We start from the raw sequence: 72,089 nt of genomic DNA on the forward strand, positions 1-72,089 counted from the left end.
GCCGTAGGGTCTCTGTAGCTCTCAGCAGGGCCGTCTCCGTGGAGAAACCCGGTCGAAAGCCAGATTGAGAGGGGTGCAGGAGGTTGTTATTCTCTAGGTGAGCCATTAGTTGTATCTTGGCCACTTTCTCTGCCACTTTGGCCAGATACGGTAGTAGCGAGATGGGTCTTAGGTTTTCGAGTACTTCAAGGCTAACATTTGGTTTCTTTTTAATGGGAAGGACTATCGCTTTCTTCCAGTTATCAGGGAGAGTTCCGGAGACATAAGAGACCTGAAGTACATGCCTGATATAAGGTTCCAGCACCGCGATGCTTTCCCCCAGCACCCGAGGAGGTGCTGGGTCTCGAGGGGAACCAGATTTAATACCCTGACAGATGTTGGTTAATATCTCTGGAGGGGGAACCAAAAAGACTTTGAGACAGTTCTCTACCCTGCTTGCCCCCACTTTTTCCTCAAAGTCTCGTCCACAAATTATGCCACCCGAGAAGGAGGCGTAGATGTCTTGGACTTTTCCGGAAAAATAGCTAGCTATTCTATTACATTCCTCAACTGAATCGTTGTCTGGAGTACTGGTATTTACTACAACTGAGATAAAAATTTTGAACAATTCTCTCGGAGAATTCTCTGCCTCCTCAATACGATTTTTGTAATGTACAGCCTTAGTTCTTCGAAGTTTGATTTTATATTTTCTCTGTGCCTCCTTGTACTTGGTTTTAGTTTGAGGGCAGAAGTCTATTCGCCATTTGCGCTCCAGTTTTTTACACTCTGATTTGAGGTTTGAAGCTGAGGTTTGGTACACTACCTTTAATTGCCTTCACTGCGGGGTGGAAACCCTTGGGCGAGAGGGAAGGAGGGTGCCCTGGTTGTGCTTCCCCCACAGAATCCATCTCCCATTTCCTCTTCGCCTGTCCAGCGTATGGCCAGGCGAGACGGAGATGGCTGAAACCTGTGTGCTCTAATCTGGGAACTATGCACCATAGGGAGGCACTGCGCAATCTTACAACAGACACCTCTGTCCCCAGTGTAGTCTGTGGGATAGCAAAATATCTGGGATGCGCTTGGTTAATCAGATCCAAGCTCCTACGGGTGTATCAGTTGTAGACTACGGAGTTCTGGTAATGCCCTCTGTTTTGCTATGGTCTCCATTGAAGTGATAATGTTTTAAAATTCATGGGCCTTATTTATGAAAGCCTTGCGCCACTAGTGCGTCACTTTTTCCCATTTTAAAAGTGACGCACCGGCGGCGCAAGACCTTCATAAGTAAGGCCCCATGTTTTTACCAGTTTTTTTTTTACTGTTTTTTAAACATTGCTTTTAAATTCTATTTTGTATTGTATAATGACAATGCGATACTTTTCTCCCTTTTAATGGAAAAAAGGATGTATTTTTGTCTTTTAAATCGATGTATGAATTGTGTACACTTTTATGATACATTGTATCGAATAAAGTCATACAACAACAGCAACAACAACATATATATCTGGCAATGTGAAGCTCGACATCTAGCTGGGTTCCCAAAAACATTTTATAGTTGCATTTGTAGCTGTACATGTGCTTTTAAATTGTGCATCGTGAACCAGAAAAAATCTACTTCCAAGGCAGAAGGGGGAAGTGACAAGGACAGGAGAATGATGAGGAGCAGATGGCAGGACAATTCAAGGGGAAAGAAAGATTAGAAGAAGAAAAAAATTACAAACTAGTTTAGGAATTATTTCTGCATCATGAGCAGGTCTTTTTATGAGGTTTGTTTTTCAGCAGGGATTTGAAAATCTTATTGCTGGCCATTTTTGCATGAAGGCAGAAGATCATCTTATAATTCAGTACCCTCTGTAGTGATTGTACTATTGAATTATCGAAGGTAGAATAGCCGCGGTTTCATAATATTTTTTACAAGAATATCGAGGGATAAAATATTGAAGAGGTAATTGCACAGAGGGAGGGACAATTTACTACTCTTAACTCTAGATCTACGTACCTTGAAGATATATATATATATCACGAAGGTACATATATGCAGAGTTTCATATAGAAAATCTATACAAACTTACCTTTTGGTATTCTGTCCCGAATATATTCTGCCCCCTGTAGCAGGGTGTTTCCAACATAGCCCTCTTCATTGCCAAATAGTGGTAGGGGCTGATTTAGAGTTTGGCGGAGAGGGTTAACTCCTTCACAACGGTGACAGAATACACTTTTAGCCAACCTGAAGGTTGCCTACCTGATATACAGTCAGGCGGACCTTAAGTATGTCGGTGATGTAGACTACTCCATCTCCGTCGCTGACATACTCCTCCTACGGCTCGACACAATGAGAATCATCAGAAAATAGCCCATGCCTGCAATAAAGAGGTTAGAAAAGGGGCATACATACTAAATCCCTTTCACTTACATTTGTCAGAGAGTTGAGAATGTAAAACCCTTTCTTATTGTAGTTGTCAAATAGTTTAAAATGTGAGCCGCTTCTTATGGACTTTGTCATGGAGTTCACAGTGTAAGACCCCTTCCTATTGCATTTTCCAGAAGTAACTATATACATTCCATGCTTATGCTGTTTCGCAAAGGAGTTCACAATGTAAATCCTTTCCTATTTCCCTATTTTTCTAGAATTCACAATCTGAAACCCCCTTTCTATTGCATTAGTCAGGGTTCACAATATAAACCCCCTTCCTGCTGCATTTCCAATATGTAATCCCATACATGTGATGTTTGTCAACAGAGTTCACATTATAACACCATTTCCAGTTGTATCAGTCAGAGAGTTCACAATGTAAAACCACTTCGTACGGTTTTTGGAGAGGGTTGCATAAAGGCCTATTGGTTCAAACATATGCTTTTCACAAAAAAAGTTCATGCCTCCTACTAGTGTCATAACTTTTCATACTAAACAGGTCAGACCTATGGCATCTGGCATAACTTTTCCCAATGAATCAATCAGGCCTGCAGCATAGACAAGGTGCTTGCCATCATTGCCAACCAAATCCTACCATATTGAGCACAAGCTGTGCAATGTAACCACTCTATTTGAACCGGACAAATCCAGTCAAATCCAGGAGGGTTGAAGATCAACTTTGGGTGGAGCCAAGTCCCTCTTGCAGTAGTGCCTCTTAAAGCTCTTTTCTGTTGATCATGGAAGGTTTAGTGATAGCTATGCATTCTGCCAGACCTAATAAAAAGAGACGCACCAGCACAGGAACAAAGGGTGCAGAAGAATACAGGATTTTGGCTAACATTCCTTACAGTAAGGATACAAAACACAAATTGTCTCAGAGGGGTTAAAGAACAACGTATATTACAAAAGATTTAGAGAGTAGATTTTGAATTGAGCAGCACATGATTATTGCTAAGTTTGCCATTATGTTAATTATTTTAGGGCAGAGTAAATTTTGCAAGTGCTTTTTAAAATGCTCTGCCAGAGAAAGAAAATGTGTCGGTGTTCTTTTCCTTTAGCTGCAGTTTTTGTAACACTAATGAATGGTGATGGATCCTAACTGATGACCTTTTGGAAAACAAACAAGGAGTTACTTGCTACGTTTAGAGCAAGGAAGTGTTAAAAAAATATAAATGTCAACCTTGTACTCACCCCCGCAATATTATATGGGATTTGACATAAGCACTCTCCTTTACTCTAATGGGGGGTGGTCAGGCCCAAGCACTAGTAAACCCTGGGTCCTCCAAACCTGGGCGCAATTCACATAGTGACTGACACTTGAAAGTGCAATTTACACAAGCATAACAAGCAAACAGCTTGATTTATGTGTGCAAGGAATTCACAAAATATGGTTTGGCACTCTAAAGCAGTTTAGCCATGCATAAACCCCAGTGCATAAGATTACGGATCGATAAATCTTCTATTAGGGGTGGGGAGTGTGATTGAAGATAGAAAATACCATGAAAAGTTTGACTACACACTCTAACTCATCTTTGTGGCTGTTCACAAACTATTTGATTGCATATTCCAAGTCATCCATGCAAACCCATGATGGGAATAGGAAAGGAACACCCATAGATGGGGTGTGAGAGAATGGTTTCTCCAGGAAGAGCCCTCCCAGCTCTGGGCTACGCCCACAAGGAACGCCACACCATTCGACTTCCACTGCATTGCCGGCATCAAACGCCCTTGAAGACATCTTCAGACAGGAAGCACTCTGAGCCTAAAACTACTTTGATACCGCCAGGCTAGCAGACACCTTCAGCGATGGAATGATTTAGGTCGAGTATGCAATCTTCCTCCACCTCTGAGGTTCAAGATCAACCCTTCCTACAATGCCTGCAGGCTGAAACCAAGGCCCACCAACAGCAGATTCTAATGCACCCACAGACTGGTAGGCTCCTGGCTCAGCCTCCCCCAAAGGCCAAAGAGTCTGCTCCACACAAGGCGAAGTTCACCGCTCCCTACTCTTCAACCCCTTCACTGCGGGGCTGTTTCCCCCCCCACTGTGTGGGGGTGGGGGCGCGCACAACGCCCCGGTGCTCATCACGAGGTCAGCTCGTCATGAGCCACGGCCCTCCGGTGCTCATGACGAGCTGAGCTCATCATGACCACACCCGTTCCAATGGAACGCTCAGCACAGCAGGGGAATCAGCCCAGCATGCGAGCATTCCATTTAACGGGTGGGTGATTTCTGGGGCGCCACACCAGCATTTATCTGCCAGCACCAGGGCCTGTGACAGTCTGCCACAAGGTGGCGCTGTGTGGCTAATTTAAAGAAGACCACAACAACAGTTAATTATTGACTCACTATGCATTAAAAATTATTACTACCTGCCACCAAAGCAATTCTTATTATAGTTTTGGGGGACTGAAATAGTCCAAATTGTCACACCTGTAGGAGTGTGAATGTTAGTACTTGTGTTGTTATTATAATTGGCGGAGCTGGCAGGGGCAGTGTGTGGTACAAGGTGCAGTGGCGTCGTGATGAGAGCCCTGGCACCTATTCTTTTGCAAATTAAGCACTGATCCAGTGTAAATGGTTCCGGAGGGCTGAGTGGCTTGGGATTCTAGCTTCGGGTTCTTCCTAATGTCTCAATGGGATTCATAGGAATTGCATTTCTACTGAGCAACCCCTAGGAGAAGAACAGATATGAGGTTATGAGATGCACACCCAAATCCAGCAATAAGATCAAGTCCCTCCGAGCACTCTAATAGTTCGTTCAATTGTAGATTTATACAAAATTGTCATTGGCATGTATCACAGTTCAAATCTTCAAACAAAAATCCAACTTTTCCAAATCAAGGTTCATCCGTCTTTATTTTCATAATCTTCAATCAAAATGGCTTCTCAATACATCAGCAAATACATCAGCCAACACGTGTTTCGTCGTGTAATTATTTAACACTCTGACTTCATCAGGGCTGTAACCAAAATAAACAATTCTCATGAGTTTCCACAATCTCCACATGGCTCTATGCTAGTAGTATGATACAGTAAAAGCTCACCAAAGTGAGAAGTGTAATAAGCCTGCATATGTGCTGGCTTAGAAAGAGAAGAATATGAAAAGATAGTAAAGCCACACCCGACTCTTATCTCACCTCTTATGTGTGGAAATTCATTATACAAAAAGTGTCAGGTACTAGGGGAGAGAACATGGCAGCATGCTTAATTCAAATACAGCAGTTCTCCAAATTACCTACATTTAATAATCGGCTCCCATATATCTTCATCCAAGCACAGATCCATCTTTTATTCCTAGAATTATAATTATCAAATTAATTACAAACCCCTACCCTGACATAATAAATATCTTCTCTCAACAATAGTCATATTCTGATTTATCCTTGAGATAGATGTCCCAAACGATATTCACTACCATCCAACAGCAGCCTTTAATCCAAAGTTAGACCGATAGTACAAATCAAATCCTAAACTCCCCAGTTACTCAAATTGTTGAGATGGTAGTGAATATCATAACATAAGAGGTGAGATAAGAGTTGGTGTGGCTTTACTATCTTTTCATATTCTTCTCTTTCTAAGCCAGCACATATGCAGGCTTATTACACTTCTCACTTTGGTGAGCTTTTACTGTATCATACTACTAGCATAGAGCCATGTGGAGATTGTGGAAACTCATGAGAATTGTTTATTTTGGTTACAGCCCTGATGAAGTCAGAGTGTTAAATAATTACACGACGAAACACGTGTTGGCTGATGTATTGGCTGATGTATTGAGGAGCCATTTTGTTTGAAGATTATGAAAATAAAGACGGATGAACCTTGATTTGGAAAAGTTGGATTTTTGTTTGAAGATTTGAACTGTGACACATGCCAATGAACAATTTTGTATAAATCTACAATTGAATGAACTATTAGAGTGCTCGGAGGGACTTGATCTTGTTTTGTTTCTACCCAGGTAGAACGAAGTAGGTGTTGGATCCGCACCCCTCTCCTTGGAGCACCAAAGAAGATTGTTATTGAATACTTACCCTGAGACTGTAACTGGAGAGCGCCCTTTTGTCTGTTGGTATCCAATTAATCTGTATGCAAATCCAGTAATACTCCTTTCTTTACTCTAGGTTGTGGTGCCTTATCATTACCTCTCAATTCTAGGGAACTGTGTTCCTCCTTCAACTTCTCCTGGGGGACACCCCGCAAAACTAGACACTTCTCAATAATCATTTAGCTTGGAAAATACCAACATTCATTAGACACACGTATTAATCAACATAGGAAGTATTTGACTAGAGTCCCTCCTGTTTCCTTACGACAAGTCCATGAATCAGGATTATACACAGCTTCTGCTGGTCAATGTTCCTTGAGCTTGTCTTAGTGTCCTGAATTCTTGTCACCTCTTTTATCTCACCAATTCTCAGACTTTACGCTATCAAAAGGGTTTCCATAAAGTAACCCTTTGAGTAGTCAGAGTCTCACTTTGCATTCTTCTTGATTACTGAAAGTCTTACATCAAATAACTTTTTGATTAGTGCACTTATTTATTCTTTTTGAATGTGACATCTCAAAGTTTGTGCAGAATGCACGGTAATAGGTCTTATTGAGACTTATCAAGTCTAGGTAATGAACTCCAGCCGTTTTATTTTCCAGATTTATGAGGCGATGCTTGAAGGAGGGGAATGATCAAGGAGTCCTGGCTCTCTGGATGCAGATCAGCAGGTAAAGAGTAGTATGCGGGAGGTCGAGATCGCTGGGCTCCGATAATTGTGCTCTCTCTCTGAGAGTCACAAAGTCAAGCAGCTTGCAGCAAGAGGGGTGCGGTATTTATGTGACTGCACACAAGATGGCCATAGTTCTCTAATTTCAGGAAGGGGAAGGTCATTTGGAAAGGTCCATCCCCAAGAGCGGAGGCCTTTAAACTGGATGCATGCTGGTAAAAGGCCCTAAAGGGTGCCTACAGTGTACCAGTAGAGGTGGGAAGGTGATGAGAGAGCGCAAATCAAGAAAAAAATTTGAAGTGCACCATATTTACAAGCACGTTGCATTAGTTTAGTAAAGATTACATAAGAGTGTCGAATTTATAGAGTGAAAATACATGAGTGTTTAATAAAATAGAATGCATATATCAGTGTGAAAAGCTAATGTAGAAGTGTGTAGAGATGTTAGAATGATGTTGAAATACCATGTTATGTGGCTGTTGTAGAGGAGAATGTAACGCTGCTAAACGTAGAAATGTGTAGGCCACATGGCAGTTCACAGAGAATGGAAGGTGTTGTTACACTTTCACCTGATATGGATTTTAATGTTGTTATAATTCAAAGTATTATTGATCATAGAACTGAAATATATGTTTTATAGAAGTGTTTCATATAACCATTGTGTGTAGTGAGTTAGAATACTGTTTAGACTAAGAAATTAAAGGTATACAGAGTGCACAGGCCCGTTTCATGTAATTCTAATAGGCCTGAATAGATAAGTTCATTTCCTTTGATCTGCATGTGTTAGTTACAAGAATGTCATGTTAAGCATAAATTGCGGAGCCTGCTCGATGGCTTACGACTTAGAAGATATGGTGGAGGCCGGAATTTGGGGCCCACTATACAAGTGTCTGTTTGCAGGTGCGAGGAGGTTCCAATCAAGAGAGTGATGAATAGAGTTTTGTTCAGGGCGCCAGGCACAGGCCTGCAGGAGGCTTCAGGAATTTCCTGGGGGGTACCGTCCTGCCGGAGAAGAGTCTGAGAAGCAAGGTCAACGCTAACGATGGGCCCAGAGGAGTATCAGCATGGAAAATGCCAGAACCAACACCACGTGAGGGGCGTCTCTAAAGGGCGTTTCTATTGTAAATGTGATTTTGTATTAGGGACAGCACCCCTGGGTGGAGTTAGGGCAGATGGTCTGAGGAACCTAAGAGAGCGGATGGGTAGGCAGATAGGTTAACTGCGAGACACCGATTTACAACGAAGACTAAGGGAAGTGAGTGATCTTCTTTGGAAGTCACCACGGCTGACACCTTTTTAGGTTAAGATTCTACTAAGTAGGGATGTCACTTAGTCTAGTGTAGGGACAGTCTAATCTGAATTTTCTTCCTTTCTATAAATGACTCATAAGCTACAGCTTGTGTCTATTCTTGCAACTCTGATGATTTTCGAATTGGTTTTGGTGATATTCTTCTGCCGACTAAGAGCATTTAGAAAATTTATGTTTGTATTGATACCAGTATATCTTTTGAACCTTATTTTGAGATGTTTGTATCTCCAGTTAACTTTGGCTTTATAATAAACTTTTAAACTTATTTGTAGTAAGTGGTTCTTTAAGGTGTGGTAAGTCCTTATTGATTGACCTAGTAGTGGAGTGTCTTTTACTCTATGACAGGTATCAACGGTTCAGTCGACCTGAGTTGGGATCTAGACCTATCGCCATAGATCAAAAATCCCGCCGTAACAGTTGGTAGCAGAAACGGATGGTTACCTTCTAGAGGAAGGTGATCTAGACTAGGTTAAGATTACCCCAAGGTCCCTAGAGATCGAGAGATGAGCAGCGGAAGAATCGCCTGCCGAAGAAGGTGCTAAGGGTGCGAGAGAAAAGCAGCAGGGTCGGACGAGAGTGAGTATAACAAGGGTCATGCGTTGACAGATTGCAGTGTTTTGTGTTGTATCTGTATTGTAATGTCATGCGGAGTTGAATGCCTGTAGAGTGAGTGAGAGAGGGTTGTGAGCGCGCGCAACCTGGCTGGGGGAAAATCTTAAGTTCGGGGAAGAGCTTAAGTGGTTCGGGTGTATCGAACATCCAGAGTAGTTGTCGACCAGAGTAAAGGGGGTCATGAGGTACCATTGATCGCCCGCAGGACCGAGATAGGGGGAACGCAAGAGTGAGTGTGTGGGTAACGGACGCAGGTCAAAAGTTACCGTGTGTAAGTAACCTATCAGTTAAGGCGATTGTCTGGACGTACACGGGAAGACATTTCGTCAGTTAAGGTGACAATTACAGTTAGACTGTGGGCGTACAGTCGAGGAAAGTGATCGCTTGGTCGGAAGTAATCATTTTCAGAGTATGAATGGGACGCATGCATGACCGGGAGACGAGCGGAGAAAGGAGGGGAACTGCTGCGAAGGGGGACGAGTGACGTCAGCGAGAGCCGCGCTGTGATAGGCCGGTTGGTGTGAAGCCGCGCTGTGATAGGCCGGTTGGTGTGACGTCAGCGAAAAGCCGCGCTGTGATAGGCCAGTTAGCGAGAACCGCGCTGGGATTGGTGGATTGTCATCAGGAAGTAAACGAACGCGGAGAAAATAGAAATTTTGTAGATTTTGAACATGAAGTGTTTTAAATGTCTGAGAGCGCTCTTTAAGAGAAAAAGAAGAGAATCTTATTACGGGGAAGAGGCACCGCCAGAGGGTACACCAGCTCACTATATGGCAACGAATGTCGGGTTGCATACTATACTGTGGCTTGGTACTTGGAGTATGATTACAGAAGGGAATGAGGAACTGACTTTTCCGAAATACGGAACGTTTAGACTAGAAGTGTTGCATCAGCTGAAAGCAGTTATGTCCTCATTAAGACCTTTGCCTAGACCAACACAGTTTGAGGCGCTTAATGCGTGGATTAGGGAGGCGCACGACAGGAATCAGAACAGGTGCCAAGAAAGGGTAAGGCGATCAGTAAGGGCAGTGCAAGATGCCAAATGGGATGCGGAAGCCAAGAAATGGAGGGTACAGACGATTGAAGTGGATAAGTTGTACCCAGTGAGAGAGGTTACAGGAGAAAAGAGACCCATAGAAGAGGATGACGAGAGCGAGTCGGAGGATGGCCTAATAAATAGGTTGTTGATAGATAGACCGGCTCCGGACAATAGGGAGATAGAAGGTACTGAGCTCCCAAGGGAAGATAGGGTTGACATAGAAGAGAACAGGCCACTCCCTGTAACGAATTGGGCACCTACCAAAGGTGAGGAGACACCTCAACATAGTCCTGTACAGAGAGTAGTCGGAAGGGTTGTGGTGCAGAAGATGCCAGCAACAGAGAGGGTTGAGTCTTATGGATTGCCAGATGCTCTTCAAGTACCCGTTACCATAGGTCCTATAGTGTCGGTTTATCACCCAGAGAAAGGGAGAGAGGAAGAACAGGTACGGCTAGACAGAGAAAGAGTTGAGATGGAAAGAAGGAATAACACGACAAATGCCTGGAGGAAATTGCCAGGACCGATAACGTGGAGCACCCCATTGGATTCAGCAGTGGATCCCGTAGTAGAACCGGGGGGTCAGAGAGGACCGATGGACCTGAGGGGACCACGGCCGAAATCCTATAAAGAGTTGAGGGCTGATTTGAAGGAATGGGATAGGTCCACAGAAGCACCAAGCAACAGGTCAAGAGCAGAAGCTGGATGGGGAAGTCGAGGCAATGGGACATTATCTCACTGCGGGGCTAGCGAAAGCAGTCAGGAGTGGGACGGTAAAAGTCAGGAGAGTAGAGGAGTTACACGTCATATTGATGGTGGAAATGTGCAGGAGCAAAAAGGTAGAAGTGCGGAGTGTGGAGAGACGTCTCGTCTCATTCAAAGTGAGGGAGACCAAAGGACACAAGAGTACAGGGATAGGTTTAAGTGCACTCTCCACGCACCTGATGATAACGTACAGTACTGGAACTGTGGGAACATGGGAAACCGCAAAGGATCTTGCCATGCGTCGTGTGATCAGAGATCACAGACAAATTGCGAAAGCATGGGGAATAATGGAGTGTCTTACCATGCACCTAGAGAAACCAGGCAGAGTGGGAAATGTGGGACTATGGGAAATAGAGAAGTGTTTCACTATACACCCAGAGAGGACGGAATTGCATGGGACCTGGAGCGATGGGAGCATGGGAGGACTCCCCATAACACGCCTGAGCCCAGACGTAGGACTCAGAGCTGTGATGGGAGAGAGGTAAATGGACTCTCTAGAGACAGCATACTGAAAGCTGTGATAAAAGCCAAAAGACTCGATGTGACTAGCTTAAAATCTGACCTGGACGAGATAATAGATGGTGTGTTGCCTTTAGAAAGGATTGACATGTACGAACAAGATGAGCTGCTGTTTATAGCAAAGGATGTTACTCGAAAGGCAAGAGCAACTCATGAGAAACTGTCTGAACTGGCAGACAAGTATATGGTAGATTTGTCCAGAACAAAGGCATTGCAGGGTAACCATAGGTTGCATTATTCAGATCAGGACTTAGCTGAGAGGAGGACAACTGGATTAAAAACACACATAAGGGAACTGATCACAGGAATAAGAGCATGGAGAGATCTGGACAAATGGGAAGAGAGGTGGTCCAAAAAGGGAACTGTTAGGCGGAGCGCGAATGTGATGTCTCCGGAGGGAAGGCTACTGCAGATGGAGGCATTCCCTTTGTGAGAAATAGCGAATGGGAGTTATGTACACGTGCCCTGGAGTAGGGGAGATTTGGCTGCATTCACCAACTCATTTCCGAAGTTAAGGGAAAATCCCGTAGAGTGGTACAAGCAGGTAGAGAGGTTTGTCAGGATTTCAAAAGTATTGTGGATTGATTTGAACACCTTATTTGACATTGTGGTCCCAGGAGACTTGTGGATAGCATGCAAGGTTAGTGTCGAATGGCCAACTGCAGAACCAGAAAGGGATGCTCGTACTAATGGACCGTCAGAAACAGTAATGTTAAAATATGATAGGGTGATGACATGGCTGAAGGAGAAGGTGCCACCACAAGACATAGATTGGGTAAAAATAGACCGAACAAGACAGGAACCAAAAGAGACAGTTCATGAGTTTTATGAGCGATTGCTGAAAACGTTCAAACAATACAGTGGATTAGATGTAATGGATCCCAAGGATATAGGACAGTTTGTATCGAAGTTCATTTTGGGGTTGAGACCTGATATTTGTTTGATGATTCAGCAACATTTAATTTGTTGGCAAAACAAACCATTGGATGAAATTTTGAGATACGCAAGGTATTGCAGTGATGAAATAGATTCCAAAGCAAAGAAACTAAAGGAGAAACTGATGATGGTGCAGATGCAGTCGGCTGGAAAGGGTGGACAGCAGCAACAGGGAACAGGGACGATGAGACGGAAGCCAAATAGTCAGAATAAGGACAACGAGGAAAACTCGAGACCTAGAATAGACATTGCTACATTGAAAAAAACGACAAAGTGTCACCAGTGTCACCAGGTGGGACATTGGAAACGCGAGTGTCCCTATAACACTGAAAACGGAGAGCTAGAAGTAGAGGAGGAGAAAGTTCGAGAAGTTCCAGTTCAAGGGGTGACAGTGCCAAAGAGTAAGGTGGCCAAAGGGGGGATTTCAGCTCCACGAGCCCAGTTCCCGCAGCCACCAAAGATTACGACAGGGGGAAAAATCTATAGACAAATGCCTCTTTTTATAGACGAAGAAGAGTGTTACTACGTTGATCCATTGACGGGACGACGTGTAAGTAGAGAGGAGGACTGTACCCTCAGGGCAGTTCTAGAGGTGGATCAAAGAGGACCGTTTGTTGAGGCTGAAGTGGCAGGGTGTCCTACAACATTCTTAGTAGATACCGGAGCTACTCGATCAACTTTGAGATCGGCAGTGGTTCCAGATCTACCAATGTCGGGGGAAACCATTCAAGTGGTAGGAGTCGCAAATAGGAGAATGACCAACCCTTTGACGGAACCAGTGCTAGTGAGAATAGGAAACCACAACTATGAACATCAGTTTGTAGTATGTGATTCTAGTCCTGTGTGTCTGTTAGGAAGAGACCTATTGTGCAAACTGAACTGCACAATATACTGCACACCTCAGGGAGTGGAGGTACAGACTACAGACGATGATGCTACCTTTAAAGTTGCAAATTCGAGAGTATGCGTAGAATTGTATCCTACCCTGACTGTGGGGGACCTTCCTCGGGATTTGCGAGATACAGTGTCATCAGAAGTATGGGATTTTACTGGAGAAGAGATAGGATTGATCAAAGGAGTAGAACCAGTGAAGATCATGGTAAAGCCAAATGTTGAATATCCAAGAACGCCTCAATACAAATTGACCCCGGAGACGATTGCAGGAATAAAACCCGTAATCGACTCTATGATTCAACAGGGAATACTGAAGGAAATCGTGGGTAGTCCATGCAACTCCCCGATCATGGGTTTGCAGAAACCTAGTGGGAAATTTAGAATAGTGCAAGATCTTCGAAAGATTAATAACATAGTTGTTTCATGTTGTCCAGTGGTACCGAATCCATCAGTGATATTGTTTCAAATACCATTCCAAGCTGAGTAGTTCACAGTGATAGATCTTTGTCAGGCTTTCTTTTCAATTCCATTAGATGAGGGAAGCCAGTATCTTTTCGCTTTTAAGCTGGAAAATCGTGTCCTAACATGGTGTCGTATCCCACAAGGGTATAGAGAAAGCCCATCAATTTTTAACCAGCTATTGAAGAAAAATCTTGAAAGTCTAGTACTGCCACAGAATTCGGTTCTGGTCCAGTACATAGACGACCTACTTGTTGCGTCAGGAACGGAAGAAGCTTGTAAGATAGATACCATCGCCTTGCTGAACCATTTAGCTGAAAATGGACATAAGGTATCTCCGAGCAAATTGCAGTACTGTCTGACAGAAGTACAGTACTTGGGTCACCGGATAGAAAAAGGAAAGCGCAAGGTGTCACCAGATAGGATAGAGGCGATAATGAAGATGAATGCGCCTACGACACAGAGAGAATCAGGATGTTCCTAGGAATGGTTGGTTATTGCCGACAGTGGATAGCTAACTTTTCCCTGAAAGCAAAACCCTTACAAAAACTGACGCACAAGGAGGTGAGTGATCCGGTACCATGGGACAAGGATTGTTTGATGTCGTTCCTACAGCTGAGAGAGGACTTGTGCCGTGCTCCAGCTTTGGGGATGCCTGATTACGAAAAACCACTTTCACTTTACTGCTGCGAAAGAGAGGGTTGTGCTTTGTCAGTTTTAGTACAAACTCATGGAAATGCCCGTAGACCAGTTGCATACTTTTCGGCTACTTTAGATCCGGTAGCCGCAGCGTTGCCCGGATGTCTCAAATCCGTTGCTGCAACAGGTGTCAGCATTGAACGGTGTGAAAATATCGTTATGGGACACCAAGTAGTGGTGTATGTACCTCATTCTGTAGAACTGTTAATGACCAGGACCAAGACACAGCACTTAACCAATAATAGGCTCACGCGCTACGAGCAAGTTATTCTTGCTGCGGAGAACGTGACCATTAAGAGGTGCTCTGTTTTGAATCCTGCTACATTGATGCCACTTCCTAATGATATAGAAGGCGAAGAATGTGAAGATCACGATTGCCTTGATGTGACTGAACTATGCACCAAGCCAAGACCAGATATTGTGGATGAGCCGTTGACTGACCCTGATGAAATTTTCTTTGTTGATGGCTCATGTTTAAGAGACGATACTGGTCGGTTGAGAGCAGCTTATGCTGTTTGCACCATTACTGGAGTTGTGGAAGCCGCTTGCCTGGAAGGAGTACACTCTGCTCAGGTAGCCGAAATCATTGCATTGACACGTGCCTGTTTAGCAGGTACAAAAGGGGGTGGTGATGGACGGAGCATCTGAATCAATCAAACACTCACACCCAGTCAAAAGATCTGGGTTTAATCCATCATCGTTCTTTAGCCCACTCTGCCACCCCAGTTCAGACATGGCTATATGCAAATCAGTCTGACCCTGTGCCTCATGGGAACAGTCCAGCCCGAACTGCCAAGCCATGTCTTCCCTGGACCGGAAACAAGCTTCCGAGGACCGGTTTCTGGCATTCCAGCCGTCTTCAGCCCGGCTTGCTTGAATCCAGTGGCAAAGTGAGCAAGGGACTCACGTCTGAGCATACCCTGCCACACTTATGGCGGCCAAAAGCGGTACAAAAGGGGGTGGTGATGGACGGAGCATCTGAATCAATCAAACACTCACACCCAGTCAAAAGATCTGGGTTTAATCCATCACCGTTCTTTAGCCCACTCTGCCACCCCAGTTCAGACATGGCTATATGCAAATCAGTCTGACCCTGTGCCTCATGGGAACAGTCCAGCCCGAACTGCCAAGCCATGTCTTCCCTGGACCGGAAACAAGCTTCCGAAGGACCGGTTTCTGGCATTCCAGCCGTCTTCAGCCCGGCTTGCTTGAATCCAGTGGCAAAGTGAGCAAGGGACTCACGTCTGAGCATACCCTGCCACACTTATGGCGGCCAAAAGCGGTACAAAAGGGGGTGGTGATGGACGGAGCATCTGAATCAATCAAACACTCACACCCAGTCAAAAGATCTGGGTTTAATCCATCACCGTTCTTTAGCCCACTCTGCCACCCCAGTTCAGACATGGCTATATGCAAATCAGTCTGACCCTGTGCCTCATGGGAACAGTCCAGCCCGAACTGCCAAGCCATGTCTACCCTGGACCGGAAACAAGCTTCCGAGGACCGGTTTCTGGCATTCCAGCCGTCTGCAGCCCGGCTTGCTTGAATCCAGTGGCAAAGTGGGCAAGGGACTCACATCTGAGCATACCCTGCCAACTTAGGGCGAACAAAGAAAAACCAAAGGGGATGATGGACGGAGCGTTGACAATACAAACACTCACCCTCAGTCAACTGATCTGAGTTTAATCCATCACCGTTCTTTAGCTCACTCCGCCACCCCAGTTCAGACATGGCCACATGCAAATCAGTCTGACCCTGTGCCTCATGGGAACAGACCAGCCCGAACTGCCAAGCCATGTCTTTCCTGGACCAGAATCAAGCTTCCCATTACCTTTACTGTATTGTTTAGCAGGTAGCAAAATTAGAGTCACCATTTATACCGATAGCCAATATGGTTTCGGTGTGGTTCATGATTATGGGCAATTGTGGTCTCAGAGAGGTTACATGACCTCCTCTAGTTCGCCTATTCGAAATGGGGAATTTGTGCGACTGTTGTTAGAAGCATTACAAGGTCCAGCAGCAATTGCGATTGTTAAATGTGTAGCCCACACCAAAAATACAGATTTTGTGTCGCAAGGAAATCGATATGCAGACGAAGTTGCCCGCTACTGTGCGGAGCAAGGATATTCTTTCACGGAAGTGGAAGTAGGTGGGACTCAGGAAAAGACAGAGTTAAACATGATGCTAGAAACAGTTGATACTTGGGATGATTTAAAAGACCTGCAAGAGAAAGCACCAGATTCTGAGAAAAAGGCATGGGAAACAGCAGGTTATGTGAAAAGTGAAATGGATTTGTGGGTTTCAGCAGATGGAAGGGCAGTATTACCTGATGAACTAGTGAGTCCAATGGCACGACAGATACATGGTCCAGTACACTTAGGAAGAGATGCCATGCTGAGGTTATTTAGGCAGACTTGGTATAATCCTAGGTTTAGGATTGCAGCAGAAGCAGTGTGTCGGAGATGTGTCACCTGCCAGCAATTGAACGTAGGGAAAAGAACACCAGTTACAATGAGTCACATTGGGAGGTCTGGGGGGCCTTTCAACAGAATGCAATTAGATTTCATTGAGATGCCAAAAAGCAACCGCCTCAGGTATGTTCTGGTGGTTGTATGTATATTTTCCAGATGGGTCGAAGCATACCCTACACGCAGGTGCGATACACTCACAGTAGCAAAGTTGTTGCTTAGAGAATTGATCCCGCGCTTTGGGGTGCCGACCTCTTTGGAATCAGACAGAGGAACTCATTTCAACAGTGAAGTTGTGAAGATGCTTTGCTCTGCATTGAACATTGATCAGAAGTTGCACTGTAGCTATCGACCAGAGGCTTCAGGTATCGTGGAGCAGATAAACGGAAATCTAAAGTCCCGAATAGCCAAAGTATGTTCATCGACGTCCTTAAGCTGGCCTGATGCTCTGCCCTTGGTACTCATGAGTATGCGTAGCACACCAGACAGGAGGACAGGTCTCTCTCCACAGGAGGTTTTAATGGGGAGGACAATGAGACTTCCGTCTGTTCCAACTACAGCTTTGTTGAATATTACAGATGACCTGATCTTGGATTATTGCAAGGGACTTTCTGATGTCATTCATTCTGTGTCTCTTCAGGTGCAGGCTGCTGAAGTTCCATCTTCAAGAGACCTGTGTCACGACTTGTGCCCTGGAGACTGGGTGCTTATTTAAAAGCACGTCCGGAAGAACTGCCTAGATGTGCGTTGGAAGGGGCCCTACCAAATAATCTTGACAACGAATACTGCTGTAAAGTGTGTAGGGCTGCCAAACTGGATCCACGCTTCCCATACTCGAAGAGTTCCAGCACCCTTAGAAGAAACAGCTCCTCTCACAGATGAAAATCCAACTGTGGACGGCGAACCACTAGAGGGGATCAGTCAAGCTGTGGGGGTGTCGAAAGAAGTTGGGAGTGCTACAGATCCAGAAGAGGAAAGACAGGACGACAGTGAAACTGAAGTTGCCACCGAAGGAGAAAGTTGTTGTGAATACGGCTCAGAGACAGGTCAAGACAAGAGTGATCAAGAACCGAGTGTGAGGACAAGAAATAGGAGAACAAGGCGTGGAGAAGCTAGTTGGCCTGAAAGAAAGAAGAGGCCGAGCTTGAAGCCAACTCCAGAGAGAACTCTTGCTCCTATATCTGAAGACTCGGATCCGGACGAAGGTGCACAAAGACAGGAACAGGAAGGTCCGAGAAGATCGAGGAGGGTGCGAGTGCCCTGCAGAAGATACGCTACTCCTGAGTGGACCTACCTAGCTGCAGATGTCCAGTGCACGGAGATCTGGGAGGTTGAGGGAAGTGACATTGACCAGTACTGACCCAATCATAACAGTGGAAATAGTGTTGGTGATACCCGGAGTGGAGGTCGAAGGGTTGCTGACACTCACTATCCCCAATCCTCCTTATCTGAGCGGGATAAGAGACATGGTTTTAAACAGAATAGAATTTCCGACTTTTTGTTCAACGAGGCCAACGCATGAGGAGATCACTCTTCGTTTGGAAATATTAGAATACGTGATTAGAGCCGCTGGAACACGTCTGATTCCAGATTGTTAAAGACTTTGTAAATAAACAGATTGAAAGATGACTTAGCGCCAAGTGGAAGAAGAAGACATTTAGGGGCTTCCCATTTAGTGGACGGAGAAGGGCTAGGGTTGTCTTTTGCTTTAGAACTCAAAGACTGATCTTGCTGAAGGGATTATCAGCTTCCAGATGTGGTACGGAAAGACTGAATAAGCAAAGAAAAGAGACTTTGTGTTGTGAAAGAAAATCAGAACTACACTGTCTTGAGATCATGGAGGCCGGCAATCCAAACCGCAGGACAAAATGCATAGTAGGCACACTTTTAGTGGGAGTAATTTTTCTTATAGTTTTAGTAGTTACTATATCATATGTAGTGGGACATGAAAATGAAGAAAAGGCTACAAAGGAAGCAAAAATTGTATCGATACAGAAACCTAATACTGCTGGTCAAAAGGGGGACAATACAGAGAAAGATAAAGCTTTACTAGCAGCAGAGACTCGTAGGTTGCATGTGGATGAATCACAGGGAAATTTCAAATCAAATGCATATGCTAAATTGCTTTATGAATATATTGATGCTATGGAGGCGAAAGATTGCTATGTCTGCATGCAATTGCCAGCCTCTGTAGACGAAGGTATTAGATATCATCATCTTCCATTGACTTATGGAATCACATGTAGTTTGTTGCTCAGTATATTTTATGAACGGCGATGGTTTTAAATATTATTTTTCAAATTTTGATGCTGTTTTACCAGAAGTTCCAAACTACAAGCATATGAATAAGTGGGATTATTATAAGAGTGAAGATAGACTAAAGACATTTTTCATTCCTTGGAAAACGTTGGATACGTCACATGCCCGAAGGAATAATTTGACTTGTAAAGTGTCAGAAATTGAGAAAAGGTTTATAGGGCAGGTGGATGATCGGTATAGGAGACAGAAGATTTTAAAAGCTTCTGGCCAATGGAAAACAGATTGGACAGAGGAAGAAAGGTCACACCAAAGAAAGGGTAGTAATGGTCCAATAGCTTTAGATCGAGAGAAAAAAGGGAAACTGTGTATATATAGGGGCAAAACCTATGATGAGAATGTGTTTGTGGGAGAAGTAAATTGTGAACATGCTTTCCAATTAGAGTATTATACAAAAGATTTTTCGAAGGGAATGCAGGTGATCCCGAACGTATATTTTGTTTGTGGAAGAAATGCATACGTGAAACTACCGGATAATTGGTATGGATCATGTTACTTAGCAATTGTCTTCCCCAAAATATACCATGCTAAGGATTTGGAAATTATTGAGGGAAGAACTCAAGCTAGAGGAAGAAGGGATGTAAGCGATGAGGAGGTAGTTGGAGACGTATTTGGTGCTATGTTTCCTCTTTTAGGGATAGCACTGAATGATGTCAAGATCAGAAGATTGGCAACAGTTGTGGATAGGTTGTCCGCCAGTACTGCTAGATCATTAATGTTGGTGGAGGGAGAGATGCAATCGATAAGGGCAATGGTTCTTCAGAACAGACTTGCTCTAGACGTTCTGTTAGCCAAAGAGGGAGGAGTCTGTAAGGCTTTGAAGGTTCAGGAATGTTGCACTTACATTCCAAACAATTCAAAACCTCTAGAAAAGTATATACGGAACATCACTGAAATTCATCATGAGATTGAGGATTTGACACAGGTAAATGTGTGGGAAAAAGTAGGTCATGGAATGGGTAAAGTTGGAGGTTGGTTTGCCAACCTAGGAAAGGGTTTCATTTGGTACATACTGAAACCTATCATCATAATAGTGATTTGTATAATCACTTTGTGGGGATTGGTGCGGCTGTACCAATGGTATAGATCAAATAGGTTGCAGAGATCCATGAGAGAGCAGGAGAGGAGATTAGCTGCGATGCAGGATAATTAGTACAGGAGTCTGAGGGCTCTAGAGATGATGAAACGAGAGCGTACTACAACGAGTGCAGTTTGAGTCAGTACATACCTCAGGGATGGTGTTGTGATGGTGATGACTACTAAAAGTCATCAAAGGGGGGAACTGAGAGAGCGCAAATCAAGAAAAAAATTAGAAGTGCACCATATTTACAAGCACGTTGCATTAGTTTAGTAAAGATTACATAAGAGTGTCGAATTTATAGAGTGAAAATACATAAGAGTGTTTAATAAAATAGAATGCATATATCAGTGTGAAAAGCTAATGTAGAAGTGTGTAGAGATGTTAGAATGATGTTGAAATACCATGTTATGTGGCTGTTGTAGAGGAGAATGTAACGCTGCTAAACGTAGAAATGTGTAGGCCACATGGCAGTTCACAGAGAATGGAAGGTGTTGTTACACTTTCACCTGATATGGATTTTAATGTTGTTATAATTCAAAGTATTATTGATCATAGAACTGAAATATATGTTTTATAGAAGTGTTTCATATAACCATTGTGTGTAATGAGTTAGAATACTGTTTAGACTAAGAAATTAAAGGTTTACAGAGTGCACAGGCCCGTTTCATGTAATTCTAATAGGCCTGAATAGATAAGTTCATTTCCTTTGATCTGCATGTGTTAGTTACAAGAATGTCATGTTAAGCATAAATTGCGGAGCCTGCTCGATGGTTTACGACTTAGAAGATATGGTGGAGGCCGGAATTTGGGGCCCACTATACAAGTGTCTGTTTGCAGGTGCGAGGAGGTTCCAATCAAGAGAGTGATGAATAGAGTTTTGTTCAGGGCGCCAGGCACAGGCCTGGAGGAGGCTTCAGGAATTTCCTGGGGGGTACCGTCCTGCCGGAGAAGAGTCTGAGAAGCAAGGTCAACGCTAACGATGGGCCCAGAGGAGTATCAGCATGGAAAATGCCAGAACCAACACCACGTGAGGGGCGTCTCTAAAGGGCGTTTCTATTGTAAATGTGATTTTGTATTAGGGACAGCACCCCTGGGTGGAGTTAGGGCAGATGGTCTGAGTAACCTAAGAGAGCGGATGGGTAGGCAGATAGGTTAACTGCGAGACACCGATTTACAACGAAGACTAAGGGAAGTGAGTGATCGTCTTTGGAAGTCACCACGGCTGACACCTTTTTAGGTTAAGATTCTACTAAGTAGGGATGTCACTTAGTCTAGTGTAGGGACAGTCTAATCTGAATTTTCTTCCTTTCTGTAAATGACTCATAAGCTACAGCTTGTGACCCTTGTTTGAACCCAGAGACGCCGTGGGAGGTCGCCTGCCTAGCTGTTCCCTTTTGATCCGATTTGAACTGCTTGCCGCTCCCGCTTCGCGGGAGCCGCTACGTGGGAGGACCCACCAACGCTGACACCATCAGGCTGAATTCCGGGTGAGCTGAGAGCGCGGAACATCTGCGGAGGCTGCAGGGATAGCACGGCAGGGACTCACTATCCCAGGAGTCCCTGCTTGACCACGTTACATCCGGTCAGCGCCCCCCTGCGTGCCCCGCCCCCGCCGGCAAACCGGTAAAGGGGAAGAGGAAGCCCCTATTCAGTGTGACCCTTGTTTGAACCCAGAGACGCCGTGGGAGCTCGCCTGCCTAGCTGTTCCCTTTTGATCCGATTTGAACTGCTTGCCGCTCCCGCTTCGCGGGAGCCGCTACGTGGGAGGACCCACCAACGCTGACACCATCAGGCTGAATTCCGGGTGAGCTGAGAGCGCGGAACATCTGCGGAGGCTGCAGGGGTAGCGCGGCAGGGACTCACTATCCCAGGAGTCCCTGCTTGACCACGTTACATCCGGTCAGCGCCCCCCTGCGTGCCCCGCCCCCGCCGGCAAACCGGTAAAGGGGAAGAGGAAGCCCCTATTCAGTGTGACCCTTGTTTGAACCCAGAGACGCCGTGGGAGCTCGCCTGCCTAGCTGTTCCCTTTTGATCCGATTTGAACTGCTTGCCGCTCCCGCTTCGCGGGAGCCCCTACGTGGGAGGACCCACCAACGCTGACACCATCAGGCTGAATTCCGGGTGAGCTGAGAGCGCGGAACATCTGCGGAGGCTGCAGGGGTAGCGCGGCAGACACTCACTATCCCAGGAGTCCCTGCTTGACCACGTTACATCCGGTCAGCGCCCCCCTGCGTGCCCCGCCCACCGCCGCCCTTCCTATTTCATCAGGAGAGAGCACGCTCTGCGGGACGCAGGCGGGACGCCGGGCGAAGCCCGGGCAAAGGGCGGGCCGTCTGTGGCCGTCCGGGGCCAGCAGGGGCCGGAACGGGCCACCCCCCTAACACTTCAGGTATTTTCAGTGACTTCATGTGTGGACCCTGTAACATTGCAAAATCAGCATAATATCGCATATGTCTACATTCTCCCCAATGTCTACTCGCTCGGGCAGAAGCTCTAGACGTGGGGGGAATTCTAATATAATATATGTACTATGGATAATTTTATCACCCGTGCAGTTTCCGTTGTGGAAAAAGAAATTATTTTAGCTGAACGTAGACTGTCGCGTGACTATTTGGAACATAAACGCTCTTCATTGGGAACTTTAGCACAGGCTAAATCTCCATGTAACATTATCCCAGTTGAACCTTTACTTTCTACAACCCCTAGGCACCCGCAACCTTGTGTTATTGATCTAAGGCAAGATAATGGCCTTTTTGAAATTGTTCCTGAGCCGGCATCTACGAATGGAAAATCTGGTAACACTAACACAAGAAATAGCTCTGACATCACAGTAGTTGACCTTCCGGATCTGCCTGTAATATCTGTACATGAAATGCCTGCAGAGCAAGTTGTAATAACATCTCCCCTGCATAAAGTAAATGGAGTTGCAGTAAAAAGGAAGAGATTGGTTACCCCGCGAAAAGCCCACAGATTAAAAACTCTAAAAAGAATACGTAGGAACTATATGGTCAGGGGCGTGTCTTTTAAATCTTCAGAGACAGAAACAACGAATAGTGGGTTAGACACAAGTGAACAACAGCCCCCAGTGTCGGATTTAGATACAATAAACTGCCCTAAAGCCCCACAAGCTGCGATACCTTTACTCGACCAGATACAATTGCTTATGACTACTTTGCTGCTTCCAGTAACCGAAAGACTACAAGGTCTATTAGAACGCTTGGACAAATTTGAGCAAACCTCATTGGACAATTTCTTTTCTCTAAAGACCTTGGTGAAATTACATTCCAAGATTGGAGCAGATACTACAAGGGCGGAATTAAGCCCAATAGCTCCAAACTCAACGCAACAAATTGGTCCACCTAGGAGAGATAAAGTGCTAGATCAGAATAATACTAACAATGTATCAAGGGGATGTCAAGTAAAGATTGCCATCTTGCAGCCAAATGATGGAGGAACTCAACTGGCTGCTCCTCCAAAACCGGCGCCACGCAAAACAAAACAGGTGACCACTATCCCCCAGGCTTCTGTACCGAAAAAACCAGCTGATGTGATAGGAACTAAAACTTGCACTATCAAAGGTGGTTCGGACAATAATGCTCAAGCTAATGACCACACCAGAGCCAGACCAGTGTTGAAAAAGATTCCAAATGCACACCTTCCACCAGGGTGCCAACCATATGTGGCAGTACTTACTGGCGTTCCTCCCCTAAAAATCAATGAAAGGGAGTCATATGATGAACTGAAAAATAAGACCCTATACTGGCTGAGAGAAAATAGACCCTTGCCACACTCTGTTAATTGCCAGGTCATCCAAGTTCGAAGAGTCAGTTGGTTGGGAACTAGACCGAAAGACATAGCAGGAGATTGTATTTTGGTCAATTTTAAAGAGCCTTCTGTTGCACATCTTGTGTATGGCCAAAATCAACGGAGAGGCCACTTGGGAATTGGTACTTGTGACCTTAGCTATTTCTATCCTATGCAACAGCCACAAGACAACAGAGACTTCTCCCGACCAGGCTCGATAAATACCAGATACTCGTTTTTTGATCCTCAGACTCCTGTTGACAGAATGTACCCAATGAATATGGAAAATATGGATGTGGATAATAATTGGTCATGGTGGGGCAATTGACAAACAGGAATAGGAAAGTGCGGTTATTATGGAAATTGTGGAACATTTTCCCCCATATCTAGTAATCACCTAGAGAATCATTGTGTAAAACTATGTCCAATACAATTGCCCCCTGTATTTGATACAACTAAAACTACACAGGTTGGATCGCTGACTGTTAGCCCTCCCGAAGACCACCTAGGGAGGGATATAGCAAATGTTTATATTGCACAAAACCAAAATAGGACATCGCTGGTACATACTGAGCAGCCAGGTTTGGTTCCTAATAGCAGGTTGTCTGACGACCCTAATGAGAGGGCAACACCAAGCATATTGGGCACATGTAGTGTTTCTCCTATTAATTTAGTACAGAATACCACAAAATGTGATTTAAAAATCCTTTCATGGAATATCGCAGGGTTGTCAAGAAACTTGTGTGATGGAAATTGGAGCTCTTTCATGGAGGAGCACGATATCATGCTCCTTCAGGAAACGTGGGCAATCAATATGGTGCACAGACTTGGATACAAAACATTCCACTGCGGGGCTACTGCTTCTGTAAGAGGTAGACCCTCAGGGGGCTTGCTAATCTGGATAAAAATATGTTTGAATGTTGAGGTATCATCTCTGAACATTGCTTCCAAAGATCTGCTTGGGGTCAAGATCACTACGAATGACATGGGGGATATATATTTGATAAATGTCTGTAATAGACCTAATCCCCAAAAAAAGGAGTCAATGGTTGTGGAACAATTAAGCTCACACTTGAGTAAGCTAGAGCCAAACTCACAAATAATTATAGGCGGGGATTTCAACTGCCAATTCGAGCCTGTGCTGGGGCTTGAAAATTTATTAGAAAATGAAGACAGGGCTCTTGATATACCTACCTTAGATAGTGTAAAACCAGTAAAAAGTTCAGCTGCAGTTATGCAGATCTACGAACTAACGGTATCCTTCGATCTAAGGGCATGCAATGGCAGATTAGACCCAGATAAGCCAGCTAACTACACATATAGTAAGGGTGCATCCAAATCATTGATTGATTTTGTATTGATTACTACTAATTTGTGGCATCTGATGTTGGCCTTCACTATCATAAATAGACCAGAAAGTGACCACTTCCCCCTACAATTAGGGCTACTTCCTCAACCGTTTATAAAAACTGATGGTGGTATGGAATTAACCAAGGAGGTGGGAGAGGTAGAGGTTTCCAATAACAGGAGAGCTATAAAATGGACACACATCTTGGTAAAACAAAATGTACTTGTGGGCATTTATAATACCTTTTCAGATATTATCCCGCTATAGGACAATTTGACTTTGGGATCACATGAGGTCCTTAAAATGCATTATCACCTAGTTGAGTCATTAATTCCCCTCCTGAGCAAAACTTGCAATAACAGCAAAGGTAACATACGAAGGCAATTGGAACTAGAGACACCATGGTACAACAAACAGTGTCGTCTAGCCAAGGGCAACCTAATCAACGCTGTAAAATCTAAAGATCAGATGAGGGTAAGAGAGTGTAGGAATGAATATAAAAACCTCCTCTCTAGGGCAAAAAAAGATTGGGATGATTTGATCTGGGAAGATCTTTTAATTGCCGCCAAGAAGCATGATCAATGCACTTTTTGGAACCTGATATCAAAAAATAACAAATCGGGTAGTTCCAATAGAGACTTTTTCCTTGACGAAAAAATCTGGTATGACCACTTTTTAAAATTATACGACCAGTCAGGGGTTTCCCCAGATGAAAATCACATTGGATCTGTTCCTCTTTGCACTGATTTAATAAAATTTAGTATGGAAGAGTCACTGTGTGCAATAAAGGCAGTTAAGGCCGGTAAAGCACCAGGCCCTGATAAACTACCAGGGGATTTGTTTTCTCACAACATTGAAGTATGGTGCCCCTACATAAATTTTTTATGTAATTCCATCTTTTTAGGAACTCCGATTCCCGAATCATGGAAGGGGGCGGAAATAGTCACTATCTATAAAAAAGGGGATCGCTATAACCCAGGTAATTACAGACCTATAAGTTTAATAGACATTTTACAAAAAATCTTCGCCAGACATATTTTAAATCGACTTTTAGACTGGGTTGAGGAATTTAAAATCCTCTCAAAATTTCAAGCAGGATTCAGAAACAGGATAAGCACTGTGGATCAGGTACACAGGTTTATGTGTATTTGTTGGAAATACATTCAAATAAAGAAGTGTAGCTTATATGTAGCATTTATGGATCTACGCTCAGCGTTCGATCTCGTCCCTCGTTCACTTTTATGGGATACCTTAAGGAATATGGGCGTTCCGGAAGCACTGCTGTTTAACCTTATAAAGCTTCATACTGATAACTTTGCAAAAGTAAGATGGGGGAGAAATGGTGAACTTACTCAAGCCATACCAGTTAAGAGGGGGGTACGGCAAGGTTGCGTGTTGGCCCGACCCTTTTTTCACTATTTGTAAATGATATTCCCACCTATCTGGCTCAATGTAATCATGATTCACCAAAACTATGTAATGAGGCAATCACAGCGCTGCTGTTTGCAGACGATACAATTTTAATATCTCAAACACCCAAAGGTCTACAAAACTTAATAAATCAATTTAATAGTTACTGCGAATTAAAGGGGTTAGAAATTAACTCATCAAAAACCAAGTACATGGCCATTAATCCCTCGAAAACCTTTAAGAAAAACTTGGCCTTAAATAACACTAAACTAGAGTACGTGGAGTTTTTCGATTACCTGGGTATCAGGCTTGATAGTAAACTGGCTTGGACAAAACAACTAGAAAAAAGTAGGTTGACACTCAAGCACAACTCTCTCCCTATTCTAAAAATTCATGGAGGGTGCACTTCAAAAGCCATAACCCCGGCAATTGAAGTGTTTAGAGCTAAAGCTCAAACTGCTGCAATATATGGTGCCGAGATCTGGGGACCTTATACCAACAGAACATTTGAAATTGATGAGAACATGTTCTGCAGGCGCCTATTGAGATTGCCAACAAGAACACCTTTAACTCCAGTTTTTCTAGACATTAACTTAAAGCGCACAGACTATTTATGTTGGCTGAGGCCTCTGCTTTACTGGGTAAGATTATGGTCTACCCCGGAACTTGCAGACTATAGAGCTGGATTAATGGAGATTATGGAATTGGACACTTTTAATTCGATTAAGTGGCTGAAGCATATATCCTCATGGCTAACAAAAATTGGTTTATCCCACTTTTGGATGAACCCATCCAATTTGCAAACAAACTGTAAAGACCAGGTAAAAACTGCTTATTGGTATTATATAAATACAAATGTATATGAACGCGCCACTGGTTCATTAACCCTCAAATTCTTGCAATTTAAAGATACCCCTACATTTGAACAGTTAATGGACGAAGTTGAACCACCCTTGGCAAAAACCATATACCTTCAATACAGATATGGGATTCTACAAATAAATGCTAACACGTGCCGGTGGGGAAATTCTAACTCCAGTGGGAAAGACCCACATTGTAAACTGTGTGATCTGAATCAAAATGAAGATGAGGCACATGTTCTATTCTTTTGCCCATTATACAAATCACAACGTAGGAAATGGATCAAACCCCTTTGTAGAAATTTGGGTATATGTTCATACAAAGAGGCCGAAAGATTATTTAGATCCTCGACTGTTCGGTTGATATCCTTTGGGGTTAGTCGGTATCTCCATAGTGTCTGCTTGATTAGGAAAAGATATGGATTAAAAACATAGATTTTAGTATTTTTAACTACTGGCGTTTTTAATTATTTACATGGTGTAAATAGTTGTTTTTTATTATTAGGTCTTGTAAATTATAAACTGGAAGAAACCCTTTTTTCATGGATGGTGTAAAAGTAATGCATCCCCATGTTAACTATAAATAACTTGTGATTTTCCAAGAAATAATACATGTATATATTGAACCTTCCACATGTGATATTATTGTTTTTAATAATTGATTATTATGTTTATAAATGTATTTTTATGTGTTGGCTTTATGGCAAAAATGTCGAATAAAATCTTTACAACAAGGTTTTGGTGATATTCTTCTGCCGACTAAGAGCATTTAGAAAATTTATGTTTGTATTGATACCAGTATATCTTTTGAACCTTATTTTGAGATGTTTGTATCTCCAGTTAACTTTGGCTTTATAATAAACTTTTAAACTTATTTGTAGTAAGTGGTTCTTTAAGGTGTGGTAAGTCCTTATTGATTGACCTAGTAGTGGAGTGTCTTTTACTCTATGACAGGTATCAACGGTTCAGTCGACCTGAGTTGGGATCTAGACATATAGCCATAGATCAAAAATCCCGCCGTAACAGTGAGGTGGGTCACATTACACAGGTTTTAAGTGCACTGGCCGCATGGTTCACAGGGGAGCAAACAGTGCATACTGACACATCAGTTGGTCATGATCATCATTTGCATTGCACATTGGTCATGAAAGTGATTTATTTGTATTATATTTTATTTGTAGGTCGAGCTTCGATCTTTTGTATCTCTTCTGTGGGGTGTGGCAAATCCACCCATTGCCATTGGTTCCTATCTGTGGTATTCAGAAATGCGGGCTTGTTATTGGTGCATTTGTGTAAATGCCCCTCCTTTGCTGCTTAGTTCTGTCCCTGGTGATTTCACTCAGAGAATGTTTTGTTTGACCATCTCACATACAGCATGTGATGGCCCCTCCTCCTTGTTTTCATTCCTCGGCTAGTATTATTTTGAGTCTTACTTGTTTTTCATGTGTGAGCATTTGAAAACTCGACTATTAATACATTTTACAATGATTTAAAAAAAAAAAACTACATTAGTAGATCGATTAAGCAATTTGATGTTGAGCCAATGCGAAGACTCAAACACTGATCCCTCAGCCCCTGAGTCAGTAGCGCAGACTGCTGCGCCATATACCATCCATCTGGGGGCAGCACAATATTATATATATTTGCTTCTTTTGGAGGGAGCCTGGAAATCCTCGTCCTTGAATCTTGAAGGAAAGGGTCGCTCCTTGCCTTGCTTGAATCTGGGATAGACAGAGAGCATGTGCTCTGTCTGTATTGGGCTGTCCGTAGTGCCCAGCCTCACCGCATTCCCTGCCTGTTTGCTCTATACAACTGCCCTCGAAGAAAGTCATTTTTTCATTGGACACACAGTATCCGGGAGGGCCTGGCTTGAATGAAGGATGACTGAATAAGCTCACAGTGATGATGAAGCATGATTTAGTGGCATGGCAGTCCACGGCTATCGACTTCTGCTTGTTTTCATTTGTTTAGGTCTCAGAGCTAAATGCAGAGGTTTTATAGCTATCTTGTGTGCACTTATCGGCACACAATGGGTCTACTACAAGCACCAGTGCAAAAAAAAGTGCCTTTTAATTTGCACCTGCTAATGTCTTTCGCAATAGCGTAAACTCTATGGGGCATATTCATAAGAACGGTGATAACTACCGCAAGAGTAGCGTAATGCAACTTTCAACATCGCAGGCTATCGCGGAAAAATAACCCTGTGACAATGTGGAATTCACAACACAGCGGTAGCATGCGATAGTCTGCTGAAACCATGGACAATGTCTGCGATACAACCACCTCGATGGAGACAAAAACACAAACCACAACACCAAAAAACATGCAATGGGCCAAAGCGCGATGAGGAAACCAGCGATAAGCAGCGCAAGGCCTGCTGCAACACACACCTGGCAGACGGGAAAAATCACCATAAAAATAGAAAAATACCCAACCACAAACTGACCAACACCCAAGCACCAAGAAGGCAGCCGGAGCAGGCGCAGAGGACGAGCGCAACCCCAGAAGCACCCCGGACGACCAGCCCGGGACCTCGGGGACAGGGTAGGGCAAGGACAAGAGGAAGACGAAGACGAAATTCAGTCCGCAGGCGAACAGGATCATAGTCACGGAGGTGATGGAACACCATCTACAACTGTTCATCACCTCTAACATGTCATTGGGCACCAAAAATGGAATATGGTGGGACATTGTGGACAAGGTGAATGCCGTCGGGGAGCACAAGAGGACAATGGACAAGGTCAAGAGGCGATGGAATGACATCAATCGGTGGACCAGGGAGAAACTCTCCGCCAACCAGAAGGCAGCAACGCAGACTGGAGGTGGGGGCCAAGCTCCACAGCTCGTGCTGGATGACATGGAGGTACAAAAGGGGGTGGTGATGGACGGAGCATCTGAACCAATCAAACACTCACACCCAGTCAAAAGATCTGGGTTTGATCCATCACCGTTCTTTAGCCCACTCTGCCACCCCAGTTCAGACATGGCTATATGCAAATCAATCTGACCCTGTGCTTCATGGGAACAGTCCAGCCCGAACTGCCAAGCCATGCCTTCCCTGGACCAGAAACAAGCTTCCGAGGACCGGTTTGTGGCATTACAGCCGTCTTCAGCACGGCTTGCTTGAATCCAGTCCATCCGTCCATCACCACCCCCTTTTGTACCGGGATGACATGGAGGAGCTGGTGTTGACAGTCATCAGTGTGGAAACTGTGGCCGGAGTGGGGGGATCGGACACTGCTCGACAGGACACAACACAACTGCAACAGGGTGAGTGACCACCAGATACTGGGGGTTCGGGTGGATATGAGCACAATGGCACACATTCACAATCAAGCAGAGCACAGTGCACACCCACAATGACTCTGGGTCCTTGCCCAGATCAATACACTGTCACAATGTACAATGCCATGCTGTCTGAATGTCAACATATACCATGCGGTTACATACATGCGGACACACTGTAATACACCATCTCCCCTTCACATTACAGGGACACCGTCAACACCTCCTTCAGAGCAGTCCCAGTCACTCTTTACTGATGACGAGGAGGACAACACCAGCATCGACACCCAAGCCATCCAAGACATCATTGACCTCATCCGCCACTCACCTCCAGGATCAGGGCAGGCCAGCTACATTAAGGAGACCCCACCCACTACCCAAAGCACCCAGCAGGAGGCACCACCCCAAGACCCCCAGGAACAACACATGGTGTTCCAACACTGTGTGCTGGAGTGCCAGAGGAAGACCGCAGAGCAGGTGAGGTTCTGTTTCGGCAACATGGTAACCAAACTTGACTCCATCCTTGGGTGTGTAGCCCCGCTCCATGGTCTCCAACGAGCCCTGACTGACATCGCTGGAGTCATGATGCGGAGAAAAGAGCACCTGTCTGCTCAGAGTGGCTCCAGCGATACCAGCCATGAGCTGGCACACATTCGGAGGCTCATGGAGGACAGGGTGCGGATGGAGGCGGAAAGGATGGCAGCCACCGCTGCACATCAGCGGAATGTAGCTGGGATCTACCATGCCCTGCAGATCCTCATCATGGCATTGCTGCCACAAGGCGTGGCATGATGAATACTCCTGCCCCCACACCATCCACATCTGTGCCTCCCTGTGTGGCAGGCCTAACCATTCCGGCACCTGATGTTACAGTGCCACACAATGCGGCCGACAATCCACCTCCGGCACCTGAGGTGTCAGTGGCACACAGTGCGGCCGACAATCCACCACAGCACCTGAGGTGTCAGTGGCACACAGTTCAGCTGACAATCCACCTCCGGCACCTGAGGTGTCATTGGCACACAGTGCCGGAGCCAGTACAGCAACACCCCCAGGTGGGGCAGGGCACACATCCGGGGATGAGGACGTGGATGGGATTGTGATCAGAAGGGCTCAGTAGCATTCATTTCCGCCACCTGGCCTGTTCCTGGTTAGTCCCGCACATGGCCTCATGACCTTCCACTGACCCCCAATTCACTCAGATGCACTCACCTTGGACAGTGACATGGACTGCCACATCCTGTTTGATGGCCAATGACATGGCGACCAGACTGCGGGCTGCACCCCTCCTCTTCCGCAGTATTTGTCTTCCACGGATGGACTTTGGCTGACCCTCCACGGGCCAAATAGTGTGGTGTATTCGGCAGTGCCCTGTACCACTCCAGCTGCGGAACTGCACTAGATGTGCAATAAACATTCAGTGACGCACTGCTGTGTGATGTCTTTCATCATCCATGTATGTATGTGTCGATGAATGTAGGGACACTGATTTCCCTTGCGCCAAAGTTGCTCATCCTGTGTGATGCCAGTCAGAGAGGGCTACATAGTGATGTGAGCATGGGTCCTGTGGACACCACAACAGGGACACACGCACAAGCCACTTTCTTGTTCGGACATAGACTGAACCACGCCTTGTGCCCAAAAGTCATTTTAGCAAGCCCTGCACTGTTCCGGTGTTTGACTGGCCAGACCACTCCCCTCACGTTCCCAGGGGGGCCTCATTGCTACCAGTCGCAGGGGTACTCGCTGGTGTTGTGCTGTTCACTGGTCTAGTTGTGAGCATGTCACAGCCACTCCCTGAGGTCAGGTTTGCACGCACACCACACGCACCCGGCACAGGCGTCACAGGCCATGTGACCCTGCAAATATAAAGGGCTTACGACGTCACATACCCCTCTGCCGGTGGTGACTGGATGATGAACCCGAGGTCTTGCGTCCGGCATGGGCCTACCACCATGTGGCGCTGACTGGGGTAGAACAGGGTTTGAGGCACATGCTGCATTGCGACCAGCACAGGCTCCCCGCCATGGGACGCTGACTGGGGTTGGACAGAGTTTGTGGCACACGCTACATTACAGCCGGCACAGGCACCCACCAAGGGACAGTGACTTAGGGTGCACTGAGTCATTGGCACCTTGAGCTGCTGAGCGGGTGTGCTGCCTGCGATGATGCCCCATCCAGGCAGTCTGGACTGCTCAGGATTAGTGTGCCCTGCTGGACTGCAGTTTAGGCCGTGCCAGCGGGCTAAGCGGGCCTACCGCCACGTGGCCTCGCTTCCAGGATCAAAGTTAGTGGCACCCACTGGGCTGAGCAGCTGTGCAGGCTGCGATGTTGCCGGGTGCCCTGGTATGTCCCATCCCATGGTGTAATCAAGACCCAGGACCAAACGTGAGACCTGGTGGCCTGCACACCATGGCTGCATGGTGTGGAGGGTGCCATGTCCGTGGGCCCCGGGCTTGTGGCTTGCATCAGCACGTGGTGGGACCTGCAGTCTACACGCCAGTGGCAGAAGGTGAGCAGTGAGGCCCGTGTGTGCATGGGCGGGCATGCTCCTATGGGCAGCGGGAGGGACTGGGATGCCTCTGCCTGGGTGTGCATGGGCAGGCGGGCAATGTTTTCTTGTGCAAGTGTGTGTACTGTACCAGTCATGTCTCTGGACTCTGGTTCAGATGACGGCTCTGTTTCAGATGTTTGACCTGGTGTCCTGCTATACGTAATGGCAAGTGGTTGGAGACACAACAGTGGCAGCAGGTCAACAGTGTGGCCTGGGTGCGCAGGGTCGGCTCTCTCTCTCTCCCCCTCTCCTCTTCTCTCTCTCTCTCTCTCTCTCTCTCCCCCTCTCTTCTTCTCTCTCTCTCTCTCTCCCCCTCTCATTTCTCTCTCTCTGCCCCTCTCTTCTTTTCTCACTCTCTCTCTCTCCCCCTCTCCTCTTCTCTCTCTCTATCCCTCTCCTCTTCTCTCTCTCTCCCCCTCTCCTCTCTATATCTCTCTATCTCTCTCTCTCTCCCCCTCTCCTCTTCTCTCTCTCTCTCCTTCGCTCTCTCTCTCTGTACTTTGATGTACACAGGACACACCTTCTCATCATGTTTTTTGTCTTGCAGGCTGTGACCTATGGATTGTGTCGAGGGGAGCCGCCATGTGTTTTCATTTAATTTCAATAACGTTTCATTGTTTGCTTCTAAAAGTGAATGTGTGATGCTCATTTCTGTGACGACACATGCATGTCCCAGTTGTGATTGCGCGACATCAGGTGGATTATTTCGTACATTTTCCGGTGTAGCTGATGTGGCATGTCTTTGGTCGGGGGTGCCAGGGAGGGGTGATCCTGGGGTGGTGTCGGTTGGTATTGTGGCCCTCTTGGGTGTCCGTACTGCATGTTCAGTTGCTCTATGGCATCTGTTGCACTTCAGGTGTGGCTCTGGGCTGGGCTCTCTTCTTGTGGTGCAGGCTGTGGTCCTACTTAACACCAGGTCAGATCAGGTGTAGATTTCCTGCCGCTAACATGCCTTATCGTGTGTTTTGTGTTCTTATCACCGATCTGGCTGGTCATTGTGAATGTTGGGGTGTGGTGTTGCCACGGCAATGCCTACTCTGTAACTCATTAGCGATAGTTGCGAGGGTCCTCTGTTGCGATGTTTTTTGCGGCTGCTATCGCGGGGAAACTGGTGCTGTGGGCTGTTGGCTCCAGCTTGTGAAAGATGGGGTAAATTTATCACAACTTTGGCTGCGATAAAGTGCCATTAATTCGGCGATAGCTCCATGTGAATATGCCCCTATATGATTCAAACTGAAATTGTACACCAGAAAATAACGGAGTGTGATTTCTACTCATAGTTTACTTTTTACAACTTTACTGCTAAAACCTTTTCCTGGTAACTGAGCACATCAGTTGGAGGGCACAGAAGGCAGCAGACGAGGGCAGCGCTAATGACACCCAGTGCTGGACTCCAACTCATCAGAAGCCTTGTCCCAGATGCCTCTGGGACAGGGGCGGCTGGTGACATTTGAAAGTGGTGCGGCGTAAATACTGCACTGTGGCGAGCGCGCGCAGCGAGCGAGGCCCAACCACCTATGGGGGATTCGGGGGTTCTCCCACAAGAACATTTTGAAAAGAGAGTGGGCAAATGGTGCATTCTTAAGCACCCTGGACTCACACAGGCACACTGCTCACCCTGCACTCACACAGACATCACCGACCCTGCACTGTCACAGACATCACTCACACAGGCACACTGCTGACCCAGCGCTCACACAGACATCACTCACCCAGGACTCACACAGGCACACTGCTCACCCTGCGCTTACACAGACATCACCAACCCTGCACTGTCACAGACATCACTCACCCTGGACTCACACAGGCACACTGCTCACCCTGCGCTCACACAGACATCACCGACCCTGCACTGTCACAGACATCACTCACACAGGCACACTGCTGACCCTGCGCTCACACAGACATCACTCACCCAGGACTTACACAGGCACACTGCTCACCCTATACTCACACAGACATCACTCAGCCTGGACTCACACAGGCACACTGCTCACCCTGCACTCACACAGACATCACTCACCCTTCAATGCACTGCACTCAATAGGTTTCATGTCTTTCAGCCTGTCTAGGCCCGACATTGCCTGGTGACAGACTCCAGTACATAACACCACGTCAGCTGGGCCCTCTGAGCAGCTGGGGGTGCTCAGGACAGACCCAAGAATGCAAGCAGCCCCCCCACAGACACTGGTGTTATTGTAGGCTGTTCGTCACTGCAACAGCCTACACTGCAAAGGAATGTGGATTATATGTTTTGGGATAAAGAATATTTTATTCATTTTTTCTTGCAGTTTATCTAACCTGAGCTTCGCCCAAAGGCTTTGGAGTGCTGAACAAGATTACATTTTAGGCATAAGGAATTTAGGTAATTTGCCCAGAATTGCAGGACAGAAGGAGGAGTTTCGATCTGAAGCCTGTTCCTCTATGCCAGTTAGTACCCGTTAGCCACCATACCACATCTCCTCTTCAGGCAGCAGAGATGTGATCAGCCACTCATGGATTTCCTGTTGAGCTCATATGTTTGACTGCTTGTCCCACATTCAGTCCCTCAACAACCTCTTGAGGTGGTGGGGGGTGCGCCAAAGGAGAATAACATTAAGAAAAACTTACCTGACCGCCTCTGCTCCTGGTCCGCGTTGGCGCCTCATCTCCAACACAGGAACCGGAACAGGAACAGCAGCACCGAGTGGCAACCCCTAAACCAATCTGCAGCGCCAGGGCACAGTTAATCCTCGCCCGCAGCACGCCCATTGGGAGACCGAGGGGCTCCTAATGGGCATGCGCTAACAAGTTAAAACAGAATTGCGCATGAGTGGGCCCGGTGCGAAAATTCGACCTCCGTCCCCACTCATGCGCACTTGTGTTGTGCTGCTGCCTGCTGAACCCATGTCTGACAATGCATGTCAGTCAACATGACGGCGGTCTGACGTCATGCTGGCTGGCATGCATTGTCAGTTCTCCCTCGGCGTCGGTCTTTGAACTTAAGTAAACTATTCAGTTTACTTAAGTTCAGAAACGTCGGAGCTGCGGGCGGCTGCGGGCGGGGGGGCTATGCCCCCACGCCCTAATGGACGCACCGCGCCTGGGATCAGCACAGTGCAGGGGCTGCTGTCACGTATAGCGCTAGGACAGAGCGGATTTGGACTTCATGGGGCACCTTCTAAAGGCACAAGCAGACGCGGTGCGTCCATTAGGGCGCGGGGGCGTAGCCCCCCCGCCCGCAGCCGCCCGCAGCTCCAACGTTTCTGAACTTAAGTAAACTGAATAGTTTACTTAAGTTCAAAGACCGACGCCGAGAGAGAACTGACAATGCATGCCAGCCAGCATGACGTCTGACCGCCATCATGTTGGCTGACATGCATTGTCAGACATGGGGGCAGCAGCACAACACAAGTGCGCATGAGTGGGGACGGAGGGCGAATTTTCGCATCGGGCCCACTTATGCGCAATTGTGTTTTAACTTGTTAGCGCATGCCCATTAGGAGCCCCTCGGTCTCCTAATGGGCGTGCTGCGGGCGAGGATTAACTGTGCCCTGGCGCTGCAGATTGGTTTGGGGGTTGCCACTCGGTGCTGCTGTTCCTGTTCCGGTTCCTGTTTTGGAGATGAGGCGCCAACGCGGACCAGGAGCAGAGGCGGTCAGGTAAGTTTTTCTTAATGTTATTCTCCCTTGGCGCACCACCCACCGCCTCAAGAGGTTGTTGAGGGACTGAATGTGGGACAAGCAGTCAAACATATGAGCTCAACAGGAAATCCATGAGTGGCTGATCAATCTCTGCTGCCTGAAGAGGAGATGTGGTATGGTGGCTAACGGGTACTAACTGGCATATAGGAACAGGGTTCAGATCGAAACTCCTCCTTCTGTCCTGCAATTCTGGGCAAATTACCTAAATTCCTTATGCCTAAAATGTAATCTTGTTCAGCACTCCAAAGCCTTTGGGCGAAGCTCAGGTTAGATAAACTGCAAGAAAAAATGAATAAAATATTTCTTTATCCCAAAACATATAATCCACATTCCTTTGCAGTGTAGGCTGTTGCAGTGACGAACAGCCTACAATAACACCAGTGTCTGTGGGGGGGCTGCTTGCATTCTTGGGTCTGTCCTGAGCACCCCCAGCTGCTCAGAGGGCCCAGCTGACGTGGTGTTATGTACTGGAGTCTGCCACCAGGCAATTTCGGGCCTAGACAGGCTGAAACACATGAAACCTATTGAGTGCAGTGCATTGGGATGTATGACGTTATAACGCATACTTTTACAACGCCTACCTTTACAACGAAACTTTTACAATGCAAAAACTATTACAAAGCATACATTTATAACGCAATTTTTTACAACGCATATAATTTTACAACGCATACCATTACAACGTAAGTATTGGTAAGTATATAATAATTTTTTTAATGTAATATAAGTAAAATTAATATAATTTAATTTAATTTAATTTCATTTAATTAATTTATTTTAAAAAAAATTTTTTTACCCTGTACCCCTGTACCCTAAAAACCCAAAACTGACCCTGAACCCTAAAAATACCCCTTTACCCAAAAACCCAAAACTGACCCTGAACCCTAAAAATACCCCTTTACCCAAAAACCCAAAACTGACCCTGAACCCTAAAAATACCCCTTTACCCAAAAACCCAAAACTAACCCTGAACCCTAAAAATACCCCTTTACCCAAAAACCCAAAACTGACCCTAAACCCTAAAAATACCCTTTTACCCAAAAACCCAAAACTGACCCTGAACCCTAAAAATACCCCTTTCATTTCATTTCAAAAATCTTTATTTCGATCACAGATCATAAAAGATACAAAACAAGAGCATACAATTTAAAAACTTATTAAACGTAGTGTGATCCAATATGATAAAATTGATTTAAATGTTGGATAAAACAGTGGGAAAAACCGCTGGTGGAGTCCATTATACCAGTCTTTTCATCATTCGGGTTCGGGTAAACCACAATGCAGTTAAAAATTTTGAAAGTGCAAAAACTACATGAGGGGAGAGATCAGATTTTAGAACTCTATAAGCAGTTTGGAAAGATCTGAATCCCAGGTTCCTGAGCATCGGAACTAGCCAATATTTTCTGCTTCGCTCATAACCCTTACAGAAGAAGACCGCGTGCATGTCGTCCTCCTTCGGGTGAGCACACATTGGGCAAGATGGTACAGTGGAGCACGCTGTCCAGGACGCTGTGAACGAAGCTAGAGGAAGGCATCCATAGCGCCATTGTAAGAACAGTTTCCTTGTTAATGCAGGGGAAATATTGTCCAAAGTTTTTTCGAGGGAATAGGTGTCTTTCATTTTCAGGAATAAATTTGTCAGGGACCCCTCACGAGTGTCGTTGGAGGCTCTGGTGAGCATCATGGCATAGTAGGCACTCGCGAGTACCTTTTTTGAGATCTTCGTGCATGAATTAATAGGATCTGTCCATAATTCCGGGAACCCTATTTCCTCGAACCTTCCCTTGACGTAGGTCAACCAAGGAATCCTCTTTATGTTCCGTAGTTCCAGGAATTCCTGGAGTTCCTCTCTATAAGTTGCAAGATCTGGACTGGACCACAAACGCCTCCAAAATTTTAGGGGTTTGAGTCCCAACTCCTCTGTTATGGATTTAATACCCAGGTCTAATCTGAGTGGTAGTAATGGGGTACTCTGGGGAAGGGCAGCTACCTGTCTCAGAAATTTGTTCTCCGTGGACTGTAACTTCGGATGTTGGGTGTAGCCCCACAACTCACCCCCGTAAGTAACCCCTGCCCTAGCTTGTGTTTTGTATATATGAATAATTGGGGTAAGTGGTCGATAGCTTGATTTGTTTGCCAGGCGCAAAGTGCCACCCGCCAACTGTGCCAGTTTGATGGTCGCTTTGGCCTGGTGCGACGACCAGGTTAAATGTTCATTTATGGTAATGCCCAAGTATTCGATATTGTGGACCCGTTCTAGTTGGACCATGCCTAGCTTTGGAGGGGCTCTATTTCGGGAGTTGGGATTTAAAATCATGAATTTTGTTTTTTGGGGATTAACTTCCAGTCCCCGCTCAGAGCAGAAGTCTAGGAAGCCATCCAAAATGCGTTGGATCCCCATCGGGGATTTAGACAGCAACAGGGTGTCGTCCGCAAACATAATTGCAGGCACCCTGTTGCCAGTCAGCTTTGGGGCATCAGAGTTAGCAATCCTGTTGAGGTGGGCAACTACCCCGTTCACAAAGATACAAAACAGGGTAGGTGCAAGCACACAACCCTGTCTTACACCTCTGCGAACGGGGAACCTTTCGGTTAGTTTGCCACCTTTGCCACACCTAACGCGGGCATAGTTGTTAGAATGGAGTCTCATCAGAATTGCCAAAATATCCTCTGGGACTTTCAGCTCTTTCATGACGCTCCACAGCCTTGCTCTAGGCACCAAATCAAAGGCGGCGCGTAGGTCTACAAAGATGGTATAGAGACTGCCGCCCTCGATTACCGCTGTTCTCCAGTAGAGCAGTTGTAGCCTGAATATTTGGTCTGTGGTGGATACACCCTCCCGGAATCCTGCCTGGTATGGGGACAGGATATCCATTTCTTGGATCCACGCTTGCAAACGATTTAAGATCAGTTTGCCAAAAAGTTTTTGGGATATATCTATCAGACTGATAGGACGATAGTTGGATGGGAGCAGAGGGGATCCCTTTTTATAAATCTGGACTACCTCTGCTCCCATCCAAGTATCGGGCACAGTCATTCCCCCCTGGATAGCAATAAATATGATTGTGAGGTACGGTCCCCAAATCCCTGGTTCCTGTTTGAACAGGTCCCCCGGGACCCCATCCAATCCCGGGGCTTTTCCAGCAGCTAGACCTTTGATGGCCACCCTCACCTCTTTTTCGGTGAATAAGGCCCCCGAAGGGGTAGGTGTAATCGAAAGTCTCTCGCTACTAGGATCCCCACCTCCCTCTGCATACAGCGCTTCAAAATGGGCCTGCCATACTGAGGGGGCTATGTTGGGCTCTAATGCTGGAGATAACTCAATCGTGCCATTCGCTACTACCCGCCAAAATTTGCGTGAGTCTCTGGTTGATAGTGCTTTCACAAGATTCTCCCAATAATCGTGGTCCCATTCCGCCTTAGCATTCACTAGGAGGGACTTGTACTTGTTTCTCCTGTCACGGATTTCTTCCCTGCTAAGGCGTCCCTTGATGGCAGATAGCAAATGGGCCTTAGCCTTCCTACATGTGGCATTATACCAAGAGGTCTTTGGCTTATAACCCTTCCTTTTCGTAGAGGATGTGAACAAGTCTTGTTCAAGGGAGTCTGAAATGTTTTTATGTATTGCTGCTAGTTCTCCTCTGGTGACTTCATCTAGGTCTTTAATGCCTAGGTCGAAGGCACACTCTAGTAATGGGATTAGCCTTTCATAGAGGCAGGGTATTTTGTCTATACTGCTAGTCAGCTTCTCCCACTTGACTTTCCTACGATTATTTTCAAGTAGGAGGCCAGACCTGACACTGCCAGATCCCTGTAATAGGTCCTGGTTCCTAGGGAGGGAATAAGTCAGTTCCAGTGAGTTAAAATACCCCTTTACCCAAAAACCCAAAACTGACCCAGAACCCTAAAAATACCCCTTTACCCAAAAACCCAAAACTGACCCTGAACCCTAAAAATACCCTTTTACCAAAAAACCCCAAACTGACCCTGAACCCTAAAAATACCCTTTTACCCAAAAACCAAAAACTTACCCTGAACCCTAAAAATACCCCTTTACCCAAAAACCCCAAACTGACCCTGAACCCTAAAAATACCCCTTTACCCAAAAACCCAAAACTGACCCTGAACCCTAAAAATACCCCTTTACCCAAAAACTCAAAACTGACCCTGAACCCTAAAAATACCCCTTTACCCAAAAACCCAAAACTGACCCTGAACCCTAAAAATACCCTTTTACCCAAAAACCCCAAACTGACCCTGAACCCTAAAAATACCCCTTTACCCAAAAAACCAAACATATAACATTTTAAATATAATTATATACTTACCAATACTTACGTTGTAATGGTATGCGTTGTAAAAGTATCTGCGTTGTAAAAACATGCGTTGTAAATGTATGCGTTGTAATAGTTTTTGCGTTGTAAAATTTTCGTTGTAATGGTAGTGCGTTGTAAAAGTTGTGTTGTAAACGTTGTTTCCCGTGCATTGAAGGGTGAGTGATGTCTGTGTGAGTGCAGGGTGAGCAGTGTGCCTGTGTGAGTCCAGGGTGAGTGATGTCTGTGTGAGTATAGGTTGAGCAGTGTGCCTGTGTGAGTCCTGGGTGAGTGATGTCTGTGTGAGCACAGGGTCAGCAGTGTGCCTGTGTGAGTGATGTCTGTGACAGTGCAGGGTCGGTGATGTCTGTGTGAGCGCAGGGTGAGCAGTGTGCCTGTGTGAGTCCAGGGTGAGTGATGTCTGTGACAGTGCAGGGTTGGTGATGTCTGTGTAAGCGCAGGGTGAGCAGTGTGCCTGTGTGAGTCCTGGGTGAGTGATGTCTGTGTGAGAGCAGGGTCAGCAGTGTGCCTGTGTGAGTGATGTCTGTGACAGTGCAGGGTCGGTGATGTCTGTGTGAGCGCAGGGTGAGCAGTGTGCCTGTGTGAGTCCTGGGTGAGTGATGTCTGTGTGAGAGCAGGGTCAGCAGTGTGCCTGTGTGAGTGATGTCTGTGACAGTGCAGGGTCGGTGATGTCTGTGTGAGCGCAGGGTGATCAGTGTGCCTGTGTGAGTCCAGGGTGCTTAAAAATGCCCCATTTGCCCACTCTTTTTTCAAAATGTTCTTGTGGGAGAACCCCCGAATCCCCCATAGGTGGTTGGGCCTCGCTCCCTGCGCGCGCTCGCCACAGTGCAGTATTTACGCCGCACCACTTTCAAATGTCACCAGCCGCCCCTGGGCACAAGTTAGTGCTGGGGCTCCAGAACCAGATGGCAGGGACCCAAATTTGATGTTTTAGTAATAGTAGCATTTGCATAACTAAATTGAATTGGTGTTTACTCTCATAGCGTCTGCTTAAGTTGAAGGCTGGTAGCCTGCCTCGAAGGTAAGCCAGATTTAGTTATGCACCAACTTATGAATAGTATCCCTGTCTAAATGATGGGCTTGTAGGAGCTGTAAAGCTTAAACAGCTGTTTTACTTTGTGCGATGCCTGTAACCCAAAAGATGGCTCTGCTGCCCAAACCAAACCATTACATTGTCAAGTGTTGTTTACGCAAAGTTAGCTTCTGACGTCAGTTTTATGAGTCTGCTGTAAAAGGCAACGCAACTGTAGCACCCGTAGCATTAGTGTAAATTGAGCACCTTGCAGTCAATGCTCCGGTACTGAGTCTAACTAACCAATAAAGCCTACCAGAGAGAATGTCCATAGTGTGTCATCATGTGTGCAGCTGAAGGCCAGCTCTGAACTCACAAGCCAGAGAAATGTGTAGTAAGACGGCAACCCTGTCCCCTGCTACGTGATGAGTGATCTTGGTGAAGCTGTGCACTTAGTGAGGAGCTCTGCTGTCTCAGGCATAGATAGGTGATATCTGCATGCGGCTTAAACACAATGATGGGCAAACCATTGTACGTGTATACCAGCAGGAAACACAAAGCTACCCTGAGGTGTGAGTATGCAATAAGTGGCAGTGCAAAGAACTACTTCCGCCAACTCCAATAAATGGTCGTCCTGGCACAAGCGCATGCTTTGATTTGAAGAAATACTTTGTACATTGAAACAAAACGCCCTAGAACCAAGGAATATTTATTTTTGGATCTTTTATCATGTGTTTCGTATAAATAGTTAATAACACCTTAACAGCTTTATTTACCAATGAATTATAGTCTGGGCTTAATAAAACGCTATTGTTATTAAATTTAATTTTTTTTGATATTAATACAACTATAGGGTCTGGAAAATGATTTCCTAATGAAATTCATCGTGCATATTTGAATGATATTTCACACTCGTTAACTTCGAAAACATTTTATAGAAATTCTTATAGCAAAATTGTGAGACAGCGGGCCATCCCGTTGTCTAACTGGTAATGATTTGCACACTTTCACTGGGAACCCGTCATGGTTCTCTTCAGGTAAATCCATAAACAATAATAATCCAATTCACTGGTCTCGTTTCAAAACTTTCACATTTATTGATTTCATTTCATCTTTTGATTCATTGCGTTATATCCACGACATTTTATATTGCCATTTCCCATTTACCCAATGCATTTCGGGTCTATGGTGACCCTTCTTCCGGGGTCTCTGTCAGAAAAATCAAGAAAAATGCAATCAGCATCACAGCCATCTCTGTGTATGTACAACTGACGCTTTAGTAAACGTTCTAACATTATAGTGCATGCAAAAATTATGCGCGTTCAAAAATTAAATAGCATTCAACTCTAACCTATTCAGTGAATGCTTCACGATTGTACGCCCTGTATCTAGAGGTTTGCTCCCAAACATGACCGCCAAAATTAAAACGAGTTGCTAGCGCAACTCTAAAAAGTTCTAACTGTACACTCTCAAACAATGCGTCCTGCCTAATGCAGTTACTCTAAAACAACAAACAATAAACAAACAAGGATCCCAAAGTTTCTAATGCATAACAGACGCCCTGCTCTTCGTTCGTTCTCACTTACTAGGAAATGCGCCCGTCTTCAGATTTCAAAATGCCGACCAATCCGCTACTGTCTCACAATGAAGGTAAAGCTATATGATGCGCTCTGCGCTTAGATTGGATACACATGCGGTCACGTGACCGCCATCACGGACTCGATGTAAGCCCTCATCTGTTACAAACACTTATTAATGGGTGTGAGTGACTGGTTGAAAATAAGCGAAAAGCCAATTATGTTAGCCTCTAAAAGTGAAAATGCAAAAATAACGATACATTTTTTAAATCAATTCGCGCTTTAGAAAAAACTATTACATATTACTCATAATAGTATTAACACACTCTATTATAACGTAGTTACTGCTGGTGGTCTCCTTAAATAAAAAACAAAAAACTGAACCATAATAAACAGTACAAATAGACATTTACACATAAATAGTGTCGGCCATTTTGGGTAGGGAAGTTCTCAAACTTCATGTCATGCAGGAAAAATAGTCAGCTCTCCCAAAGACTATTTATAAAAAACAGGATAATTCTATCCTGTCATTCAAACCATTCGGTTGTAGGCTGCCCATCTTCTTTATCCAAAAGTATTCAGATCTCAGTCTTTGTTTCTGTGAGTCTCTTTCAGGATGATGCTTTAAGACTTCTAGTATGGTGAAGCGTAATTGCGCAACATTGTGTCCTGCTTCCAACCAGTGTGCACTCACTGTAGATTTCAAATTCTTCAACCGAATGTTACTCTTGTGTTCTGTTATTCTGATTTTAATTTTGCGTTCGGTTTGACCTATATATAATTTACCACATGGGCATTTGATACCATAGATTACGTTTTTCGTGTCACAGGTTCCTGAATATAACAAGGTCAACTTCTTGCCCGTCATTGGGTGTGTGAAAATTTGTCCCACCATCACATTATTACAGTGGATGCAATTTTCGCATCTCTGCATGCCTTTGTAATTGATTACTTCCGGTTTAGATCTCTTTTTCAAAAGTTCTTTCAAATTTTTTGGCCTGCTATATGCAAACGTTATCCGCTCAGCAACTAGTGGTTCTAAGTCAGGTTCCTGTGTGATAAGTGCCCAGTGTTTCTTCATGATATTGGCTATCTTCACTGCTTGTATCGAATGTTTCAGGACACATACTGTCATTTTAGTTTCACTTCTTTCTTTTGTCACAAGCAAAGATTCTCTCTTCATGTTCAAAACTTTATTCTTGGATTCTTCCAATAGAGGTTTGGGATACCCTCGTTGTGAGTACTTTTGGATCTGTTTGTCGATGGTGGAGAGTAAATCTTGTGAGTCTGAGGTAATTCTTTTTTGGCGGATAAATTGAGACACTGGGAGGTGTTTCTTTAAAGAGTGGTGGTGAAAGCTTTGATAGTGTAGACCACTATTTCTGTCCGTTGGTTTGGTGTACACACTGGTTCTTATCCTGTTCTGTTCAAGATGGATTTTTACATCTAAAAACGCCAGTTCTTTTTGGTCCATATGGTGGGTGAATTTAATGCGATCATGTACTGCATTGAGTCTTTGGATGTTGTTAATCAATTCCTCTTGTTTACCCTTCCAGATGAGGAAGATGTCATCAATGTACCTTTTAAAGACCATTAGCTCAGTAGTCCAGTTCCGGTTGTGAATTATGTTGTCATGCTCAAATTTTGCCATAAAGGTGTTTGCGTAGGACGGTGCCCCCGCAAACCCCATGGAGGTCCCACTGCACTGTTCATAAAAATTGTCTTCCCAGTTAAAGTAACTGTGTAATAGAGCAAACTGTAATAGTTCCAACATGAATGTTTTTTCTCCACCACTTACTTCATTATTCAGTAAACACCATTCCATCGCTTCAATTCCCTCACTGTGTGGGATTGAGGTGTACAGAGCTGTCACGTCAATGGAACATAACCATATTTCTTCATCATTAGGGATATTCACTGTAGCTAACATGTTAAGAAACGCGGTGGTGTCTTTTATATGTGTGCTCCATTTCTGAACTAAAGGCTGTAGGAACCAGTCCAGGTATTGACCCAGTGGTTCCGATAATGATCCACATGCAGAAACTATCGGTCTAAAAGGAGGTCTCTTGGGGTCCTTATGTATCTTCGGGAGCATGTAAAATTGGGGTCTCCTGGGATATTTGGGATTCAGAAATTGATAGGTCTTCAAAGTGATCCATTTCATCTCTAAAGCTTTATCCAAAATTGTTTTTAGTGTCATTCCAAAAATTTCTGTCGGATCTTGATCCAACTTGTGATATATATTTTCATCCTGAAGGTGAGCCTGTACACTCTCTTTGTAGTAGGTGGTATTCATCACCACTATTGCGCCCCCTTTATCTGCCTTTATTATGGTAATGTCATTGGCGTCTCTCAAAGTTTGTAGGACTTGCCATTCTTTTCTGGAAAAATTGCTAGTGGTTCCACTGGAATATTTGATTTTTTGAATTTCTTCCTGACTTAGAACCACTAGTTGCTGAGCGGATAACGTTTGCATATAGCAGGCCAAAAAATTTGAAAGAACTTTTGAAAAAGAGATCTAAACCGGAAGTAATCAATTACAAAGGCATGCAGAGATGCGAAAATTGCGTCCACTGTAATAATGTGATGGTGGGACAAATTTTCACACACCCAATGACGGGCAAGAAGTTGACCTTGTTATATTCAGGAACCTGTGACACGAAAAACGTAATCTATGGTATCAAATGCCCATGTGGTAAATTATATATAGGTCAAACCGAACGCAAAATTAAAATCAGAATAACAGAACACAAGAGTAACATTCGGTTGAAGAATTTGAAATCTACAGTGAGTGCACACTGGTTGGAAGCAGGACACAATGTTGCGCAATTACGCTTCACCATACTAGAAGTCTTAAAGCATCATCCTGAAAGAGACTCACAGAAACAAAGACTGAGATCTGAATACTTTTGGATAAAGAAGATGGGCAGCCTACAACCGAATGGTTTGAATGACAGGATAGAATTATCCTGTTTTTTATAAATAGTCTTTGGGAGAGCTGACTATTTTTCCTGCATGACATGAAGTTTGAGAACTTCCCTACCCAAAATGGCCGACACTATTTATGTGTAAATGTCTATTTGTACTGTTTATTATGGTTCAGTTTTTTGTTTTTTATTTAAGGAGACCACCAGCAGTAACTACGTTATAATAGAGTGTGTTAATACTATTATGAGTAATATGTAATAGTTTTTTCTAAAGCGCGAATTGATTTAAAAAATGTATCGTTATTTTTGCATTTTCACTTTTAGAGGCTAACATAGTTGGCTTTTCGCTTATTTTCAACCAGTCACTCACACGCATTAATAAGTGTTTGTAACAGATGAGGGCTTACATCGAGTCCGTGATGGCGGTCACGTGACCGCATGTGTATCCAATCTAAGCGCAGAGCGCATCATATAGCTTTACCTTCATTGTGAGACAGATAGCGGATTGGTCGGCATTTTGAAATCTGAAGACGGGCGCATTTCCTAGTAAGTGAGAACGAACGAAGAGCAGGGCGTCTGTTATGCATTAGAAACTTTGGGATCCTTGTTTGTTTATTGTTTGTTGTTTTAGAGTAACTGCATTAGGCAGGACGCATTGTTTGAGAGTGTACAGTTAGAACTTTTTAGAGTTGCGCTAGCAACTCGTTTTAATTTTGGCGGTCATGTTTGGGAGCAAACCTCTAGATGCAGGGCGTACAATCGTGAAGCATTCACTGAATAGGTTAGAGTTGAATGCTATTTAATTTTTGAACGCGCATAATTTTTGCATGCACTATAATGTTAGAACGTTTACTAAAGCGTCAGTTGTACATACACAGAGATGGCTGTGATGCTGATTGCATTTTTCTTGATTTTTCTGACAGAGACCCCGGAAGAAGGGTCACCATAGACCCGAAATGCATTGGGTAAATGGGAAATGGCAATATAAAATGTCGTGGATATAACGCAATGAATCAAAAGATGAAATGAAATCAATAAATGTGAAAGTTTTGAAACGAGACCAGTGAATTGGATTATTATTGTTTATGGATTTACCTGAAGAGAACCATGACGGGTTCCCAGTGAAAGTGTGCAAATCATTACCAGTTAGACAACGGGATGGCCCGCTGTCTCACAATTTTGCTATTTTGTAAAGTGTTTTTAGACTAAAACACTGGGTTAATGTTGCACAACAACGAGTGGATTAATCGAAAGAGGAACACAGTATTAATCAGAGTGCTGGATGGACTCGATAAAGTTTTAGATAGAAATTCTTATAACATTGTTATAATATTTTCCAGGGAAATTGGAGCACTTTTGTTCATGTTTATTGCCCTAGAGATATTTTTAAAAGGAATATGTGTGCATGACCAAGTTTAACAGCCTAACATTCGTAGCCACCTGTGCTTTTTTAGAGTAAAAACTACAAATGATTTTCGAGTAACGACAGCAGAGGCTGATTAGTTCCTCACTGATTCCTGCAGTAAACAAAACAGTTTTTTGTACTCCTAATACCTTTACTAAATTGGTTTACTGACTTGGAGCTAATACCCGGAGAGATGCCAAAAAGCCTTTTATGGCTAATTGGGGACGACAACAATTTAGTGACATTTAATCCAATTTATAGCATCGCATTAAAACGCATGTTAAGGCAATAAAGTGGAAAACCGTGTGTTATAATAAATGCAAAAACAATTGATGGACAGTCTGCAGAACAATGTCGTACATTCACCTCAGTACAGAGATCTGGGCCTAATTCCATCGTTTTTTTGCTCGCCATGCTATTCCAGTTTGGACCCAGCCATATGCAAATCAGTCTTGACCCTGTGCCCAATGGGAACAGTCCAGCCCGAACTGCCAGACCAGGTCCTCCCTGGACTGCAAACAAGCATCCTAGGACCGGTTTCGGGGTTTCACCCCCGTCCCACTTTGGGTGACAAATGCAAAAGCAATTGATGGACAGAATGCAGAACAATACCATACATTCATTCCAGTACAGAGATCTGGGCCTAAATCTATCGTTTTTTTGCTCACCATGCCATTCCAGTTTGGACCCAGCCATATGCAAATCAGTCTTGACCCTGCGCCCAATGGGGACAGTCCAGCCCGAACTGCCAGGCAAGGTCCTCCCTGGACTAGAAACAAGTATCCTAGGACCGGTTTCGGGGTTTCACCCCTCTTCAGACCGGATAGCTTAAGTCCAGTGGCATGGAGAGCACTGGACCCACGTCTGGACATACCCGTCCCACTCGGGATGACAAATGCAAAAACAGTTGATGGACAGAATGCAGAACAATGTCATACATTCACCCCAGTCCAGAGATCTGGGCCTAAATCCATCGATTTTTTGCTCACCATGCTATTCTAGTTTGGACCCTGCCATATGCAAATCAGTCTTGACCCTCGCCCAATGGGAAGAGTCCAGCCCGAACTGCCAGACCAGATCCTCCCTGGACTTGAAACAAGCATCCTGGGACCGGTTTTGGTGTTTTACCCCTCTGCAGCCAGGATAGCTTGAGTCCAGTGGCATGGAGAGCACGGGACCCACATCTGGGCATACCCGTCCCACTCGGGGTGACAAATGCAAAAACAATAGATGGACAGAATGTAGAACAATGTCATACATTCACCACAGCACAGAGATCTGGGCCTAAATCCATCGTTTTTTGCTCACCATGCCATTCCAGAGCTCTTGACTGGGGGGGAATGTTTTGATTTGTTCTGCATTCCGTCCATCAATTGTGTGTCTTTTGCATGTGTTATAATAGCTATGTATTGCATCTTGGATTTTGGAGGCACATAAACTGTCATGTAATAAACTTTTGTGCACGCCTTAGGAAGTCTCCCCTTATTGGTTTGGGACTAAGTCCATGTTTCTTTCTGATAGAAAAATGTCCCCTTTAAGAGTACATTGTTCAAGACCCCCGCAGAATTCATGAACACAAATATCAGCAGGGGTTGACTCTGCATGTTTTTATTTTAATATTTGGACACATTTTTGCATATTCTAAGATTTTGTACATTTGAGCACAATCAAAGGCCGCCTTTGATTGTAATTATGGTTCATCATTTCCACACTTGGGAACACATTCCACGCAAATATACTCCACACCATGCCACATAATTCCAATCAGCATAATTTCACTCAGTGCCATACACTTACATGCCACATAATTCAGCTGTACATATTTCCTTACCAAACCACATATTTTGACAACAAAACTCATATTTCAACCCAACAACACACTACATGCATCCAATACGCACCACAGAATTCAACATCATGCTGCACAATTCAACATATTTAAACGCAACAACATACCATTCCACCACATAAAATGTAATTCCACATAATTACCTCTGACACACAATCCCACTGCACATAATTCCAATACACTCAATGCCACATAATTACTATCCACATATTTCCAGTACGCGTTATGCCACATAATTCAACTACATAAATCCACCACACATAATTCCACAAAAATTCCAACCCAAATAATTCCACCCAACACCAAATACATACACTCCAAATTTAAAACACAAGAGTAAAACACATTCTCATTCACAGCGCCAATACCTCCAACTCTCTCAAATGCGAGACCAATTCGCATTGCAAATGCTTGTTTATTATCTACACAGTGTGACAGTGCCACATAATACGATGCATACAAATCTCAGAGGATGTTTGCAAAATAACACATGAGTTTAATATCAAAAGTATTGTAACAAAGTGAATTATTAATTGGGGTAGATCATCGGCGACCACAGTAATGAAGTCACCAACTTGTTAGGTCCAACACAAATTTTTAATTAATTAACCCTATGCTCCACCCCTGGTGGCTATGGCACAGAGCAAACATGCTTAACTTAGACATGTTGCGCAAAGCATTTAGAAGCAGCAAAAAAGTTAAAAACTCATAAACACCACACAATAAAATTCGACTGCAATTTATAAAAATAGACAGTGGTGGCTCCTCCGCAATCGCGGAGCAGCGTCGCTCCACTAGCTCAGAGCCAGCAGCTGAAAAATAAAACTATAACTTACCATCTTTTCTATTTTTTAGCTGCTGGCTCTGAGCCAACAAGTGCAGAGATGGATGTGTCTGGGCCATGGAAGAGGGGGAAGGAGGAGTGGTATGTGCACTTGTAAGTATGCATGTCCATTAGGCCAGCTGTCTGGATGTCTGACCAGCCAAATTGACATGTCCACTTTGCTTTCTCCAACCCAGCTGTATGTGGAGAGATAGCACAGACTTCCTGAGCCTGAGCGAGAGTCTTTTCAGCCCACTCAGGCCAATCCCCACACTGCCCTCATGCTTGAGAGCAGCATGGGGATTGTATGGAGAGTCTGTGATGCTGCGCCAGGGATTGCTGGGAGCAGCAGGGCAGAGAAGCAGCGAGAAGCGAGGTGGCCATGATCATGAGGTAAGTTTTTAGTTTTTATTTATTAATCCCCTGGACGCTCCCCCACAACAAATATATTAGCCACCACTGAACATAGAGAAAGAATTAAGAAACAAAATGACACCAAACTAACAAAAATCCAATTATGGGGAACCATAGATATGAATTTTTAAAGATGTAAGATAAAAAGTTCCAATAAAAAGTAAAGCGCCAATAGAAAGTAATGTTCACATGTTACCGGGACCAAGCCATGATTTCAGGCCGACCACAAAGCATTGTGGGTCTGATAGTCCAAGTAGATTAATGCTAGCAAAAATATTTACCTTTTCAACTCTGAAATGGACATCTAAATCCTCCAGTGTGGCAAGGCAACAGGTTGAATCCACCGAAGTCTCTACAAAGTAGGACACACATTGAATAATGTCCTGTAGAAGCCGGTCAAGATTTCTACCGTGGGACTTAGTCTTTTTTTTGGCACTCAGATTCCTCCTGCAGGGCTAGGTAGCAGGATGTATCCTGGAAGGTCATACCGAACTCAGATAGCCTTGCCACAAGGGTCTGCTGAAATGAATTTTCAGGCTGCAAAATCTCAGAGCAGAACCAACGTGATTTTTTTGCCTGGTGAGGTTTGGCTTGGGTGATTGGTCCTGGTCCTGTAGTGGGCAGGAAGTCCACAATTTTTCTAAGACCACATTTGTCAGAAGATTCAGGGTAAGCACTTAGGAATCCAGGCCTCTTTCAATTGAAGCTGGTCACTCCAGGAGAAAGGGCTCTTGAAGCTTTTGCTGACCATGTAGCCACACAGGAGGCCAACCAACTGTTCTTGGACACCACTTTTTTGTCTTAGGGAAATAAATGGAAGTAGGTCCAGCTTTTCAGGTCTCCTCACAGATTTCAGACACTCTCAATCCAATGAGAAAAACGCTTCTGGGAGAACACCTTCCCACTTTTGAAGCACATCCTGTTTACTTTCCTTCAAACTATTACCACAATGCACCAGTCTGAAGGGAATCCAAGATAGCTCAGGCCTTCAGCCCCTGAAGAGAGCCTGTTGGTCAGCCAGGGGTATGTTTATAGAAATGAGCAGTCCCCCTCCTCAGCTACACCAACTGGTTCTGGGCCTTGCAACCCTTCCCACTGGGCAGGTGCCCAATCAGCAACAGATGACCTAAAGATCAAAGTCTTCCCTTCCTCAGCTTTCCCTTACACTTAATTGTGAAGGAACAGGTCTCATCCTTGTTACTTTGAAGTAAAATACAGTCATTGACCCTTCCAGCTGTCCTTTTGTCTGTCAGGTGTCAGGTACTACATCCCAGCCCATCTTAATACCAGGCCTAAGGCTCTTGGAGCAGTTTTCCAAGCTCATGAAAGTCAAGCAGTGGCAGCTGCTGCAGGCTAATGCAAATCTGCCTCCAGGAGCTTCGGCGGGGAAAAGGCAACTTTCTAAACATAAATGTTCCTAAATATTTATCAAATAAACTAAATTAACTCTTAAATTATATTTTTCCTAAATATAAAAAATAGTGGTTGCACCATTCCTCTAGTTTGTCCCAATTTAGAGTTATCAAAATGAATATATTTATCCGCATTCTAGTTTTCCTCAAAGGACAGCCAGAGCCTCCAACAGTGAAAATAGCTTTATGAGGGACTAGCAGCCCGTCCCGACGTTGTCCGGGTATGAATTTACTGCCGGACAGTATTATATTGTTTTGTAGGATTTCGTTTTGATAGCATCTCTTATCTGTGACAGGCCTGTGAAACGCTCCGATTCACAGTGCACTGCTGATGCACGTTCAGTAGTGTGTGAACTCGAGTTTCCCTACTTTATTTTCCCTTGCAATATTATATAGCGCGAACTGGACAACATGGCATGAGCACAATTTACATTACAGAAGAACACATTCATTTGTGGTAGGCACGGCGAGACAAAGCGATTTGCCTGGAATCACAGGATGTTGAGCTGATGCCGAGATTCAAATGTAGCTCCCCAGCTCTAAAGTTCACAATTCTAGAACTTGTGGCTGGAGGTGTGTCTAAAAGTGTATGTCGGTGCTGGCCATCAATGAGAGAGACCTGTGCATTTTTCAAATCGGTGGTGAAAAAATATGAGTATGTTGCTGGAGATGTGGGCCGCCGTGCCACCAATGTACTTACCGGGGGAGGGTAAACACCCATTATTCCGCAACTTTCTTTCCGCATACCATCCCTCTGCATACTTTCATTACGAAAGTACCATGACTCCGCAATGCCATTATAACGCATGGCATTACATTTTATATGCTTTACCACACATACATTTACAACGAAATTTGTTGTAAATGCATGAATGGTAAAAGCATGTTTTTTTTTTAATGTTTGGATAAGGTAAGTATGGGTATAGGGGTATATGTTTTGGGGTACTGAGGTATATGTTTTGGGGTGTTTGGGTATTTTAAGGGTTCAGATATAGTTTTGGGTTATGGGGTACAGGGGTAGTTTTAGGGTTTAGGGATAGGTATGGGTTTTGGGGTACAGGGGTATTTTTAAGGTTCAGGTCTAGGTTTGGGTTTTGGGGTACAGGGGTATTTTTCGGGTTCAGGGGTAGGTTTGGGTTTTGGGGTACAGGGGTATTTTAAGGGTTCAGGGCTAGGTTTGGGTTTTGGTGAACAGGGGTATTTTAGGGTTCAGGGGTAGGTTTGGGTTTTGGGGTACAGGGGTATTTTTAGGGTTCACGGCTATTTACTGAGACACTCCTGAGGCGAAAAGCCGGGAGCCGTGTTACAGAAAAATTCTTGATTTTAACCTTGTATACTGTGTTTTTAAAACTACTATTGCACAATTTGCACAAACCCCTGGCACCTACCTCAACTACGCCGAGCAGCAGATCAAATTGCTGTTTCCGGCCAAAACGCTCGCCTCTGCCGCCATTGCCTGATCGAGGGAGCCACGAGCCACGCCCACCTCTGGTGGCCACGCCCCCCCGCACAGGTACAAATAGAGCGCGCTGATTGTTAGCGCTGCACTATTTACTGAGACACTCCTGAGGCGAAAAGCCGGGAGCCGTGTTACGGAAAAATTCTTGATTTTAACCTTGTATACTGTGTTTTTAAAACTACTATTGCACAATTTGCACAAACCCCTGGCACCTACCTCAACTACGCCGAGCAGCAGATCAAATTGCTGTTTCCGGCCAAAACGCTCACCTCTGCCGCCATTGCCTGATCGAGGGAGCCATGAGCCACGCCCACCTCTGGTGGCCACACCCCCCACCGACGCCCACAGCACCTACTATAAAGCATGAATTTGAGTCGGAAGCGCAGCAGACGAGCGCAGCGGGCGCGATGATGGCGCGCTGAAGGCAAGCTCGTCTGCGCTAGTCCGCGACGAGGACACGACTAGCGCTGACAACCCTGCTCAAATTCTCACACAACCCCAGCGCTTCACTCGTGAAACCCTGTTCAACCTTCAAGAATTCGCACACAAAGGTCAGCCTATCTTTGCTGACACTGCCTTTCCACTGCATGACTTCGTAAACAAAGGTCTGCTCCTGGGAGGTCTTCTGAATGTCAGATCACTGTCAAAACATGCTAATGAAATTCATCTACTTATTGAATCTCATCACTTGGATGTCCTCTTCTTAACCGAAACGTGGACCCACGCAGATTGTGACATTGAATTAGCATGGGCATGTCCTCAGGACTTTAAAATTTTGCACCTTCCCAGACCCAAAGGCCGTGGTGGTGGAGTAGGTATTATCTACAGAGCCTCCTGGCACATTAACACAATAGACATGGACTCAGTCGCCGGCACCGAGATCCTTGGCCTCTCTATAAACTGCCATTCTGGAGGAATTTTTACGGCAATTATCTGCTACCGTCCTCCAGGGACTTTCACCTCCCAACAACAGCAAGTACTACTCATCACCTTCACGAATATGGCAACCTCCCACAATAAACTAATCATCCTAGGGGACTTCAACCTCTGGCCAAACAGTAATCTTGACACTGGTCTAGAAAACCTCCTGCTCTCTTGCGAAAGCGTGGGACTCTACCAACTGGTTAAACAACCTACCCACTCAGCAGGCCATCGACTAGACCTCATCTTTTCCAGTTCTCAACTAGTACACCTAAATGACGTTCTGCCCATGAGCTGGACTGACCATGCTCTTCTTAAATTCTACATTATGAGTACAAAAACTAGAATACCGAATCATAGCGCCCCACCAGAGTTTATGTACAGAGACTGGAAAGCTCTGGAAAAATTGAGCTCTACCACCACCGTATTTAACGCGGAAGACAGCTTTTCCCCTATCAACTCGGTCGAAGACAACTACAAAGCCTTCTGCACGAGGTTATTATCCACTACAGAATCCCTAGCTCCACTAAAAAGATGCAAACCTAAAGGCAGAGCATCTGCCCCATGGTTTAGCGATTCCCTGAAAACCCTCAAATTAGCCTGTAAACAGGCTGAGAGGAAGTGGAGACATGGCTATGGCGACATAAATAAAACTATCTGGAAAAATAAGCTCCTGGAATATAAATCTGCCATCGCTGAGAGCAAAGCCACCTACTACTGCTCTACCATAGTCAATGCCGCAAATAGCCCCAAAAGCATCTTCCAGATTCTCGACAACCTTATCCACCCCGACTGTGCCAAAAAAAACATCCCTCCTTCACAGATACTCTGCGATAATCCCGCACTGTTTTTTAAGGACAAAATCGAGACCATCATTAACAAACTAAATACCACCCCTTCGCAAGATAATTTCTACACCCCCAGGTGTCCGTTGAGCCCAGGACACCTGCCCAGGGAATGTCTGCAAGTTCTCCCTCTTATTTCGGAAGCTGACTTCGAGAGAATGGCATACGGAATCACCTCTGGGTCCCCCCTCGACCCGCTGCCCCCAAAAACATGGAAAGTGTGCGGAACTGAACTCTTCGGCACCCTCCGCAGGATCTGCAACCAATCTTTGCGTTGCGGATTTGTCCCTACCACCTGGAAGCAAGCCCTTATCACCCCACTGCTGAAGAAGCCCTCACTGAACCCTGAGTGTTTATCCAACTTTCGGCCTATATCGCTCCTACCCTTCCCGGTGAAAGTTGTGGAACGCTGGGTTAACTCCTGTCTATCGACTCATCTGGAGCAGAATCACATTCTGGACGACTTCCAGTTTGGATTTCGCCCAGCCCATGGCACCGAAACAGCGGTACTTAGAGCCATGGAAGAACTTCGTATGCGTGCAGACAGGGGCCACGCAGTGGCCTTGATCTTACTGGACCTGTCTGCCGCATTCGATACGGTCAACCATGCGATTCTGCTAAAAAGACTCAAAGAGGCAGGGGTCGACGGCACCGCCTTGCTTTGGTTCCACTCATACCTGCGAGATAGGAAACAGGCTGTGTCCCTCCCCCCTTTTCAATCCGCCTTTTCCCCGGTACCTCACGGGGTTTCCCCAGGGCTCGTCCATCAGCCCGGTCCTTTTTAATGTTTATTTGAAACCATTAGTTACTTTGATTAAATCCCACAGACTGAAAACTATAAACTATGCGGACGACACCCAGCTTATCCTTTCCTGGGAGGGGGAAGAATCAATTCCCATGGAATCGTTCCACGACTGCCTGAGAGACACAGCTGGCTGGCTGCACAAAAATTCTTTGCAATTTAATTCCTCTAAAACAGAGGTATTGTTCTGCGATGGGAGCCGGATTCCTCGCCTATTTCCCACGGAATTCTGACCCCCGGGAACCCCAGAAAAACCACAGCCGGTCACTAGTGTCTGCAATCTGGGTGTCATGTTAAACAACAAACTCAGCATGGAAACGCAGGTAATCAAAACAGTCTCCACCTGCTCAGCCCTATTGCGCTCTTTACGCAAAATTATGCCACTACTTCCCGCACAGGCACGAGCATTAATAGTCAGGTGCACTATCCTTAGTCGCCTTGACTATTGCAATGCACTTTTGCTCGAGTCCCCAGCTGTTCTACTGGACAGACTCCAAAGAGTCCAGTCGGCCGCAGCCAAACTTGCCCTCGGATGGACCAGGAGATCCTCGGCCACAGCAGCCTTAGCCGAGCTACACTGGCTCCCTCTGAAGCAGCGAATAGCTTTTAAAGCACTCTGCCTGGTTTTTAAAGCACTACACGGAACTGGCCCCAGACCCCTACAAAAAATGTTTTCCTGGTACACCCCCACCAGAACTCTCCGATCCGCCTCAGCCTGCCTTGTCATGGTACCCAGATTCAATAAGGTAAGGACGGGGGGAAGATCCTTCAGAGTGGCCGCCGCTAAACTCTGGAACAGCTTGCCGGTCGATATCCGCCAAATTTCACAACTCCTTCCTTTTAGAAAGCGGATTAAAACTTGGCTCTTCCCCTAAATCCCTCTCCGTTACCCGTTCCTAGTCTCTCGTTATTTTTCATCTTAGGAGTAATCTCTCAGCGCCAGGATACCTGCCAGGTGACAGATGCGCTATACAAATGTTTTTAAATTAAATAAATTAAATAAAGGGCTAGGTTTGGGTTTTGGGGTACATGGGTATTTTTATGGTTCAGGGGTAGGTTTGGGTTTTGAGGTACAGGGGTATTTATAGGGTTCAGGGCTAGGTTTGGGTTTTGGGGTACAGGGTATATTTATAGGGTTAAGATGGGTTAGTGTTTAAGGGTGTTGGGGTATTTTAAGGAGTATGGGTGGGTTATGATTATGGGGTGCAGGGGTATTTAAAGGGAGCAGGGGGCACACCCGGAGCTGGAATGTACAGAACCTGGGAAGAAAAAACAATGAAATATTGGGCACAACACTCGCTTTTTTTTCCGTAATCCCGCGCCCCTCACACGCCCACGCCCCCAGCACATGCCCACAGCACACGATACGAGACATGGCATGAAGGGCGGAATGTACCACATGCCCCCAGCGTTTGTCACGCCCACAGCACAACGCCGACAAGGGACTACTTTGCTGGCACGGTTCTTTTACCTTTTAAATGTATATGGTGGGCGTCTGCATAGCCTATGTCCTTCTGCTGCAACTGCCCTTTCCAACGCTGTATTGGGTGTTGTGATTGGTGCTGTGGTTCCTGAGATTAACCGCTCCAAACGTTTGGGCTCTCTCTTTATTATATTAGTATAGATACTCAGGGCCCGATGTAGGTCGGTCGGTAACGGCCGAAAATCGGTATTTTCGGCCGTTACCGACCGGTATTTAGTAAATGGTATGTAGGGCCCAGAATTTTACAGATTCGGTAAATTTACCGATCGGTAAATTTACCGAATCTGTAAAATACCGAATCGGTATTTATACCTATTCGGTATTTTCGATATGTAGGTGGGACTCTTCTGAGTCCCACAAGCCTTACAGAATCGGTATTTTACCATGAAATCCAACTTCATGGTAAAAAACCGATTCCGGTGTGCATGCACATGTGTGCATGCACACCTGTGCCATATGACAGGCAGACCTGCCCTTAGGGCAGGTATGCCTGCCACATGGCCCCCGAATCTTTTTTGGGGGTGCTAGAGGGTGTCAAAGTGACACCCCCTGCACCCTTGTCAAAATCGGTATTTACCGATTCGGTAAATACCGACCGGTAATGCCCCATTCATTCCTATGGGCTTCAAAGCCCATAGGAATGAATGGGGCATTGCCGGTCGGTATTTACCGAATCGGTAAATACAGATATTTACCGATTCGGTAAAAGGAACATCTGGATGTTCCTACATATCCACCCCTTAGATTTACCGATTTTTAATTACCGAATCGGTAGGATTCGGTAATTAAAAATCGGTAAATCTATTTTACCTACATCTGGGCCTCAGTGTAGGGACTTTGTAACATTACATTTCTATATGTCCCACTTTTGAATACTAGGCACCCTATCTTGTGGGCTACAAGTAGGCATGGGCGGAGTTCACAGAGTTGCACTACACGGAATTCCGCAGAGTGGCATAAAAACTCAGTGAAATTCCATGAAGTTCTGCTCCGCCCTAATTTTAATTAAAGTCGTTAAAGGATGCAGCAGGGGATGGATCACACAACATGTCCAACATATTAATATTTCATTTATATGTGGAAAAGGCTGTGTCTGCGCAGTCACATTTTCAGTGGCCATGAATATACCAAAATAAGCCCTGGTGATGGAAAACAACTGTACCTTGCAATGGCTGATGAAGGAGGCGGGGTTAAAGTCGCGCTATCTCAGGACTACGAGGTCACGTGCAGCTCAAGGCGCCTTTGGTGAATGTTCAACACAAAATCTGAAAAAACCTGGTCTGGCCAAGGCTACAGCCTCATCCGACATTATCATAACACAACAGCACAGAAAACAGTAGAGCAACAGCTGACTCATCCATTGAAAAACCTTCCCTCCCAACTGAACCCGTAGACTCTTACAACTCTGTAAATGTCTTGCAACCCCTAAGTCCATTTCTTGGCCATCCCAAATCAGGCAGGAACCTCGCAGACCGTCACTGCGTTCTCACAAGCTTTAAAATTGGATAGCCCCTGCTATATTTATGAATACAGGAAGGAGTGCAACCATTCGTTAACAAAGCCCTTAAAATAAATGTCTGTGAACTTGGTAATATAGCACAACATGCCAGAACCGCTGTAAATATCTCAGGGCTGGGGCAACGTCAGTGTAATAGGCAGGTCTCAGTTTCCAACGTCAGTGAGGTAGCTCAGAAAGTTAATGTGGCTCCTTCTCGTAACTGCATACTTTAAAGGGCGCATGGTCACAACCTGTTGCTTGGTATTCCCACTGCAGTTCACGTTGGACTTTACTAGTTAGGACCCGCATTAGAAAATATTGCAACAAACCTATCCTACCAACATTTAAATGTAGCATAGCTCAATGACTGCAGCTTTAAAGAGCCTAGAAATGATGGCATATAAAGTGAGCTAAGGAACGATGATGGATTCAATCCAGATCTGTGACTGGGGGTGAGGGTCTGAAAAGTGTCAGCACTCCCTCCATCATCTCTTTGCGTTTGCTTTGTTCGCCCTAAGATGGCAGGGTATGCCTAGACTTGTGTCCCTTGCTCACTTTGCCACTGGATTCAAGCTAGCCTGGCTGATGAGGGGTGTTACCCAGAAACCAATCCCAGGATGATTTTTCCAGTCCAGGGAGGACCTGGCCTGACAGTTTGGGCTGAACTGTTCCCATGAGGTACAGAGCCAGGACTAGTTCGCATATCGCTGGGTCCAAACTGGGGTGGCGAAGTAAGCTAAAGAACAATGATAGATTCAACCCAGATCTGTGACTGGAGGTGAGTGTCTGAAAATTTCAGCACTCCGTCCATCATCTCCTTGTGTTTGCTTTGTTAGCACTATATTGGCAGGGTATGCTCAGACATGAGTCCCTTGCTCACGTTGCCACTGGAATCAAGCTAGCCTGGCTGAAGAGGGGTGTTACCTAGAAACCGGTCCTAGGATGCTTTTTCCGATCCAGGGAGGACCTGGCAGTTCGGGCTGGACTGTTCCCATGAGGCACAGGGTCAAGACTCATTTGCATGTGGCTGGGTTCAAACTGTGGTGGCGAAGTGAGCTAAAGAACGATGATGGTTTCAACCCAGATTTGTGACTGGGAGTGATTGTCTGAAAAGTTTCAGAACTCCGTCCATCCTATCCTTGTGTTTGCTTTGTTCGCCCTAAGTTGGCAGGGTAGGCCCAGACGTGGGTCCCTTGCTCACTTTGCCACTGGATTCAAGCTAGCCTGGTTGATGATGGGTTTTACCCAGAAACTGGTTCCAGGATGCTTTTTCTGGTCCAGGAAGGACCTGGCTTGGCATTCCGGCAGGACGGTTCCCATGAGGCACAGGGTCAAGACTGATTTGCATATGACTGTGCCCAAACTGGGGTGGCGAAGTGAGCTAAAGAACGATGATGGATTCAACCCAGATATGTGACTGGGGGTGAGTGTCTGAAAAGTTTCAGTACTCTATCCATCATCTCCTTGTGTTTGCATATAAAGTGTTTCACCTTATAGCATTCCAAACACACAGATAGCACAGCGATCAACACACACTTAATAGACTCAGTGAGCTTCCTGTTGCACTAAAATAGGAATAAACCGATAACAGGTAAATAAATCCAGCCACGCCTGTTTACTGTGCATAACCCAAACAATTAGTACTCTAATGCAGACATATGCGGTATATAAACTCATATGCTGTCTCAGTGGGTTAATGCCCTTGCCACCACTACTGCTTGTATGCAGTGACAGGTTCTGCGGTTGTTTGCGCTATGATAAACCTCAAGTCATGTACCTCAGAGAGGCCGGTCTCCATTGGGAAGTGCATGCTGGGGGTCTGGGCATATGGGCAGATGCTGCCATAAAATCCAGGAAGCAGGTCGGAGTCAAAGATCCCCTCGCCGATGAGCTGGTGGAAGAGGCGGCCACTGAAGAAGGGGCCTGGGAACCAAGGACACCTCATCCGGGGAAGCTGATGGTGGTGCCCATGGCGTCTGGTGCAAGAGATTGGTGGTGACTGAGTTTCATCGGGCTTCTGAGGTTTGCAGAGATCCCTCAATATCATAGGTCCTTCTCTAGCAATTTCTGCAGTACCTGTACGTTTGGCACCTCCTCTTCCTTTATATATGCCTGGCACCTCCTCTTCCTTTATACACCCACGCCATGGCACACTGGAAATAGCCAGTAGTTTACCGAACATGACCAAATGCAAGCGGAAGGGAAATCATTCCAGCCGTGGTGAGCCCTGGGCTAATTTGTCACAAGGGAGATGAGGGTGTTCTGCACAGGAGGGCCACCAGGAGAGGGGGAAAGAGAGAGAAGCAGCAAGACAAGGGGAAGAAGAAGCCAGAACCTACTCCCAGACGGTTTAGAATAGCCCAACGATTAAACACAGACCAGGAATAGCTGCAGCACACAAAGACTCCAATATACGAATAACTACACTAGTCTTTAATAAACGATAACAGTATGGAGATGCATCAGAAAACGAGTTTGAAATGTGATTAACAGGTTAATGGGGTGATCGAAGCTGGTATAGACAGTTGTGCCGCTTCATAAAGTCGTGGAGTATTCCATTCCACCTTCTAAAACGAATCCTATTTGCCTTCGCATTAAGTTTTTTAATCTAAATCCAGAATTTTGCAAAGAGGAGTGAGGCGACGAGGGAAAACTCCTATGACTTTACAACCTGCTGTGCAAGGTGCAGCTGTAATGCCACACAAATGGTGAAAGGTCGCCTGGCTGATTTTGAGAGGGTGGTCCATCGCAATCTCTGGTGGAATCAACCACAGTTCACTGGAAAGTATGGCAGATCATCTAGTCGATCTAAAGAGGATGATCAACCATGGTAAGGGTGGAAGATCATCAAAATGATCTAGGGAGGCCAGTTCGCCCTTGTTTTATTTTTGTTTTAGGAAGTTTTTTATAGCGCAATCTTGACCTGAAGGAATCGTGTATCAGATCGCTTTACACGAGCGCTAGTTGCCTTACATGAGGGGACATTCATATTGCGTTAGGCACAGGGAGATTTAGTGATTTGCCCAGAATCACAGGATACTGTGTGTGCTTGCCGAGACTCGAACCCAGTTCCCCAGATTGGAGGTCGACCGCCCTAGCCAGTAGGCCAACTCCTCTCCCCATGTGGGGAGGAGTTAACCACAGTAAAAAAACACCCTGGAAAGAGAGACCGACTCTCACTGAAATGTAAGTATAGTGTGCTTGTTAACGCGGGGTTTCTGGTCACTAATTATCTTACCAGATCCCTAATCATGTCGACTGAATCGTTGGTACCTGTCATTGAGTAAAAGACAATCTACTACTAGGTTAGTCAATTAGGAACTTAGACCACTCTAAAGAACCACTTACCACTGGGAAAGGTTAAAAAGTTTTAATTCAAAGCCAAAAGTATCTGGAGATACAAACATCTCAGAATAAGATTCAAAAGGTATACAGGTATTAGTACAAAAAGATACTCTCTGAATATCCTTAAACGACAAAAGGAAATTATCAAAACTATTTCAAAGAGCATAAGCGTTGCAAGAATCGCTGTGAGTTGCAACCTGAGAGTCATTTACAGAAAGGAAAAGTACAAGTTAAATCTGTCCCTACACTAGACTAAGTGACATCCCTACTTAACAAGATCTTTACCTAAAAAGGTGTCAGCAGTGGTGACTTCCAAAGAAGATCACACACTTCCCTTAGTCTTTGTCTCAAAATTGAAGTCTGTTAGTTCTCTATCTGCCTACCCATCCGCTCTCTTAGGCTGCTCAGATCATCTGCCCTAACTCCTCCCCGGGGTGCTATCCCTAATACCAAATCACATTTCCAATAGGCACGCCCCTTGAGACGCCTCTCACGTGGTGCAGTTTTGAGCGGCAAACTCCGTACTGGTGCTCCTCTGGACTCTTCATTAAAGTTGACCTTGCTTCCCAGGCTTCTCTCCGTCCAAGCGGTACCCCCTAAAATTCCTGAAGACTCCTACAGGCCTGTGCCTGGCACTTCTGAACAAGGGCCTATTCATTATTTCTGATTTAAGTTCCCCTTGCACCTGCAAACAGACACTCTCTCGGTAGGCCCCAAATTCCAGTCTCTATCATATCTCGGACCATAAAACATGTATAAGAATTCTCAGTTAGTGCCTAGCACATCTTTCCCCTAACAAGCACATTTTAGATCAAAGAGAATGACTTGGTCTTTTCAGGCCTAATTGATTTACATAAAGCAGGTCTCTGTCTTCTAAAACATTTCCTTTCTTTGGTTTAAACAGTATTTTAACTAACACATATTACTATAATATAATGCAACACATCTATGTAAAACATATACTTCAATACTATGCCTAATAATACATTTGCACTTAAATGACATTAGAATCCACGTCACTAAAAGTGTAGCAGCATCTTTTGTTTCCTGTGAAATGCCATGTGGCCTACACATTTTCATGGTTTGCACTTATTCATTTTAACGTGTGACTCCAACATCATTTTAACATTTCTACAATCTCTACATTAGTTTTCCACACTTATATATGTATCTATTCTAATAAAAACAAACACTCATATATTTTCTCTTATATAAGTTGACACTCTTGTGCAATACAATTTAAACTAACACTACATGCTTGTAAATATGGTGTACTTATACATTTTTCAGATTTGTGCTCTCTCAGTCCCCCCTTTGATGACTTTCAGGAGTCATCACCATCAAAACAACATCCCTAAAATGTAGGATCTTTCAGATTGAAGTTGTTGCAGTACCCCCTCGTTTCATTGTCTCTAGAGCCTTCAGACTCTTATATTGTGTATCCTGCATCGCAGTCAGTCTTTTCTCCTGTTCCCTCATGGATCTCTGCAACCTGTTTGCTCTATACCATTGGTACAGTCGCACCAATCCCCACAAAGTGATTACACAAATCACAATTATGATGATGGGTTTCAATATGTACCAAACGATACCCTTTCCTAGGTTGGCAAACCAACCTCCAACATTACCCATTCCTTGGCCTACTTTTTCCCACACATTTATCTTTGTCAGATCCTCAATTTCATGATGAATCGCAGTAATGTTTCGTATGTACTTCTCTAAAGGTTTTGAATTGTCTGGAATGTAAGTGCAACATTCCTGGACCTTCAAGGCCTTACAAACTCCGCCCTCTTTGGCTAACAGAACATCTAAAGCAAGTCGGTTCTGAAGAACCATTGCTCTTATCGATTGCATCTCTCCCTCCACCAGCATTAAGGATCTAGCAGTACTGGCAGATAACCTATCTACGACTGTAGCCAATCTTCTAATTTTGATGTCATTCAGTATCAATCCCAAGATAGGGAATGCAGCACCAAATACATCCCCAATTACCTCTTCAGCACCTAGACCTCTCCTCCCTCTTGTTGGTATTCCTCTCTTTGTCGTTTCTAAATTCTCAACATGGTATATTTTGGGGAAGACAATTGCTAAATAGCATGATCCGTACCAATTATCTGGTAGCTTCACATATGCATTTCTTCCACATACAAAATATACATTTGGAATTGCTTGCATCTCCTTTAAAAAAATCCTTGGAGTAGTACTCCAATTGGAAAGCATGTTCACAACTGACTTGACCTACATACAGATTCTCATAATAGGAGTAACTTCTGTGAATGCACAGTTTCCCCCGTTTCTCCTTGTCTAAAGCAATTTGACCAAAGCTACCCTTTCTTTGCTGTATCCTTTCTTCCTTGGTCCAATCTGTTTCCCATTGTCCTGAAGCTTTTAGAATCTTTTGCCTCCTGTATCTAGTATCCACCTGCCCTATAAACTTTTTCTCAATTTCTGACACTTGACAAGTCAGATTATTTCTTCGGGCATGTGAAGTATCTAACGTTTTCCATGGAATGAAAAATTTCTGTAACCTGTCTTCGCTCTTGTAATAGTCCCACTTATTCAGATGCTTATAATTTGGGACCTCTGGCAATGTCGAGTCAAAATTCGAGAAATAATACTCGAATCCATCTCGTCCATAGAATATGCTCAACAACAAACTACATGTGATTCCATACGTCAATGGAAGATGATGGTATCTGATACCCTCATCCACAGAAGCTGGTAATTGCATAGAAACGTAGCAATTCTTCGCCTCCATGACATCAATGTATTCGTAAAGCAACTTGGCATAAGCATTTGACCTAAAGTTCCCCTTTGATTCGTCAACATGTAATCTTTTGATCTCAGCATCTAACAAAGCCTTTTCTTTCTCAGTGTTTTCTCCTTTTACCTCAGCAACAGTGATAGGCTTTTGTGTTGATGCTTTCTTTGTTTCTAATCTTGTCTTTCTTTCATTTTCATGTCCCACTATATATGATACAGTAACTACTAAAACTATAAGAGAAATCACTACCACTAAAAGTGTGCCTACTATGCATTTTGCCCTGCGGTTCGGGTTGCCAGTCTCCATGATCTCAAACAGTGTAGCTCTGGTCTTCGTTCCCAGCAAAGTCTCTTACTTCTTCTCAATGTCCTTTTTGCTTTGCACAAAGACTCTCTTCATTTGAACCACAATGTATTTCTTTGAACCACACTTGGAAGCTGACAATTCTCTCCCGCAAGAACAGTCATTAAGTTCAGTAACAATAGACAACCCTAGCCCTTCTCCATCCACTAAAAGGAAAGTCCCTAATTCTTTCTTCTTCCACTCGGCGCTAGGTTATCTTCCAATCAATATTTACAAAGTTCTTTACAAAGTCTTTTTAGCAATCTGAAACTATGCGTGGTCCCAGAAGTTCCACCACTAGCTCAAATATTTCCATACGGAGAAGGACTCCCTCCAGTATTGGACTCCTTGAACAGCAACACGGAAACTCAACAGTCTCAAATATCAATTTTCTTATTCCACTCAGGAGAGGAGGATAGACGATGTTGAGTGTCAGCAGTCTTTCAACCTCCAATCCTGGCAACAGGAACCTTATTTCCACTGTGATGATTGGGTCAGTCCTGGTCAGGGTCACTTCCCTCACCCTCCCAGCTCTGCGTCCCTCGGACATCTGCAGCGAGGTAGGTCCACTCAGGTGTAGAGTATCTTCTGCTCGGCACTCGTACTCTCCTTGATCTCCTTAGACCCTCCTGCTCTTGGTCCGATACTTCTTCTTCCAAATCCGAGTCTTCTGATATAGGAGCAAGAGTTTCTTCTCGAGCTAGCTTCAGGCTTGGCCTCCTTCTTCTTTCAGGCCAAGTAGCTGCCCCACTTCTTGTTCTCCTATTGCTTTCCCTCCTACTCGGTTCCCGATCACTCTGTTCCTGATCTGTTTCCAAATCACATTCACAACTGCTCTCTCCTTCTGTTGCAGCTTCAGTTTCGCTACCGCCTTGCCCTTCTTCTTCTGGATCTGCAACGCTCCCAACTTCTTCAGACACCCCCACAGCTTGACTGATCCCCTCTAATGGTTCACCGTCTTCAGCTGGATTCTCATCTGTGAGAGGAGCTGTTTCTTCCAGGGGTGCTGGAACTCTTCGGGTGTGGGAAGCGTGTATCCAATTCGGCAGGCCTCCACACTTGATAGCCGTATTCGTTGTCAGTATGACCTGAAAAGGTCCTCTCCAGCGCACGTCTAGGCAGTTTTTCCGGACGTGCTTCTTCACCAGCACCCACTCTCCTGGGCACAGGTCATGACACAACTCTCTTGAAGATGGGACCTCAGCAGCCTGCACCTGGAAGGACACAGAATGAATGGCGTCAGACAGTCCTTTGCAGTAATCCAGGATCAGGTCATCTGTAATGTTTAATAGTGTCGCAGTTGGTACAGAAGGAAGCCTCATTGCCCTCCCCATCAGCACCTCGTGTGGAGAGAGACCTGTCCTCCGGTCGGGTGTGCTGCGCATGCTCATCAACACTAAAGGCAAAGCATCAGGCCAACTCAAGGAAGTTGAAGAACACACTTTGGCAATTCGACACTTTAGTGTCCCATTTATCTGCTCCACAATTCCATAAGCCTCTGGTCGATAACTACAGTGCAACTTCTGATCAATGTTCAATGCGGCACAGAGCATCTTCACAATTTCACTGTTAAAATGCGTTCCTCGATCAGATTCCAGAGAGCCTGGCACCCCGTAGCGCGGGATCAATTCTCTAAGTAACAGTTTTGCTACGGTGAGTGTATCGCACCTACGTGTAGGGTATGCCTCGACCCACCTGGAAAATATGCATACAACCACCAACACATACCTAAGGCGGTTGACTCTAGGCATTTCAATGAAATCTAATTGCATTCTGTTGAAAGGCCCCCCAGACCTCCCGATGTGACTCATGGTAACTGGTGTTCTTTTCCCTACATTCAGTTGCTGACACGTGACACATCTCCTACAAACTGCTTCTGCTGCAATCCTGAATTTTGGGCAATACCAAGTTTGCCTAAATACTCTCAGCATGGCATCCCTTCCTAAGTGTGTCGGACCATGTATTTGTCGTGCCATTGGATTCACTAATTCCTCCGGTAACACTGCTCTTCCATCTGCTGAAACCCAAAAATCCATTTCACTTCTCACACAACCTGCTACTTCCCAGGACTTTTTCTCTGACTCAGGTGCATTTTCTTGCATTTGTTTCAGATCTTCCCATGTATCTACGGTCTCTAACATCATCTGGACTTCTGTTTTTTCCTTCACCCCGCCTACTTCCACCTCCGTGAAAGTATACCCTTGCTCCGCACAATAGCGGGCAACTTCATCTGCATACCTGTTTCCTTGTGACACAAAATCTGTATTTTTAGTGTGAGCTGTACACTTGACCACTGCAATTTCAGCTGGACCTTGCAATGCTTCTAACAGTTGTCGTACAAATTCCCCATTTCTGATTGGCGAACCAGAGGAGGTCATGTAACCCCTCTGAGACCACAATTGCCCGAAATCATGAACTACACCGAAACCATATTGGCTATCGGTATAGATGGTGACTCTCTTTTTGCTACCTGCTATACAGGCACGTGTCAATGCAATGATTTCTGCTACCTGAGCGGAGTGTACTCCTTCCAGGCAAGCGGCTTCCACAACTCCAGTAATGGTGCAAACAGCATAAGCTGCTCTCAACCGACCAGTATCGTCTCTTAAACATGAGCCATCAACAAAGTAAATTTCATCAGGGTCGATCAATGGCTCATCCACAATATCTGGTCTGGGCTTCGTGCATAGTTCAGTCACATCTAGGCAATCGTGATCTTCACATTCTTCGCCTTCTATATCATTAGGAAGTGGCATCAATGTAGCAGGATTCAAGACCGAGCACCTCTTAAGGGTCACATTCTCTGCAGCAAGAATAACTTGCTCATAGCGCGTGAGCCTACTATTGGTCAAGTGCTGCGTCTTGGTCCTTGTCATTAACAATTCTACCGAATGCGGTACATACACCACTAATTGATGTCCCATAACAATGTTCTCACACCTCTCAATGCTGACACCTGTTGCAGCAACGGATTTGAGACATCCGGGCAACGCTGCGGCTACCGGATCTAATGTAGCCGAAAAATATGCAACTGGTCTACGGGCATTTCCGTGTACTTGCACCAACACTGACAACGCACATCCCTCCCTTTCACAGCAGTATAATGAGAAAGTCCTCTCATAATCTGGCATTCCCAAAGCCGGAGCACGACACAAATCCTCTCTCAGCTGTAGGAACGCCATTAGGCACTCGTTGTCCCATGGTACCGGATCACTCACCTCCTTGTGCGTCAGTTTCTGTAAAGGTTTTGCTTTCAGTGAAAAGTTAGCTATCCACTGTCGGCAGTAACCAACCATTCCTAAGAACATCCTAACTTCTCTCTGTGTCGTTGGCGCATTCATTTTCATGATGGCCTCTATCCTGTCTGGAGACACCTTGCGCTTCCCCTTCTCTATTCGGTGACCCAAATACTGTACTTCTGTCAGACAGTACTGTAATTTGTTCGGAGATACCTTATGTCCATTCTCAGCTAAATGATTCAGTAAAGCAATGGTGTCTTTCTTACACGCTTCCTCTGTTTCTGACGCAACAAGTAGGTCGTCTATGTACTGGACCAGAACCGAGTTCTGTGGCAATACCAGACTTTCAAGGTTCTTCTTCAACAGCTGACTGAAGATCGAAGGGCTATCTGTGAACCCTTGTGGAATTCGACACCATGTTAAGGCGCGATCTTCCATTTTAAATGCAAAAAGATACTGGCTGTCCGCATCTAATGGGATGGAAAAGAAGGCTTGACAAAGGTCTATCACTGTAAACCACTCAGCTTGGAATGGTATTTGAAACAGTATCACTGATGGATTCGGTACCACTGGACAACATGAAACCACAATGTTGTTAATCTTTCGAAGGTCCTGAACTATTCTGAACTTTCCACTAGGTTTCTGCAAACCCATAATCGGGGAGTTACATGGACTACCCACGATTTCTTTCAGTATTCCCTGTTGAATCATTGAATCAATCACAGGTTTTATTCCTGCAATCGTTTCCTGGGACAGTTTGTACTGTGGCGTTCTTGGAAATTCAGCGTTCGGTTTTATCATGATCTTCACTGTTCCACCCCTTTGATCAGTCCTATCTCTTCCCCAGTAAAATCCCATACTTCAGCTGAGACAGCATCTCTTAGGTCCCAAGGAAGGTCTTCCACAGTCAGAGTAGGATACAGTTCTATACATGTTTTCTCATTGGCAATCTTAAAGGTAGCATCATCATCTGCGGTCTGTACCTCCACACCCTGAGGTGTGCAGTATATGGTGCAATTCAATTTGCACAACAAGTCCCTCCCTAACAGACATACAGGACTAGAATCACATACCACAAACTGATGTTCATTTGTGTAATTCCCTATTTTCACTGACACTGGTTCTGTCAAAGGACGAGTCATTCTTCTATTTGTGACTCCAACCACCTGAATTGTTTCCCCCGACATTGGTAGGTCAGGAACCACTGCTGATCTCAGAGTTGATCGAGTAGCTCCAGTATCCACCAAGAATGTCATCGGGCACCCTGCTACCTCTGCCTCAACAAATGGCCCTCTCTGATCTACTTCCAGAACTGCCCCGAGGGTACAGTCCTCTTCTCTGTTCACACGTTGACCGGTCATTGGGTCAATGTAATAACATTTTTCTTCTTCAATAAAAAGAGGCATTTGTTTATAGACTTTTCCCCCTGTCGCAATCTTCGGTGGCTGTGGAAACTGAGCTCGTGGAGCCGAAGTCCCCCCTTTGACCACCTTGCTTCCTGGGACTGTCGCCCTTTGAACTGGAACCTCCTGAACTTCCTGTTCTAATTCTAGTTCTCCACTTTCAGGGTTAAAGGGACACTCGCGTCTCCAATGTCCCACCTGGTGACACTGGTGGCACTTTGTCGTTTTCTTTAAAGTGGCAAAATCTATTCTAGGTCTCTGACTTTCTTCACTATCCTTGTTCTGACCATTCGACTTCCGTCCCATTGTCCCCGTTCCCTGTTTCTGCTGTCCGCCCTTTCCGGCTGACTGCATCTGTACCACCATTAGCTTTTCCTTCATTTTCGTTGCCTTGGAATCTATCTCATCGTTACAGTATCTGGCATACCTTAAAATTTCATCTAGTGGTTTGTTTTGCCAACAAATTAAATGTTGCTGAATCATCAAACAAATATCAGGTCTCAACCCCAAAACAAACTTTGACACAAACTGTCCTATATCTTTGGGATCCATTACATCGAGTCCACTGTATTGTTTGAATGTTTTCAACAACCTTTCATAGAACTCATGAACTGTCTCCTTTGGTTCTTGTCTTGTTCGGTCTATTTTTACCCAATCTATATCCTGGGGTGGTACCTTATCTTTCAGCCAAGCTATTACCCTTTCATACTTTTGCATGACAATTTCAGACGGTCCATTTGTCTGAGCATCCCTCACTGGTTCAGTAGTTGGCCATTCAACACTAGTCTTGCACGATGTCCACAAGTCAGATGGGACCACAATGTCAAACAAAGTGTTCAAATCAATCCACAATACTTTCGAGATCTTTACAAACCTTTCTACCTGCTTATACCACTCTACTGGATTGTCCCTTAACTTCGGAAATGAGTTGGTAAATGCAGCTAAATCTCCTCTACTCCAGGGCACATGTACATAATTCCCATTTGATATTTCTCTCAAAGGGAATGCCTCCATCTGCATCAACCTTCCCTCAGGAGACGTCCCATTCGCACATCGCCTAACAGTTCCCCTTTTGGACCATCTCTCCTCCCA

Source organism: Lissotriton helveticus, chromosome 9, assembly GCF_964261635.1.
Source record: "Lissotriton helveticus chromosome 9, aLisHel1.1, whole genome shotgun sequence".
NCBI lineage: Eukaryota > Metazoa > Chordata > Amphibia > Caudata > Salamandridae > Lissotriton > Lissotriton helveticus.